The following is a 72,089-nucleotide window of genomic DNA, read 5'->3' on the forward strand; positions in this document are numbered from 1 at the left end:
TTATGAAAGGAAATACAATATAACAAAAGTAACAAACTCCAGAAACTCGACTGCACACTCCAACTGCGACAAGTCTATGGCTACGTCCTTGTGTCACCTACATGCATCAATCGTGCATAAGCTTATAGAAAGCTTGGAGGGTGGTGTAAGTATGCGCGCAATATGAGCGTGTTCAGAATGCAATGACAGAGTAATGCGGAATCATGCTGATGAGTACATAAATGCGATCAGCCGTACCAAGGGTATGCGGTGCATAATATAAATGCTATCAGCCATATCAAGGCCATGCGATACATAATGCAAGTCAAGCATGCCAATCCACATCCACATATCAATGCAGCTCCTCTCTAGAGTATCAAATCAGTACAGTTCTCAGTCTGGATAATCACCGGGGTTTAGTACACTCCAAGTGGCACTGCTGCTCTCCTAGCTGCACAGTCCAAGCGAGCATTAGAAACCTCATTATCCGCTTGGCCAATAGTCTGCCAATACCTATCCGGCATGTCGATAGCGGACCCATTCACGAGCTGGTCAAACTCAGCCTAGTTTTGCCCTCTACCCTCGGGCGAGTAAGGCCACACCCATTTCTAACCGACCACGACACAGTGGGAGATGTGGCCTCCTGGTATTCGGCCCTCGTGCGCTCATATATCCACTCGGTCTCGACGTTGGAGTCATCTTCTGGTACCATCGGGTTTAGGAATTTTCACCCAGGGACATCTATGGCGCCCCAATGCTAGAAACAGTATTTTCGGTATCCAATCCTGTCATTCACGATGTGTCTGTGGAGGTTATGGCCCTGATGTCGCTAGGGAATACAATAATCATAATCACACAAATGCAAGTGTATGAATCACACTACCAGTAATACAACAATCATGCACATACAACGCGCTCATGTAGGGCAACTCCGCTTATCAGGGAGCCACCAAACAATCTGCCCGAAGGCATATACTATGATCAGTCACTCCTCCTATCAGGCATACACATGATGCGTATGATCATGAATCATGGACCTATACTAAACATGTTATGTAGAGATGGGCTCTGTGCATAACATAGATGGCCTAGATGGCCTACTCACTACAAGTATGGGCCTATCAATGGGCCCTAAGGAGAGTGACAATGCAGACATTTAACCAACATTGTACTTACAATGTGGACGTCAAACCATCATTGCTCCCAAGGCATAGCCCACTATAGAGATCGTCACCTCAACCATGGTGGAAACATAATATGATGGGCCTTATATACATCCCGTTGGGCCTCGAACCATGGGCCTCCAATACATCAAATGGGCCTCAAACCATGGTCTCATATATATCAAAGTGGGCCTTAGTGGGCGGCCACAAATACATTAAGATGGGCCTCAACAAATGGCCTTATACAAATCAAAGTGGGCCTCAATGGACGGCCCACAAATACACTAAGATGGGCCTCAACACATGGCCTTAAAATAATCTCCAAAATGGTTGGACAGTTTGGATGAAACTCATGCATCACGGTAGGTCCCATAGGGATGGAAGGCATAGATAAATTACATACTTCATGGTGGAGGTCCACATTGATGAAAGGCGTGGACACAATACATACATAAGTGGGGCCCACCATAATGTTTATTTTCCACCCAACCTGCTGATGAGGTCACAAGGACCTAGGGCCCACTAAAATGTTTATTTTCTATCCAACTTGGGGCCCACCATAATGTTTATGCACCATCCAAACTGTTCATAAGGTCACTTGGACCTTGGGCCCACTGTACTGTTTATTTGCATCCAATCTGTCCATAAGGTCACGTGGACCATGGGTTGAGGAAAAACAAATTTCATGTTGATACAAAACTTCCGTGACCCATAAAGGGTTTCAATGGTAAGTGTCCAATCCTACTGTTTCCAATGGTGTGGGCCGCCTGAGCCTTGGATGAGGCTGATTTTTGGGGTGGGGCTCACAGTGAAAGGGGCCCACCCAATGGATGGAGTGGATATCCCACACACATCATGGTGGGGCCCACAGCTGGGATCATGGGTCCCTGCCAATTCGTCCGCCCGTCCCTGTGCTGCTGCCTTTGTTATTTTTTTTTTTGAAATCACAAGTCCTGTGGGTTTTGGTAGGTTGGGCCCGCCTCAGACAAATCGAACCTAGCCATTGGATTATATGACTCAATACAAATGCATCAAGCCCAATATTTGAGGGGTTTTGGCATACCGAAACATCAGGGGGGTATTTTAATGGTGAGAATTTTTTTATCCATACTATGGCCCGTTAGGAAGTCAGATTGGCTTCAAATTTTGGCTCAACGCCAAAAATGGCTTGAAAAAAAGGATGGACGGCTTGGATTGAGTACATACATCAAGGTGGGGCCTACATAAGTGGCCCACCATTTTCTTCTCTCTTTTTTTTTTGTTAGCTTGCAAGTACACACCCATGTCAATGCACATACTCCACGTTAGCCACACCCGTCCAGTGTCCAGGGACGCTAGACAGTATGGATAAACACATGCATTGTGGTGGGTCCCACATGGACGTGGCCCATCATTCTAATCAAGGTGGGTTCCACATAAACGTGGTCCACTTGACCTAGATCAATCTAATATTTATGTTTTCCTTCCATCCGGGCCCATCAATGGGCTGGATGGGGTAGATCCAACACATTCATCCGATGGGTCCCACATGAAATATGTGATTCATGGTGGGCCACACTCACCCTTTCACCATCATCACCATTCAACGAAAGAGGGAGAGGGAGAGAGAGAGAGAGAGAGAGAGAGAGAGAGAGAGAGAGAGAGAGAGAGAGAGATAGAGGGACCCTGCCACTATGGGCCCCTCATGGATACAACACATACATCAAGTGGGTCCCACAACAAGTGGGCCCTTAAAGATTGTAATTAATGGAGGATCACCCACCTTTCTTCCTTCTTCTTGCGCCCTTAGGCTCCTAAGCTCCTTGCCTTCATCTTTGATGAAGGTTGATGGGATTTTGATGGTGGGGATGAGAGATGAGAGGGTGGGCCACGCTTGGCTTGGGAGAGTGTTTGAACGTATGGAATTTTTGGGGTTGCTTAAGAGATTTGAGAAAAGAGAGAGAGAGAGAGAGAGAGAGAGAGAGTGAGATAATAGGAGTCATATGGATGAGATGATGTAAGGAAGGGGATGGAAGGGTATGGTTTAGTTTGAAATATTTGTAAAAGAGTTATGAGTGAGTTTGAAATTGTAAAAGGGAATGGTGAGGTGGAGAGAGAGAGTGGACTTTTGAAAAGGTAGGGATGGGTTGTTGTATTTTGGGTAAGGGTTGTACTTGACATTGATCGATGCGACATATCGTAGAGATTTCCTCGATATTCGCAACGTGCGGCGTTTTCTTCGAATTGAATGCAGGTCCACATCTTTTGGCTTGGGTATCGGTTCGGTGCGTGAGTCGCGATGTTGGAACCGCGGAGACGACGCGGTTTCTAAGATACAAGTTTCAGTTCGAACCGACTTAGGTATGCAGGACCCGGTTTAGGATCGCGTGCAAACATTGGATAGGGGTCGAGGATTGTCAGAATTCGACCAGAAGGACCGCGGAAGCCAACGGAACGGTAAGGACTAGGACACGGGTCTTACACATGTGTCATGCCAACATGTGTTTGTGCTAGTAGTTTTCGCATCTTATGTTCTTACATTCCTTCTACACTCCTACCAAATCTTCTTCTAATCATAACTCTAATGAGTTTTAAGGGTTGATGGTGTTTGATGAATCCTTAAGCTTATCCAACAAGTTGTAACCATCAAACTGGCACAGATCTGCATCAATCAGCAGCTGGACGACTTCTTTCATGGTGGGCTGAAGAGCTGGGGCCGAGCAAGTGCAACGGATGGCCATATTGAATTTTTAGGTTCTCACAAGGTCAATAAGTTTGGTCACAATTCTGACCAGAATATTTGGCCCATTTTACATGTCCGGTCCATTCACTCTATTTTACTAATCGATACCCTCAATTTGATTAGTTACTCACCGCGATCAGGCTACATATGAGAAAGATATTGGGCATACAAGATTGATCAACAATATAAATGAAATTTGATTTAAACATATGAAGTTATTTACTCTTCAATCGGGACTGATTTAGATGTCCAAAAATGATTAAAGGTTCAATTAGTAGATGTGCATAATAATTTAGTAAATTATTTTTTTCACAGATAAATTTCAATTTCCATTTAAAAATAACATTTTTTTTTTCAAAATGTATATTTTTTTACTATTAATTTTTCTTTGAAAACTTTTAATAAAATATCATTTTTATTATAAAATATTTTAAAAAAAATCTAAAATACAAATTCTAAATTTTTATTTTCAAAATCTCAAATATTTTCTTATATTTTAATTTTTTCTCAAGTATGTATACACACACACACACACACACACACACAAACACACACACACACACACACACAAACATACTATCTTTACCGACAGGTTTTATTTGTCAGTAAAAAAACCATTAGGGTTATTACCGACGATTTTTTTCGTCGGTAAAAAACATTATTAGTGACCGTTTTCATCCGTCGGGAAAACATTTACCTACAGAGGGAAATATTTATTTTTAGCGACAAAATCAATCGTTGGTAAAAGTATTTTTTACCAACGAAAAGGTGTTCGTCGGTAAAAGTGTCCGGCTTTTTGTGGTGGGAATTTTTTTGGTCGTGGCAGGAATCTTTTCCCGACGGTCATTATTTATTGGTAAAAATATTATTACCAACTATTTATTTCGTCGGTAAAAATATTATTAGCGACGGTTTTTATCTGTTGGGAAAACATTTACCGACGAACTATTTAGTTCGTCAGAAATATTTATTTTTAGCGACTAAATCAATCGTCGTTAAATGTATTTTTTACCGAGGAAAAGGTGTTCGTCGGTAAAAGTGTCCGGTTTTTTGGGGCAGGAATTTTTTTGGTCCTGGTGGGAATCTTTTCTTGACAGTTATGGTTCGTCAGTAAAAATTTTATTACTGACGATTTATTTCGTTGGTAAAAATATTATTAGCGATGATTTTTATTCGTTGGGAAAACATTTATCGACGGACTATTTGGTTCATTAGAAATATTTATTTTTAGCAATGAAATAATTTGTCAGTAAATGTATTTTTTTACAAACGAAAAAGTGTTCGTCGGTAAAAGTGTCCGGTTTTTTGTGGTGGGAATTTTTTGGTCCTGGCGGGAATCTTTTCTCGACGGTTATGATTCGTCGGTAAAAATATTATTACCGACGATTTATTTTGTCAGTAAAAATATTATTAGCAACGGTTTTTATTTGTTACAAAAATATTTACCGACGAACTATCTGGTTCATCGGGAATTTTTAACGACGAAATAAATCGTTGGGAAAAGTTTTTTACTGATGAAAAAAAATGTTGGTAAAAGCGGCGTACCATCTTTGGGAAAAAAGTTTTACCGATGAAAAATAATTTTGTCAGTAAAAATCGTCAGGAAAATTTTTTTACCAACGAAATTCAAATTTCTTTGGTAAAAGTCATCGGGAAAATTTTTTTACTGACAAAAAATAATTTAGTTGGTAAGAGTGGTTTTTTACTGATGAAAATGACTTCGTCGGCAATAATTTCGTCGGTAAAAGGCCTATTTCTTGTAGAGAGGGCTACTCCCAGTATAAAGTACAAATTCAAAAACCCATCCCTGGTCCACTTCAAACAACCATTACGAGTTGACTCGATGACTGTTTACAAAACCAGATTGCAAACTCAGTCAGCCGTTAGAGGAGGAAGGACTCAGGTTTCTATCTTACCATTAATAGAAGAAAACTTCCACCCAGGTATGAAGCTTAAAAACCCACTGGCTTCAATTGGAATTTCGTCCAACTCAATCACGAGTTGACTTGTCTAGTTTTCCAACTGAGTTGAATCTAAAATAAACCTCAAACTAATGGCAGATACCACCTCCAGAGAGTTTGAGAACCCTCATCTTGGAACCCAACAAATATTACTACAGTAGATGGTTTCCTTAAACCCTACACTCACCTGGATTGTAATTGAGAATCCCAACTGAGTCAACTCAGTAGTGACTCACTAATCTTATGATGTCTCATTCAGGTGCTGTTTGCGACTGTCCCCCATGAAGGATATTTCCCTTCAACCAATTCCAAGATCAAGTAATTCATTTAAATCACATGATTAATGACTCATGTGCACATTCTAACTAAGAACCTAAACGCATACTTATCTAATTTCTAAAACTCTTGAACTCATTTTGTAAAGACACCAGATCAAGGATAGAACCCACCCAAGGTGAGGGATATCCCACATGGCTTCCTCATTTCATTAAATTCTAAGGTAGTTTAAGCTTAAGTGTATAAAGACATTGTAATTGTGAAAATATTGAATGTGGTTCCTTTAGTCTTGAATCGACATTGATAATCATGTAGGAATGTCTTAAATTGTATTACTCTAACCTATCTTATAAGAATTGTATTACAATCATTATGCCATATTTGGAATTGCTTACGTACATGTATACTTCTACTAGTTGCACTAGGAGGTAATGGATCTTGTTCCCATGATAAGTTTGCTCCATTAACTCCTTATATATGCTAGATTAATTAGTTATAAATTGAATCTTTTATATTTTATTTTATTTTTATTTTTTATCAGAATGCTTAATGCCATATTATTTAGGAAAAAAAAAAAACAAAACAACATAAGTATCCAAGCACACAAGGTAAATAGTCTAATACAAGCTACTCTAGCTTTAACACTAGAGATGAGGAAAAGGCTCCAGAATATAGCTAAAGCAAGCGCGAGTAAACAAGCCAAACATAACAAACTGCACTTCAAGACAAAAACTAGAGAGAGGTATGTGTTGCTACTCAGAACTACTCATTATATACTAGAAAAATAGCTACCACTGCTAACTACTAGGATTCAAGCAATCCAACTAGTCCCAAAATCCGCTTTCATCTGCACAAGCTATCCCTCCATGAGCGAGACAACGATCCAAACCAGATTTTGAGAGTAAGAAAAGGAAGATTCCTCAAAATAAGAAATACCCAGTTGACATCGCAGCCAGCTGCATTTCACTACTGTTGAGCCTGCTTGGACTGATCACCTCCGTAACCACCACCATAACCACCAAAGGGGCCATTTGCCTGGGTGGCACCATAGCCATCACCCCTCCATCCTACATTCATATAGCCAGAATTCCCATTGGCATCACCATAGCCACTGCCCATGTAGCCAGTACCTGCCCCTTGTTGGTCTCCCCCACCACCACCAGCATTAGCATTTCGGGTGCTTGAAGCATGCCCCCCTAGAGCACCATAGCTGCTAGGATTAGCATACCCCTCGTTCCCACCATAACCACCATAACCATATCCCTGGTTCCCATAACCCGTGGCCCCACATGGAGATTGGCCTGATTGTGCAGGAATAGTCCCAGCACTACCAACAACAGCTGAACTAGGACCATTCATACTTGCAGCTCCATATACCTTGTATTTGCACCATAGCCAGCAGAGCCATATCCAGAAGAAGCTAATGAATCTAATGAATAATCATGTGTATTGCATATTAGACCCCAGTTATTATCGAATTTTACAAACATGACACAACGCCCTATTTTAATTGTGTTTGTGATGTAAGGTGAATGTACGAGCATGGACTGAAAAAGATACTAAAAGCATAGATTTAATGCTCAGGAATCACCAAGTTAAGGGACAGACCCCTGGGGACCGAGATCGAAGAAGTTACATGCCAGAGATCCGAGAAAATAGAGAAACTGAAGTTCAAGTGTCCTGAAAGTCTTCCAGAATTCAAGATCATAGGGTTCCCACCATCCGATTAGATTGAAACTGTATATATGGCCTGAGGACCATAAATTAACCGTACATGTAAAATTGCAGCCATTAGATCCCTCTGGAAGTAGACCAATGGACAGATCAGGACATAAAACATTGATTTGGTCCCACCTGTTATCTAGATATGCTTCAAACTTGGGTTTGACCCCTTAAATTAGCTAGAAGAAAGGATGGATGGATTATATTTCTCATAAACATCAAGATGGACCCCACTTCATGTGGCCGGTGTACACAGCAGGTGTACGCCCGCTGTGCACCGGACCACTCAAGTCGGTCAAACTCGGTTTGACCAAGCTCTCCATCTTTAAAACGGAATTTCTGTTTTCATTCCAGCATTCGCACACTGTCCATGTGGGGTGCTGATGTGGGCCACCATGAGTGTCTATTCGAGCAATCCGAACCGTCCATTCGAAGCCCAAGGACCATATGACCCAGAACTAGAAGAGGGAATTAAAACAGGATAGCTTGATCGGTTTTAACCGTTCAAACATGGAATGAACGGAAGCAAGAAAAGTTCTATGGGCCACACCAAAACTGACAAAAGTCATCCATACCCGACTGGTTTTGCGAGGGGAATCCAGTGGACGGAATGGAGTTTCCAAGAATCACCGATCATGGACCCCACCATCATCACAACGTAACTGTCTTACGCAGGCTTTGTTTCACGTTTGGACATAGTCCGATTTTTGCGAACGGTTGTACGACCATGGCGGTGATCGACCCGTCAATCTGAACCGTCCAGTAGCTATCCAAGCAAGTTTCTACCATCCTATGTGGTCGGATTTGTTAGTTTGGGCGATCCTACCTCTCGGATTCACTTCAAACGCAACCCATCTGTGCATTTTTGCTGAACAGAGGTGAGCAATTCGGTGTTATTTTTTGAATTGCACTGCATAAAGAAAGCTGGTTCTGCAAGTCTCCAAGCCGACCAACCTTGGTGGTGTTATAAAAGAAAGAGAAGAAATAAAGAGAGGGATCCATTCGAGTGGCTGGGAACGTCAGTAAGAGAGAGGGAGTGAGAAAGAATTCCTATTTTTTTGTTTATTTTCTTTTCTTTTGAGAATTATTTAATCAGATCCATGGTTAGCTAAACCTCTTAGCTAGGGCTAAGAGGTGAAGCTTGTAGCGTGATTGGGGTGTTAGCTTTGCTTTGATTTATGTTTATTGAACTTTCATAGATTCTAATTCACGGTCAATTCACTTCACTTCACGGTCAATTCCATGCATTTTGCGGGGTCAACCGTGTCTAGATGGGGTCAGCCCCGTGTGTCGGGATTGACCGTGAAATGCATGGAATTGATCGCGAAGTAAATGAAATGAATGAAATTGACCGCGAAGTGAATGAAATGGATTTTCGACCATCAACATGATGGAATCTTAGAAAATAACAAGGTTGGTTGGCTAAAGTAGCTTCTCCTACCCCAAAATCATATAGGGTACCTCAAGTAACTAATTTTGGTTTAGAAGATATTCTTGATAAATGAATAAAGAAAGAAATGAAAAAAAGAGTGAAAAAAATTTTATATGCTTATATATACATATTTATATAAATATGTATTAGAGAAAATTGTAGGTAGAATAAAAATCTCCATGTAAAAGAAAAAAATGCACAGACTGCCACCGCGGCAGTCTGTCTATGGTTATGGTTATAATTTGTAGTCATAGGGGGCCGCCAGATGGGCGTGGCCTCGCCGGACAGGCTAGCAACTGGCGGGGGGCCGGAAGTTCCGCGAACCCACCCTAGATAGTCCCTCTATGGCTACGGAATATGGTATCTATGGCTACGGTTATAATCCATAGCCATAGGTCTAACCGTAGCTTTTAGAAATCACGTTTCTGAAAAAGCAGGGGCATTTTCGACCTTTGGCAAGTCGTCCGTACAGCTGAGGCTTATTTTAGAGAGGTAAAAAGAAGTGGGCTTAAAAAGGTAAATGGGCCGTAAATGGGTCATACAGTGGTAAATCCTGAGGGTGCTCTACAGGCAACACCTTGGAGGAATGGGACAGGGATTCCCTGGGAAAGCCCTCCGCAGGAAGTTCTTGCGCTGGGAACTTAGGTGGGGCCGGAGGTGATTTTTTTGAGAAATCCACTCCATTCATCCATTTTTTGAGCTCATTTTAGGACTTAAGGTAAAAAATAACCGTCTCTAATACTCACGTGGGCCAAAAACGTGATTATTGAACGTCAACAATTGGAATATTCGTGTGGCCACAGAAGCTTTGAATCTGTATACTATTTTTGTTTTCATTTCATCCCAATATGAATGACGTTATAAATAGTATAGATGGCATATAAAGATTACTGTCGACACCAGGAATGTTTTAACAACAGGAATTTCGCTACACACATTTTCCTTTAGTGCGGCTTACTTAAGTCCCGGATCCTGCTCGATTTTTGTCACCAATCCTAAAATAATCTCAAAAAATGGATGAATGAGGTGGATTTCTCACAAACATTATGGTAGGCCTCACCTAAGTTTCCGGCTTAGGAACTTCATGCAGAAGGCTTTCGCATGAAATCCGCATCCGAAGGAATGCGGATCGTATGTGTTGAACGCTGACGTGGATTTCCTTAGAAAGCCTTTAGTAGGAAGTTCCTACGCAAGGATGCTGGGTGGAGCCTACTTAAATATATGTGAGAAATTCATTCCGTTCATCTATTTTTTTGAACTCATTTTAAATATGAGACCAAAAATAGGGTGGATACAAAACTAAGTGGGTCACATGAGAGGGAAAATTGGGGAAAGAAATTCCTACTTTTGAAACTATCCTGATATCCACCTTGATGTTCATGAACTATCTGTACCGTTTATAATATCATTCCCAATGGGATGAAGTGAAAACACCAAAAATATAGCCTGGTATAAAAATTTTATGGTCATAAGAATGCTTCAACGGTGCTCATTGAATTCCCATTGTTTCCTCTTTTGTGGCCCACTTGAGTGTTGGATACACCTCATTGTTGGTCACACGTCCTAAAATGAGCTTGTGAAAGGGCTAGACAGTGTGTATTTCTCACAAACATCTCAGTAGGCCCCAACCAGCATCCTTGCTCAAGAACTTCCTGCCAAAGGCTTTCATAGGAAATCTGCGCCTATTGACCGTTGCTTCTCATTGGTCCACATCATCACCGATGACCAAGATACATCCAATTTCTCTCTCCCAAATAGATTTTTCTTGCTAGACAACCCACTTTCAACGCATGGAGCTTTTATGGGCCCACAATGATTTATATTTTAGATCCACACCGTCCATCAATTTTTATACATTCCAGAGCATAGGGGTGTACACGAACAGAGCTAGCTCGGTTAGCTCGCTCTACTCGACTCGAAAATGCTCGATTCGACTCGGTTCGAAGCTGAGTTTGATCCGAGTTGAGGTGATTTTTTGAGCTCGAAAATGAGTTCAAGCCAAGTTCGAGCTAGCTCCAGCTCGACTCGACTTAGATAGAACCCAGCTCGAATCGAACTCGGATCGAACCAGTTCGGTGACTTGGTTACTTTGATATTGATGTTGCTCACCAAGTGTTTGATGAAATGACTCAACAAAGTATGGCTGATGGCAAGGAAGGTATGTACCTGAAACAAATACCCTTTTTTTCTTGGTTTTTATGTTGCTTAGAAGATGTTTGGTAAAATACCTTGAAAACCATTGCTGTTATATGTAATACAGTGGGATTTTGAACGTGCAGTCTAGGTATTTATGGAAATGCTGCAATGGCGAACTCGGCTCAAACTGGCTCGAGCTGCTGACCGAATTGAGCCGAGCTGGCCAATTAGGCTCGAGGACCAAGCCAAGCCAAGTTCGAGCTAGGGTCAGCTAGTGGCCGAGTCGAGTTGAGTTGAGGCCAGCTCGATTCAGTTCGACTCGTTGTACACCCCTACCAGAGCATGAGCCCAAAAATGAAGCACATACAAAGTTAAGTGTAACACACCATATAAAGTTATATATTAAACAACTACTTTTGAAACCTTCTTAATGTCGAGTTTGAGGTTTATTTGCCATCTAACCTTTTCGTAAGGTCACACAGACATGGGTGAAGTGAAAACATGAATATGAGTTTGATCATAGTCATCCGTGGCACAATAAGTTTTCAATAATAGACATTCAATTCTCACTATTTCTATGGTGTGGCTCACTTAAGGCTTGAATGTGTATCGTTTTTTGTCCGGTTCCCTGAAATAGTATGAAAAAAATTATGGCCGGTGTGGATTTGATACATATGTCATAATAATATTGGCATATGAAAGTTCCACTTGTCAACACTTTGGGTTTTCTTCTCTCGACCGCACCACCAGAGCGGATCAGGTGAAACCCCAACCTCACACAAGGAGGTACGGCACTTACTGTATTGCCCATCTTGACGTGTGTATTTTGTATTCACCTTGTTGGTCTATTTTTTCCTATCATTTTAGGGCATGCTTCCAAAATTTTAAAAGATCAGATCATCAGATGGTCCATACTTCACGAAACAGTGGTAATTGAACAACATACCATTAAAAACTTCCTAAGTAGATGTTTTGGTAGTTTTTGTGTACCATCCAATCTGTTGATAAGTTCACACAATCCTAAATAACTTAAGGGAAAAAACAAATATCTCCTTGCAAAACGGCTAATGGTAAATCACCACTTTCTTCCTATGGTATAGTAATGCTATGGTATGGTACACCTAATAATTGTATGTGCTTCATGTTGACATGGTAAGGGCTGCACTGTCTTGGGTGGAGCCGGGGTCCCACCTAATCGGCTCCCCCACCTCACATTGCAAGCAATGGACTTAACGCATGAAGTATACGTGGGCCTCGGGATGAAGTATTTCTTAGAACCACACCATGCATCTAGTTTTTCATATCATTCTAGGAAACAAGCTCAAAACTAAAGAAAATTTAAAGGTAAAGTGGACCACACCACTGAAAATAGAGGAGATTGATGTTACGAATGAAGACTTATTTGGGGCACATAAAGCTATGATCAAGATGATATTTATATTTGAACTTCAACAAGGTATTATGTGATCTTATGAAGAGGTTAGATGAAAAATAAGCCTAAGGGTTGGCCTTAGTTAAGTTTTACCAGCTGTTTGTACAATCCCCGCCCTTATTTTCTGGTGTGAAATACTTGAGCTTTGTATATATCTGATTTTTAAGCTCATGCTCTAGAATTATTCAAGAAAATTGATGGACGATATAGATCTGACATAAAAATTACGGTGGAACTCAGAGGCGTACGATTCACACTCCCCGCATTTGATAAAAGTCTAAATCATAGTATGACAAGGAAAAGAACTCAAAGAAACCTCCATGTAACTATTTTGAAAGCTCATTTTACGGTAGGAACAAAAAAATGAAGCAGATCAAAATGGTAGGTGGCCTCTATCACAAGAAATAATTGTGATTGAATCCCCATTAAAACGTTATAGGGCCACTGAAATGTTTATTTTGCATCCAACTTGTTGATAAAATTACAAAGACATGGACCAAGAGACTACAAAAATATCAACTTAATCCAAAACTTTGTGGCCCACGGTAAGTTCTTAATGATTGATTACCACTGTTTCCTATATTATAATTCACTTGAGATTTGAATCTGCTTCAGTTTTTTATTATTATTTATTATGCCTTAAAGTGAATTTTCAAAACAGATGGGCGGTGTGGATTTAAGGCACGTATATCACACTGGGCCCACAGTCAGTGATCCCACCCACCCAAGTCGATCCGGGTATCCACCGAAGCGGCTTGGGTTGCGGGAACTCTCCCGACGAATTTCCTGCCTTTCGCAAAAGTTGCTGTGTTGGGAAGCTAGGTGGGCCCACCGTGATGTTTGTGATAAATCCATCCGTCCATTTTAAGACATCCAATAAAAAATTTATGCAAATCCGGCCACACGTGAGGGAAAATTTGATTGCATGCCCTAAATTGAGCTTGCCAAACAGATGGACGGAGTGGATTTGTTAACTAACATCACTGTGGGCCCCACTTAACTTCCCAGCGCAGGATCCCGTCCCTAGCGTTAATGTAACTCATTAATTATAAACGCGTATGGATTTAGGGAAACGTATTGGCTACTCCCCTGCCACCAGCCAATGGCTGATGGTCGGTGCTATGTGGGCCCCACCATGATGTATATATTTCATCCATACCGTCCATCTATTTTTATAGATCAATTTATAGTATGGTACAAAAAATTAAGTATATCCAAATATAAAGTGTACCACATTAAAGGAAACAGTGTTGAATGAACAATGATCGTTAAAAACTTTTTGGGGCCACAAAAGTTTTGGATCAAGATGATCTTTGTTTTTTCCCTTCATCTGGGTCTGACCTAATAAACAGATTGGATGTCAAATAAACAGTACAGTGGGCCATAGAGGGATTGTAATGGTGTATATCCAATCACCATTGTTTTCCTGTGGTGTGGTTCACCTGAGATCTAAATCTCCCTCATTTGTTGAATAAAACCTTCAAATGATCTTTAAAAATGGATGAACGGAATGGATTAAACACATACATCATGCTGGGTCCCATAGAGCACCGACCATCTGCCACGGGCTGGTGGGTAGCCATCCGTTCCGGGATTTAGAAACACCATCCACACAAATAAACAACAATTGCCTTTGTTTACGAATTTAGAAACACCATCCATATAAATCAATAACAATAGCTTCTGTTCCAAAACGTCTTTCTTTCTACTGAATTCAAATTCAGGTGACTACACAACAGCATCCATGTCCTTCGTTGAAGAAGTCTCGAATACATCGTCCCATGATGAATTCGATTTGTCAGTCACTGTTGAAGATGAATTCGACATGTTAGATGCCGTTGAAGATGACTTGTTCGTCCCTATAGAAGATGAATTCAATATGTTAGCCGATAACTCGGACACGCTATCGGATAATGAACTTCACGTGCCCGTCGATGAATCATGCTACATGGTCCGCCATGGAAATATCACACGTTTTTATTGGCCAAGAACCTATGAAAAATTGGATGAAATACCATCTGAAGTCCAAGTGCCCATGCTATTCATGGAAATTCAGTTAAAAGAATGCTGCAGGAGGTTAGATGTATGGGGACATCGATCCGTGCCTGACATGGAAGTTTGCAGGGTGGTGAAGATGTGGGAAAAGCTTCAGTGTTTCTTGCAAGTCGAGATATCTAAAGCGCGTTTTGCTGGGATGGTTTCTCACATGGACATTCCTCTAACCTGTGTTGAATCAGTAGCCGTGAAAATTAATGACATGGCAAAAAAGGCCCTCCAAGTGGGAAAGAAAACGTTATATATTGTTGCAGAGATTGAGGTTTTGATATTAGTCAAAGAAGATGAAGATGGAGAAGAGACATTGGCTGCGGCACTGAGAGAATCAATTGATGATATGGCTTATCAGAGGACTAGTGCAGTCCCAGCATCAAAATCTTCAATCGAAGCGTTGGAAAGGATGACATTCAACAAAGATAAGTATGATGAGATCAAGTGTGCAATTTGTTTGAATGACTTCTCTACAGGGGTGGAGGTCATACGGATGCCGTGCTCACATGTTTTTGATAGTGAATGCATAATTAAATGGTTGGAGAAGAACCATGTGTGCCCGATTTGCCGGTTCGAGATGCCGTCTCAACAGTTCGAAGAGATTTGATTTTTTTTCAACGGTTGGTGTTCAATCACTAGTGTTTTCCATCTTGTAGTCCACATAAGACTTAGATCTACTTGATTTTGTGTTCATGTCCAAAAATAATTGTTTGTAATGATAGCACCTGGGTAAAACAAATATATTATGGTCGAGCCCACCATAGGGTGCTCAACAATCTTCAACTCCAAGGTGGAGGTTGAAACGGACTCTAAATTGGTGGTGGACGCCCTCAATGGGCGGTAGTGGAAAATTAGCTATTGGCTTGCCAGAATAGGGCGCCTGAAGAAGAGATAGCCTGTACCCGAATTACCCACACACTCTGAGAGAAGGAAATGGCCTGCCAAATGGGCTGGTGACGTAGAACATGTCACAAATGCACTCCTAGCATGCTTGGACCAAAAGAAGGTGGACCATAAATTGATCATTACTTTTGATCAGGGTATCGTTACAACGAACCGAACCGAACCGAGTATCAAGAATTGAACAGCATGAGAACTCGAAGATGAGTTCTTTTGAAGTGGAGGACGACTGATGTAGAGCGGGTCACGGACACTTTCATGTCCAGGATGAACCAGAGAGGACCCGATCGGAGGCGGAAGTCATCAAGACCGTTAGAACTTTAAAACAAGCATATCTCACAAACCGGAATGACTTACTCGACCTACCATATATGATTTTGGGTAGGATGAGCTACTTTTAGACAACCAACCCGGCTAAGCCGAGTTTCCTATGCCGAATTTGCGAGATTCCATCATATTGATGGTCAAATTCCATGTTTATTTCCGTTTTTACTATTTTTAGTAAGTTTTATTTAATTATGACTCTTAATTAATTGAAAAGTGTTTAGAAAAATTAAGAGAATAACATGGTTAAGCCACATAGGACACTTACTATAGATAGAAAATTTATTATTTTTAGTAAGTTGTGAATTTTAGGAGTTTTAGTTGTAGTTTGATTCTGAAATTTCTCCCATTGCTTATTATCCTGTTTAAAGGGTTGTAGGTTGTGAAGTGATTTATTTGAATCAATCAATTTATAAATTTTTATGAATACTATTTCTATTTTTCTAAAAAAAAAAAAAAAAAAAAAAAAAACGAGTCCAAAGAAGCTTCATAGATTCAAAGTAATTATTCTTGAGGAAGACGGTGATCGACCTCATTTCTAATATCAATTGACGTTCATCGTCACGAACCTTCTCTGGACTCCTCATAGAGACTTTTCGAATACATGAGGAAAAAGCAAGAATAGTATTCATGAAAATTCATAAATTGATTGAAATAAAGGAGTTCACAACCCTTTAAATAGGGATACTAAAAAAATAAAAGCAATATGAGAAATTTCAGAATCAAACTACAACTAAAACCTTATTCTCCTAATTTTAATCACGTTATTCTCCTAATTTTTCTAAACACTTTTCATGTTGGACACAACTCATAAAGCGCAACGAATGAAGAGTTATGATCGAACTAAAACTTATTAAAATTAGTAAAAATAGAAATAAAACATGGAATGTGCTGGTCGATATGCTGAAATCTCGCAAATTCAGCATGGGGAACCCGATTATTCTAGGTTGGTTGGCTAAAGTAGCTCGTCGTACTCCCAAAATCATAGATGGTACATCGAGTAACTCATTATGGTTTATGAGATATGCCTGTTTTAATGGTCCGATGATCTTGATGACTTCTACTTCCAATCGGGTCTTCTCTAGTTCATCTTGGATATGAAAGTGTTTGCAACCTGCTCTACATTAATTGGGTATTCAGGGACATCACGGATCTTCCGCTATGCATACGGGGCTGGTTGTGCTAGATAAGGTGGGGTTGGGTTTTATTAGAGAATCTAGGGTGGGGAAGGTGGCCTTTCCACTTGGTTCGCTATTGTAAATGGATATGATAGGCTGCTTTGTATTGTTTCCTTCTGATCTAGTGGCAGCCCAAATTGTCTAACCCTGTATAGTTATTCCCTTGGTGACGACGATTTATTTATTTTCTTTTTAGTTAGAAAAAATGCGGATCGTCTGAACACACAGAAAAATCCAGTACCACTGCTTGTCATTGGTCCACGTCATCACTGATGACTTAGATATGCGGGATTTCTCTATCCCAAATAGATTATAGAACTTTTAACATATGAAGCTTCTATGGGCCACATTGATTTATGTTTTAAATCCACTGTCCATTAATTTTTACAGATCATCCTAGAGCGTGAACTCAAAAATGAGATATATTTAAAGTTAAAATGGACCACACCACATAAAGCAGTGAGGATTGAATGACTAACGTTGAAACCTTCTTACCTCAGGAGGTTTTCAACAATAGGCATCCAATTCTCGATGTTTGTATGGTGTGGTTCACTTAAGACTCGGATCTGTCTTGTTTTTTCTCTTTTCCTAAAATAGTGTTTCTCACTTAAGACTTGGATTTGTCTTGTTCTTTTCTCCCTTCTTAAAATAGTATGGAAAAAAATTTGATAAACGGTGTGGATCTGATACGTGTGTGATCATGAACTTATGGGGAACATGAAAGTTCTACATGTCAGCACTTTGGCTTTTCTTCTCTCCACCGCACCACGGGAGCGATTAGGTGAGAGCCAGCCTCACACAATACGGTGCATCCCTTACCGTGTTGCCCATTTTGATGTGTATATTCTATATTCATCCCGTCCGTCCGTTTTTCCAAATCACTTTATGGCATGCGTCTAAAGTTCTAAAAGCTCCCATTATCAGGTGGACCTTACTTCAGGAAACGATGGTTATTGAATAACCTACCATTAAAAACTCTGTTGATAAGTTCACGTAATCCTAAAGGAAGGGAAAAAACAAATATTATCTCCATCCAAAACTTTTGTGGCCGTTAATGGTCAATCGCCACCTTTTCCTACGGTATGTTCCACCAGATAATTGTATATACGTTGCTTTTCGTACAATGCACTAAAATGATTTGGAAAAATGGATGGACAGGGTGGATACAGAACACACATAAAGGTGGGCTGCACAGTAACTCACTGGGTACGCTCTTACGGTACTGAGTAAACATAGTTGGATCCACCTTGAATGTATGTGGTCTATCCACGCGGTTCATCTGTTTTTTCATCTAATTTAAGGAGTTGAGATCAAAATTGAAGCATATCCAAAGATTAACTGGACCATACCACAAGAAACAGTGGGGATAATGATTTCCACCGTTGAAAACTTGTTACGCCCCACAGTGATGTTTATTTGTCATCGAACCTGTTCATAATATCATACAGACATGGATGAATGGAAAACACAAATATAAGCTTGATCCAAAACTTCCGTGACTCCCAAGAAATTTTCGGCAGTAGAAGTTCAATTCAACTGTTTCCTGTTGTGTGGTCAATTTGAGCAGTGTAATGCTTAATTTTTAAACTCAAACATTAAAATCATCTGGAAAAATGAATGGACGGAACAGATAGAATACATAAATCATGGTGAGCCTCACACAGTTTACTCAGCACGCTGAGCGTAAGGAGTTACTACGCAATCCGCTTCCCTTGGGTGGGGCCGGGGTATTACCTAATCCCTCTCCGCGGCTCACATAGCAAGCAACGGACTTTGACACGTGAAATTCACGTGGGCCTCCTGATGACATATTTTTTAGATCCACCCATCCATCTATTTTTTCAAATAATACTAAGGATATGAACTAAAAAACAACCAAACTATAAAGCTAAATAGACCACACCGCTAGAAATAGTAGAAATTGATACAACATTTTTTTTAAAAAAATTAAGGCTCGGAAGCATCTGATCAAGGTGATATTTGTATTTTAACTTCATTCGGGTACCTGTGATCTTATGAACAGGTAAGATAGAAAATAAGCCTAACCGTTTGCCCTAAGAAAGTTTCAACGGTGGTTTGTTCCATCCCCACAGTTTTTTCTGTGTCGTGGTACACTTGAGCTTTGCATATATTTTATTTTTGAGCTCATGCTCCAGAATTATCCAAAAAAATTTGATGGACAGTGTAGATCAAACACAAAAAATAATGGTCGAACCGAGAAAAGTTCCACACTTTAAAAGTTGTATTGTGTAGCTAACAAACAATTTGATGGTATCTTGTTAGCCAAGTCATCGGAAAAGTTGCATTGTGTGGCCAACAGGAGAGAAATCGGGCGTATAGTGTTAGCGAAGTCATCGGAAATGACACTTGGACGGATGAGAAGCGACGGCACTAGAATTGCCTTGGAAACGGATTGGCTACTACCCCTGCCACCAGCCCGGGGGCTGATGGTCGGTGCTCTGTGGGCCCCACCATGATGTATGTGTTTCATCCATTCCGTTCATCCATTTTTTAAGATCAATTTAGGGCTTCATGCCAAAAATGAGAGGGATATAAATCTCAGGTGGACCACACGACAGGAAAACAATAGTGATTAGATATCCACCATTAAAATCCTCCTAAGGTCCAATGTACTGTTTATTTGACATCTAATCTGTTGATTAGGTCATACATGCCCAGATGAAGGGAAAAAACAAAGATCAACTTGATCCAAAACTTTTATGGCCCCAAAAGGCTTTTAATGGTCGACGCTGATTCAACACTGCTTCCTGTAATGTGGTCCACTTGAGATGGAGATATACCTAATTTTTGGTCTCCTATAGTAAAATGTTCTGAAAAAAATAAATGGACGGCATGGATGAAACACATACATCATGGTGGGGCCCACATAGCAATGACCATCAGCCATTGGCGGGTGGCAGGTGGAGTGGCCAATCCGTTTCCAATTGCCTTCGCCTTCTTATGCAGGCGAACAACACTCATCCGAGGAGATAGAAGTCCAAATCATAGAATGACAAGGAAAGGAAGTCAGAGCGTGGCAGACACTTGCCAGAGATGAACGGCGGGCTCCAAGTGGTTTCTAATGGCGGGCATTTAATTATCACTATTTCCTATAAGTATAGCAAATAAAAATATAGCTGTAAGTCTACTTCTTTCAAATATCTAATGGCGACCTTTGTTCTTAACTTTTCTGGCCTTGGCATATCTAATGGTGATTATGTGAGCCTTGGTTGGTATGAGGTATGGTGATTTGTTCTGTTTATGAATGCAGCTTTCACTGCTTAGGTTTTTGATGTAATTGTTAATCTATATGTTAGAAAGATGATATTAGAACTGTGGTGTCCTAACTACAAAGCAACCTGCAAATTTCATGCATAGGTCTTTGGGTACTATCTATGAGTGTTGTCACAAGGTAGTTAATCATATAATCTCACTACAAGAAAAACGGGCAAAGGCTACGGCCAAAAACCATAGCAAAATTCTTTTTGCTACGGATATAATCCGTAGCACGTCCGTCGCTATTGGTGAGGTAGCTAAAGGTATAGCTGCGGATTATATCCGTAGAAATATATACCAATAGCTACGGATATAATCCGTAGCAATAGACACCAATAGCTACGGATTATATCCGTAGCTATAGATAACAATAACTACGGATTATATCCGTAGCAATACCTTTAGCTACCCCACCAATAGTGACGGACGTACTATAGATCATATCTGTAGCAAAAAGAATTTTATCCGTAGCAATAGATACCAATAACACCAATACTATCCGTAGCAATAGACACCAATAGCTACGGACAAAGCCGTAGCTATAGCTACGGATTATATTTATAGCTATTTTTTTTTTTAAAAAAATGTAATAATACGACCTGTTTCCATTGCAAGAACCTGCTATGATTGATAAATCATCTAAGCTTAATGCTGATAGAAATAGTACATAAAATGCAATCAGAAAAAAAAACAAAATTGATGCATTTATTACAAATAGCAATCAAATCATACAATGCATCCTACATTCACATTTCTAAATAAACAATACTTCACTGTGCTTAACTTATCATAAGAATTACAACTAAGGCATGCCCTCATGTGCAAGAAACAAATACACTCCAACACAGTAAACACCCTCCATATGCATTCAATAATGCTCACGTTTTTATAGAATTTTCTTCCTTCAGACGGTTAATTTCAGCAAATGCAGAAGATAGTGCTTTTTCTTTCCTTGAAACTGCAGATGTAACTTCTATGGACTTCGACACAAGATCACTTTCAAGTTCTGAAACCCTTGCCTTGAGAAAATGAATTTCATCATCCACCGACTTCTTTAGCTTGTCAGCCTGTATAAAACAGCATTTGTAGACACAATCAAACAAGCATGCCTTTGTATACATCTTAAAAGGAAGAAAGACAAAAAAAAAAAAAAAAAAAAAAAAAAACTTATATATGAAGAAATAAAAAATGTACCTACAAATCTTCTAAACTATGGCAAAATCCAACATGAGTAATGTGTTCAAACTTAGGATGGACTTTTAAACTCAAAACCTAGGTTTAAGTTAAAGTTATAGGTTTAGGTTTAGGTTTTAGGTTCAGGTTAAGGTTATAGGTTTAGGTTAGGTTTAGGTTATAGGTTATAGGTTATAGCTTTAGGGAATTGAGAATAGGTTAAGGTTTAGGTTATAGGTTATAGGTTATAGCTTTAGGGAATTGAGAATAGGTTAAGGTTTAGGTTTAGGAAATCGGGTTCGGGTTCCAGATCGGGTTTAGGTTTGGGTTTTCAAGTTTAGGTTTAGGTTTAGGTTAGGGAGTTGAGATTAGGATTAGGTGTAGGTTTGGGTTTAGGTTAGGGAGTTGAGATTAGGATTAGGTGTAGGTTTAGGTTTAGGGATTTGAGAATACATTTAGGTTATAGGTTTAGATTTAGGTTATATGTTATAGGTTATAGGTTTAGGTTTAGGTTTTAGGTTTAGGTTAAGGTTAGGTTATAAGTTTAGGTTATAGGTTATAGGTTAAGGTTTAGGTTATAGGTTTTGGTTTAGGTTAAGGTCATAGGTTTAGGTTTAGGTTAAGGTTTAGGTTATAGGTTAAAGCTTTAGGGAATTAAGAATAGGTTAAGGTTTAGGTTTAGGAAATCGGGTTCAGGTTTGAGATCGGGTTTAGTTTGGGTTTTCAAGTTTAGGTTTAGGTTAAGGAGTTGAGATTAGGATTAGGTGTAGGTTTAGGTTTAAGGATTTGAGAATACATTTAGGTTTTAGGTTTAAGTTTAAGTTTTAGGTTTAGGTTGAGGTTATAAGTTTTAGGTTTAGGTTATAGGTTATAAGTTATAGCTTTACGGAATTGAGAATAGGTTAAGGTTTAGGTTTAGGAAATCAGGTTCGGGTTCAGGATTGGGTTTAGGTGTGGGTTTTCAAGTTTAGGTTTAGGTTAAGGAGTTGAAATTAGGATTAGGTGTAGGTTTAGGTTTAAGGATTTGAGAATACATTTAGGTTTTAGGTTTAGGTTTTAGTTTTAGGTTAAGGTTATAGGTTTAGGTAATAGGTTATAAGCTATAGGTTATAGCTTTAGGGAATTGAGAATAGGTTAAGGTTTAGGTTTAGGAAATTAGGTTCGGGTTTGGGATCGGGTTTATGTTTGGGTTTTCAAGTTTAGGTTTAGGTTTATGTTAGGGAGTTGAGATTAGGATTAGGTGTAGGTTTAGGTTTAGGGATTTGAGAATACATTTAGGTTTTAGGTTATAGGTTTAGATTTAGGTTTTAGGTTTAGGTTAAGGTTAGGTTATCGATTATAAGTTTAGGTTATAGGTTATAGGATATAGGTTATAGGTGAAGGTTTAGGTTATAGGTTTTGGTTTAGGTTAAGGTTATAGGTTTAGGTTAGGTTTAGGTTATAGGTTTAGGTTAAGGTTAAGGTTATAGGTTATAGGTTATAGGTTATAGGTTAAAGCTTTAGGGAATTGAGAATAGGTTAAGGTTTAGGTTTAGGAAATCGGGTTCGGGTTTGAGATCGGGTTCAGTTTGGGTTTTCAAGTTTAGGTTTAGGTTAAGGAGTTGACATTAGGATTAGGTGTAGGTTTAGGTTTAAGGATTTGAGAATACATTTAGGTTTTAGGTTTAGGTTTAGGTTTTAGGTTTAGGTTAAGGTTATAGGTTTAGGTTAGGTTTAGGTGTAGGTTATAAGTTATAGGTTATAGGTTATAGCTTTAGGGAATTGAGAATAGGTTAAGGTTTAGGTTTAGGAAATCAGGTTCGGGTTCGGGATCGGGTTTAGGTTTGAGTTTTCAAGTTTAGGTTTAGGTTTAGGTTAGGGATTTGAGATTATGATTAGGTGTAGGTTTAGGTTTTGGGATTTGAGAATACATTTAGGTTTTAGGTTTAGGTTTAGGTTTAGGTTTTAGGCTATACGTTAAGGTTATAAGTTTTGGTTTAGGTTTAGGTTTTGGTTTAGGTTTAGGCTTTAAGTTTAGGTTAAGGTTATAGGTTTAAGTTAGGTTTAGGTTATAGGTTATAGGTTAAGGTTTAAGTTTAGGAAATCGGGCTCAGATTCGGGATCCGGTTTAGGTTTGGGTTTTTAAGTTTAGGTTTAGGTTAAGTAGTTGAGATTAGGCTTAGGTGTAGGATTAGGTTTAGGGATTTGAGAATACATTTAGGTTATAGGTTTAGGTTTAGGTTATAGGTTATAGGTTTTGGTTTTGGTTTAGGTTTAGGTTATAGGTTTAGGTTAAGGTTATAGGTTTAGGTTATAGGTTTAGGTTAGGTTTAGGTTTAGGTTATAGGTTATAGGTTATCGATTATAGCTTTAGGGAATTGAGAATAGGTTAAGGTTTAGGTTTAGGAAATCGGGTTCGGGATCGGGTTTAGGTTTGGGTTTTCAAGTTTAAATTTAGGTTAAGTAGTTGAGATTAGGATTAGGTGTAGATTTAGGTTAAGGGATTTGAGAATACATTTAGGTTTTAGGTTTAGGTTTATGTTTTAGGTTATAGGTTAACGTTATAGGTTTTGGTTTAGGTTTAGGTTTAGGTTATAAGTTTAGGTTAAGGTTATAGGTTTAGGTTAGGTTTAGGTTTAGGTTATAGGTTATAGCTTTAGAGAATTGAGAATATAGGTTAAGGTTTAGGTTTAGGAAATCAGGTTCGGGTTCGGGATCGGGTTTAGGATTGGGTTTTTAAGTTTAGGTTTAGGTTAAGTTGTTGAGATTAGGATTAGGTGTAGGTTTAGGTTTAGGGAATTGAGAATACATTTAGGTTTTAAGTTTAGGTTTAGGTTTTAGGTTTTAGGTTAAGGTTATAGGTTTTGGTTTAACTTTAGGTTTAGGTTTTAGGTTTTAGGTTTAGTTTAGGTTTAGGTTATAGGTTATAGGTTATAGCTTTAGGGAATTGAGAATAGGTTAAGGTTTAGGTTTAGGAAATCGGGTTCGGGTTCGGGATCGGGTTTAGGTTTGGGCTTTCAAGTTTAGGTTTAGGTTAAGTAGTTGAGATTAAGATTAGGTGTAGGTTTAGGTTTAGGGATTTGAGAATACATTTAGGTTTTAGGTTTAGGTTTAGGTTTTAAGTTATATGTTTTGGTTTATGTTTAGGTTTTAGGTTATAGGTTTTGGTTTTGGTTTAGGTTTAGGTTTTAGGTTATAGGTTTTGGTTTAGCTTTAGCTTTAAGTTTTAGGTTTAGGTTAAGGTTATAGGTTTAGGTTAGTTTTTGGTTTAGGTTATAGGTTAAGGTTTAAGTTTAGGTTACAGGTTTAGGTTAGGTTATAGGTTTAGGTTATTGTTTATAGGTTAAAGTTTAGGTTATAGGTTAAGGTTCAAGTTTTGGTTATAGGTTTAGGGTGTGGTTTAGGTTAAGGGTGTTGTCCCTGCAAACACAGATATAAACACGGCCTGCTCCAATTGGCCAGGCCCTTCCAATGCTATCCGTAGGAAATAGATAGCTTCATCATGGTCATAACAGCAGTTCCCACTTTCCAGGGACCCCCACTCAACATCCGGATAGCTTCGACGGACATCCGGATCTGCTTCATTAATTTCGAGATAATATATAAACATGGGCCTATCCAAATGGCTAGGCCACCCATATTTTTGTCCATAGGAAATGAACAGCTTCATCATGGTCATAACAACGGTTCCCACCTTCCAAGGACCCCCGCTCAACATTCGGATAGCTCCGACGCACTTCCGGATTTGCTTCATCAAGTTCGAGATAATATATAAACATGGGTCTGTCCAAATGGCCAGGCCACCCATATTGTTGTCCATAGAAAATGGACAGCTTCATCATGGTCATAACAGTGGTTCCCACCTTCCAGGGCTCCCTGTTCAACATCCAGATAGCTCCGACGCACATCCGGATCTACTTCATCAATTTTGAGATAATATATAAACATGGGCCTGTCCAAATGGCCAGGCCACTTCATCAATTTTGAGATAATATATAAACATGGGCCTGTCCAAATGGCCAGGCCACTTAATCAATGAATCATATAGTATGAAGGAAAGAAGACTCACCAATTTAGCAAGCAAGGAGAGAAAGTGTGAGTGCTTGGAATGTCGCCCTTTCTTTGAATAATGGATGCAAATTCCACAATGCAATCTGAGAATGAGTAAGTTTTTTAGTTTCTCCGACAATGCATATGGGCACAGATTTACAAATAAATAAAATTTAAATCTGCCTTCTAAATTGTACTTACCGATAGTTGGAATTATCGTAACAATCTCCCCTAGCTTGAGCTTGAGTCTGTTTTCTATTATAATTAGTGAAATCAATATGAACTTACAACAATAGATACCAGGTCTTTGGTCCAGGGGTGATCCACAATAAAAGGTACCATTTACCATGAACTAAAACCATATATTATCTATACCTTAATAGGACTCACTAAAAGGATAATCTTTCAATGATGGCCCACTGCTTCTGATAATCACTACAGGGGTAAGAAAATTACAAATAGTAAGACTCATGAGATGACATATATACAAATAGTGACAAGACTAGCTAGTAATGACAGGAGGCTAAGACATAAAATTATTTATGAAGAACAGGAAAAAACAAAGATAAAATAAGTAGTTAAAAACTTTACCATTTCAATATTGAACCTTGTAGTGGCAGCATTAAACAACTAAGATTGGAAAAGAATATGAACTTTCAAATAAAGGATGAATATGTACCAATTTGAAGCTCATATCCTACACCAACTTGCCAACAGGAAAATACAAGAGGACATGCCCAACTGGAAATGGAGCATAGATCTGTTATGTTTGTAATAATTCTAAGAGACTGGTTTGCATAAATAGCTTCCTAATCGCTGAAGAGATTTCAAAAGCAAAATTAGTTCTAGCTTGCTAAATTATAAAACATGATATAGTAAAAAAAAACTTCATAAATGCCCATACCAACACAAGTACCATTCAAAACAATGAAATGCTGAAACCAAACAGAAAAAATGGTGGAAAATATTCACAATCTGACTCAACTCACACAAAAATGGAAAAGTTCCTTAGTTATCTTGGGGTTTGTTGTTTGAATGCTAGCATAGCACAACAATCCATAAGCATGCACAAAGCGACTATAAACATGGCATGTGTACCACATTACACTTTGTAGTTCCTAAAATTGAGCATGGTTGTGAAAGCCACTATAAACAAGAGACCATTGGCATTGTTATATATACCAAGGATAGTAGTATATTCAATTCAACTCACAGTATCTTCATGTCTGTCATATTCTCCAATGGAGGGAAGCCCAAATGCAATCCACTTGGATTAAACATTTTGTTTGGGAACATGAACCAACGTTAGCCTCCTGATCTAGCTGACATTCTCTAACAAGCAATCACCTATGAACCTTCTCTAGCTTGCTAGATTCACTTTTCTCTTATTTCTTTTTTCATTTCTTCTACAATTATAGACTTCAATCCCCATTTATTTCTTCTACAAATCTGAGCAATGTTAACACATTTAGCCAACATGCAGTCTGATCATAAGGAAATGGAAAAAGAATTAATTAGCTGTACACGACATGATAGACATGTCAGGGAAACCTGCTGCATCCAAAGCTACTCGAATTGTTGCAACACATATCAGTGGGACTGACAACATCTGCAGCTGCTCAAGCCTATTTGAAGCTGAGAATAAAAACAGATGAGGAGAAAATCAGTGTAAAATCATGTCATAAGATCTGTCTTCATAGCGTTTGTTATTACCTATGCAACAGCCTGTTTACAAGCAACGAGATATAAAAGCCCAAACTGTATTTTAATTAACTAAAATGACACAAAACTGAATCATGGAAAGAAAAGCTTTTGACAGTGATACTTACATTCCTTTGGATGGGGAAACATTTGATGATTTAAGTCACTGGAAAAAGGTTGAACACATTATATTTCGTTCTAAAAATTTATAATTTAGCTAAAGAAGAAAAGATTTCTCTATAATACATACATTAATACCTTGCTAGGATCGGAACCTTCACCAATAACCTCCCCCTACTCCTCATATAACTGAAAAACTTCCACATCTCCATCCTCATATAGTATCTTTGAAGCAGATATCATTCAACAAATAAGTCTTCAAGAAAGGGGACAGTTTGGATAGGGATAATTAAGAGAAGTACACAAGTCTCATGGTTTACCACATGTTTCTTCTTTCCTGGGTTATAAGGTTGCACAACACCTTCATAAAACCTGCAGGTAAGAATGGTAGAGTTTACAAATTCAATCGCCTTCACTGGTTCAAGATTAGTGATAAAAAAATACCTTCAAGACATTCACACAATGGTCCTCATCATCAATTGATAGTTTGTTTTTTTTTTTTTTTTTTACTAAAATAAGCAATGATACTAATTTTATGAAATCAATAGAAAACAGAACAGGAGTATTAGCCAGATTGAAATACATTTCTGTCTAGACATGTTTCTTCTTTGTTATCCAATTCTAATTGGATCTGATATTCGGTTGTCATTGGAGCAATGGATCTGAAAATCGAACCATTGTGCTTGCATACCTGAATCCTGTGCACTTATACCTTATGCACATGAAGTAGTTGGTAATTACCAGCTGCAAACCTGTTTCTATTTTGGCATGTTGTCAATTCAATTGCTGGTCATTGCATCTGAATTTGTGTAAGAGCAACCTAAATAACCAAATAAATGATGAGGAGCAGCCAAGGAAACTTTTCTCCAATTAACCTAAAATTCAAAAGCAAAGTTGCTTATTCATTACTTCAACATAAAGTTCCTATGGCAACCATATATCTAGAAAATAAAAAGATAAAACATTGCACTCTTTTTCCAATGTAATCCTGCAAACAAACCAGGTCTCTTTTCTAAAGATACTATGATATTGCAATAGGCAAGCATATAAACATATCAACTGCACATGGCATTGAATAAAATACCACATGAATAATTTACAACCTGCCACATAAGAGTCTAATATGTAGAAATTAAATGTTGTGTGCAAACATAGAGGGCAATTGGTTCAATCTGGTTTTAAGGATTTCATCACGGAAAGTCTAGATTAATGACTGTTTGTAGTATGAACAATATAAACCATCAATTTCCTTAGCCATTCATTGGATAGTTAAGATCATCTAGTCAAAAGTGATTTTTTTGAGAGAGAGGGGCAATCAAGGATGGACCCATTTGATGGATTGCCCATATTGAGGGTTGGGACCAACCTGGATTTAGGTACAAGGCATGTTCCATCAGTACCGGGCAAGTGCTTGCCATCAATGAGATTTTTGAGAGGAATCCCACCATTGTTGAGAACTACGGAATTTGGTTGCGGTACCAGAGCAGAACTGGTTACCACAATATGTACAAGGAATACCGGGACACCACTCTTAATGGTGCTGTTGAGCACATGTATGATGAGATGGCTTCTCGCCACAGGGTAAGGTCTCCTTGCATTCAGATCATCAAGACAGCTACCATACCTGACTCGCTTTGCAAGAGAGAGAATGCCAAGCAATTTCATGAGTCCAAAATCAAGTTCCCATTGGTGTTCAAGAAGGTTAGGCCACCAACTAAGAAGCTTAAGACAACATTCAAGACATCGAGGACTAATTTGTTCATGTAATTCTGATCAATGATGTCTGCAACTTTGTAAGTGCCATAATTTATAGCCCTTTGTGTTATCAAATTTGTGGTGCCAAAGACACTATTATGAACCTTGCATCTGTGAAGAACAATGCTCTGCTCAAGATCAACTTAGTTTGACCAGCACTATTCACAAATCAAGAATCTCATGAAGCTTTCAAGTTCAATCTCAAGATCTCAAAGAGCTCTCAAGTTTAAACGACATCAAGTCTTCAAGCTCCAAGATCACTCGTCTCTAAAGTTTCAATGTCCTTACTTTACTATTGAGGTATGACTGACCTTAGGTTGACCTTTAGAGTAGGCCATTTTTCATATGTTTTCTATAAGTGAGTTTGGTCTGTTCTAAGACTAGTCTTGGACTTTGTTTGACTAGTCCTAGCACTGCTTCGACCTATCTAAGAAATTCTTGGATCAGTCGTAATTTTGTTACAAAAATCAGAAATTTTCTGTTAGGCTTCGAGTAGTCCTAGGGACTGTTCGACCAGTTGTAGGAACAGTGTCGACTGCATCTTCAATCAGTCGTAGACCTACGACTCAATATACAGCGCTGAAAATCAACCTACTTTGACTAGTCGTGAGAGCCTATGACCAGTCGTAGGAGACCCACGACCAGTCGTAGAACACCTACAACCAGTCGTAAAACTGCCAAATCTTATCGCGCCCGATTTTTTCAAATCTGTTGGTTCTACGATCAGTCGTAGAGGTCCTTAGACCAATCGAAGATGTGATTTGCTCACCTATAAATAGAGCACGAATCTCAGAATTATATATGAAAATTAAAGCAATTCAAGTTAATTTAATTCGGTCTTCTGAGAGATAACTCGGTGCTCCATATAAGCTAAGTGTGCATATTTAATATTCTCTTTCTTTAGCTTTCTGAATTGATTTTGTTTCTTGCATTCCAATCTAATCTGAAAAGAGGAATTGTTGTTTTCTTTTTTCTAGAATTAAAATCAATTAGAGCTAGCCCTTTTGTTTTAATTTAAAATCTATTAGAACCTAGAACCATTATAAAGTGAGTATTGGACATTGAACTTTGACATTCAAATCTCTACTCCGACTTGGTTCTTCTGGGCTGCTACAATGAAGGAGAAAATCAGGTATTTTACAATTTGTGTAATTTACATTGTTTAGTTTTGTTTGAGGTTAAGCCAGAAAAATTTCAAAGTTGTTGGTTATCTGAGGAGAGCCAGAAAACTCAGAAGTGAGGGTTTTTGAATTGTGTAAGCCCTTTGAAAAAGACACAATTGTGAAGGTTTTGGGTGAACCTATGAAAACTTATTTGATAGTGAACACTAATATCCCCTGTGTGAGGATATTAGGAATGGAGTAGCATTTTGTGTGGCTGTTGTTTAACAGTTGGTGAACACGCAAGCGAACCACTATAATTATGTGTTGTGGATGTGTGATTTATATTGCATATCTTTTATCATTCAGAATTGTGGAATGTATGTGTGGATGTGAATGTTGTAAATTTTACATTTCAAGCACAGTGGGGAATGTTGTAATAATTTAGATTTATATTTCAGCATTATATTTTTTGCCATCTCTTTATTATTACGTTGAGCTTCAGTTTCTCTATTTGTTCTAGAAATAAGGTTGTCCTACCATAAACTTTGGTTTTTGGTGTAAGGTTGTCCTTAGAACAATTTTTGTTTCCATTTCTCTATTTTAGGTTGCTTTCCATTCCTATTTTGTGATTGCTATCTATTCTTTATTTCATATTCTGCTGTATTTATTTTTAAATTTGGCATAATCCTATTCACCCCCCCTCTAGGACATATAGTTTGGCCATTTCAAGTGGTATCAAAGCCTAATAGCTCTCTCTTTTTGCTTTTTACTTGGATTTAATTCTTGAGCTAACGATCTAAGCTATATATAAGATGTCAAATTTTGATAGCCTATCAGTCACTAGGCCTCCACCCTTTGATGGCTCCAATTATGCCTATTAGAAAGCCAAGATGAGGATCTTCCTCAAATCAATGGATGAGAGTGTGTAGCAAGCCACAGTGACTGAAGGGAACCCACCTACCACTGAAGTGACTGGTATTGATGGTTCAAAATCAATGAAAGTAACACCATATTTCTCATGGACCACCCTTCAGAAAACTGAAAGTAATGCTAATGCAAAAGCACTAAATGCAATCACTAGCGCACTATCACCGGATGAGTTCAAAAGAATCATATCCTGTGATACTGCAAAGCAAGCCTGGGATATATTAGAAATGATACATGAGGGTACTACAATTGTCAAAAAATCTAAAGTCCAACTCCTCACAACTAAATTTGAAGAAATTCATATAGAGGAAAATGAAATGTTTATGGACTTTTACACAAGATTAAATGACATCGTAAACTCAATGTGGGGTCTTGGCAATAAAATCCCAGAAAGTAAAGTGTGTGTAAAGATACTGCGCTCACTTCCTGAACGGTTCAACTCTAAGGTAACCGCAATCCAGGAACTTCGTGATACGAATAATATGAGGGTAGAAGAACTAGTTGGTTCTTTACAAACCTATGAGTTAAACTTTAAAGCTCCTAAAAGTAAATCCATTGCCCTCAAATCTTCTAAAGTTATTTCTCAAGAAAACTCAGATTTAGAAAATTCTGAAGACGATATGGCTCTTTTGGCGAAGAAATTTTACAAGATTTTCAAAAGCAAGAAAAGGGTAGATTTTCAAAAATCAAATGATAAGAAAAGATCTAAACCTAGATCTAAAAGTTGGAAGTCTTTGAAAAATAGTCAATCTTACAACTGCCAAGAGTATGGGCACTTAGCAAACAAATGTCTTAAAAAGGACAAAACAAAAAGAAAGGGAATGTTGGCTACTTGGGATGAATCATTTGATTTTGAAGTTTCTTCTAAATCAGAAGATTTTGAAACTGAGTCAGGCTGTGAAGTTAAAGCCCTTATGACTCTAGCCAAATTCACTTTTTCAGATCATGATGATTCGACTGGTGAAGAAAATCTGAACAGTAATTATGAAAATGAAGATGATCTTCAAGATGCTTACACTGCCCTATACAAGGAAAGTTGTAAAATTGCTGTCAAACTTAAACTTCAAAAAGAAAATTTTTTTAAACTCATAGAATGTTTTGAATCACTTGTTTTAGAAAAATCCCAAATTTCAGATTGTTTCGAAAAATCAAAATGCGATTTAGAATTCAAAAGCTCGCTAATTGAAAATTTGAAATCTGAAAATGAGATACTTAAAAATGAAGTATCTTCTCTTCTGAGTTTAAAGGATACATGGAGGTATGCCCAAGGAGATCCAAAGTTAGAAAAACTATTATCCAGATTAAGAAAAAGTGGCGATCAATCCGGATTGGGCTATGATAAGAATACTCCTAATCAAAAGTATACTCCTCCCAAGTTTGTGAAAGGAGAGTCCTCAAACTCAAATGGAAAAAGTACTTATTAAAGTTTTTCTAAAAATATAAACTTTTCAAAAACCTAAAAGCAGCCATGTCAACTTTAAAAATCAGAACCGAAACCCTCTTGCTGAAAAGATAGTAGATTTACTCAAGGAGCTCTTAAAATCTAACTTAGTAGGTCTTTCTTACAACATCAGTCAGAAGAAGACCAACTATACTCCTAAACCCAAAACAGTTCTGAAATGGGTTCCTAAAGTTGCCTGCTTGGTTGCTCACATCACTTTCAAAGCAACAAGCCATTCAAAGTGGTACCTAGATAGTGGATGCTCAAGGCATATGACTAGTGATAAAGGTTTATTCACCGATCTCAAAGACATGACTGATGGTTCAGTCACATTTGGTGATGGCAGCAACTGCAAGATTATGAGCCAAGGTACTGTTCAATTCTATAACCTTCTTTTGTTTAAAAATGTTTTATATGTTGAAGGTCTTAAACATAACTTGCTTAGCATATCTCAAATATGCGACAATAACCATAGTGTACGGTTTTCTAATCAAAGCTGTGAGATTCTAAACAACAAGTGTTCAGTAATACTAACTAGACGTAGAACGTCTGAAAACTGCTATATTGTTAGCGAATCCAACTCATCTAATCAATCATGTTACATAGTCTATACAGACGAGACTGACTTATAGCACAAATGTCTTAGACATGTACACTACTGAAATCTATATAGATTGAGCAAATGAGAACTTATAAGAGGTCTACCTAAACAACAAAAATTAGATAAAATATGTGGTGAATGCCAGATTGGCAAACAAAGAAGGAACTCACACAAAAAGGTGAATTTCAATATCACATCAAGATCACTCGAGCTTCTCCATATGGATCTAGTAGGACCTACCAGGATGGAAAGTCGAGGTGGCAAAAGATATATTTTGGTAATAGTAGATGACTTTACTAGATATTCATGGGTTGTCTTCTTAAGGGACAAATCATAAACCCTAGAAGAAGTAAAAAAAGGTTCTCAAAAGGATTCAAACTGAAAAAGGTTCTCAAGTCAGTAAGATTCGTAGTGATCATGGATCTGAATTTGAGAATAGCGGTTTTGAGAAGTTCTGTAGCGACCAGGGAATATTACATGAATTCTCAGTGCCCAAAACTCCACAACAAAATGGTATAATTGAAAGGAAAAATAGAGTACTTCAAGAAATGGCTAATGTCATGTTGAATAGTATGAAGCTCTCTAAGAATCTTTGGGCTGAAGCAGTCAATACAACTTGCTATATTATTAACCGGGTTTACACTAGTAAAGGTAATAATAAAATGGCTTACAAAATGTGGTTCAATAAAAAGCCTACTGTCAAATACTTTTGAGTTTTTGGGAGCAAGTGATATATTTTACGAGATCATGAAAATCTGGGAAAGTTTAATATGAAGAGTGATGAAGGGATCTTTTTAAGATGCCCTTTAAACAGTCGAGCTTATAGGGTTCTGAACAAAAGGACCAGTGTGATTCAAGAGTCCATCATTGTGGTCATTGATGATCACTTAAACACACCAGTCTCAAATTCAGATAATGATGAAGTACTAGTAATTGATAAATCTGATATTTCATCTAATCAGACTAATTCTGAACTGAGGACTGTTAAAGATCATCCAACCACACAGATTCTTAGAAACCGTCTCACTTGTGTTTGTACCTGTAGACAACTTGAGGATATATGCAATTACGTATGTTTTACATCTCAGATAGAACCATCTAACGTAAAAGAAGCTCTTGCTGATGAAAATTAGATTATTGCGATGCAAGAAGAACTTAACCAATTTGTGAGAAATAATGTTTGGTATCTCGTACCTAGACCTAAAGATAAACACATCATTGGAACCAAATGAACTTTTAAAAATAAGTCTAACGAACTTGACAATATAATTAGAAACAAGGCTAGGCTAGTGGTACAAGGTTATGCTCAAATTGAAGGTATTGACTATGATGAAACCTTTGCACCAGTAGCACGTCTTGAATCAATCAGACTCTTTATATCCATTGCATGTTTTAGAAAGTTTAAGATTTACCAAATGGATGTGAAAAGTGCATTTTTAAATGACGATCTGCATGAGGAAGTTTATGTTGAACAACCAATGTATTTTGAAGACCCCAAAAATGCTGATCATGTGTATCGTCTTAAAAAGGCACTTTACGGTTTAAAACAAGCTCCTAGGGCATGGTACGAGCAACTAACAAAGTTTCTATTAAGTCATAATTTTCAAATGAGATGTGTTGATAAAACTCTGTTTATTAAAAAACATAAGGATCACATCTTATTAGTACAAATCTATGTTGATGATATCATTTATGGATCTACCTGTATTGACATGACTACTGAGTTCGCAGATTTGATGAAATCTCAGTTTGAAATTAGCTTGGTTGGGGAATTGAATTATTTCCTCGGGTTGCAAGTAAAACAAAAACCTGATGGAATGTTCATTTCTCAATATAAATATGATATGAATTTGATTAAGAGATTTGGATTTGAGAATGGTAAGAATTTTGATACTCTTATGAGTACAACCTTGAAACTCTCAAAAAATTCTGCAGGTAAATATGTGAATCAGAAATTATATCGGAGTATGATTGGTAGTCTATTGTATTTAACTGCTAGTAGACCAGATATCGCTCTAAGTGTTGGTATTTGCGCTAGATATCAGTCTGAACCTAAAGAATCGCACTTGACTGCTGTTAAGCGGATTATACGATATGTCGCAAGTACTGTGAATCTCGGTCTCTAATATCCACATGAGACTAGTGTTCAATTAGCTGGGTACTCGGATGCTGATTGGGCTGGTAATCTTGATGATCGAAAATCAACCAGTGGTGGTTGTTTTTATATCAGAAACTGTTTAGTTTCTTGGTTTAGCAAGAAACAAAATTCTATATCACTTTCAACAGCTGAAGCTGAATATATCGCAGTTGGTAATGCGTGTACACAGCTTGTTTGGATGAAACGTATGCTAAGTGATTATGGAATTAAACAGGATTCTATGTTATTATATTGTGATAATTCCAGTGCCATAAATATTTCAAAAAATCCAATTCAGCATTCTCATACTAAGCACATTGACATTAGATTTAATTATATTTGGGAATTAGTAGAAGACAAAGTTATATCTTTGGAATATATCCTTATCGAGAATCAACGTGCTGATATTTTCACTAAACCACTCAACAAAAGCAGGTTTAACAAAATGAAATTTGATCTCGGCATGTGCATTTTAAAATAATTAATTATGCCTATTTGTATCATATTATATACATTTGCTAGTTTAGTTTTCAAATCTTGAAAAATATGCAAAAATTAAATTTTTTGGCCTGTACTCGACCAGTCGTGAGTATCCACAACCTGTCGTGTTACGACTGGTCATGTATATCCACGACCAGTCGTGAATCACGTGGATTCACTTAAATTTTGGGTAAAACATCTTCTTCTTCATTTCAACTTCTCTCTCCAACGAGCCGATACACGACTAGTCGAACCCATCTTCCAAAATCTTCGAGGTTAGTGCTCCATTTGCATTTTACTTATAGATTTGTGTCTAGATTGCTTCTATTTCTCTCTTGGAGTTGTCTATTTTGACTTTAGTTGAGATTTGGGAATTTTCTTTTGAAAAATCTGATTTGAGAAAACTCATTTCTCAATCCTTTACAACTCTCTATATTCTTGAAATCTTTGTTGCATATGGCTTCTAGAGGAAGAAAATCTATGCCCCGTGGTCCATCTTCTTCTTCCAGGTCAGCGCCTATCACTAAGCGTCATCTTAGGGCTCCTGAGGACGATCCATCTTATGTTTGGGACATCCGATTGCGTAATGTTATTGTTAAGCATTCAGTTGATATTAATCATGTTGCTCCTTTTGATATTTTTCCTATGCTCCAATCTGTAGGTTGGAATAACTTATTGCTTTAGGGTGGGCCTGCATACCAGTCCATTGCCCAATCCATGTTTGCATGCATATGTGCTTTCTCTCTGAAAAATTTAACTTTTTCTATCTCCACAAGAGAAGGGCCATTTGAAGTTGATCGACATTTGATTTCAGCCCTTATGGATATTCCAGTGAATGATGAAGGTATTCCTATCCATACTTTATATGATAAACCCTCTGTCGCTAAAAAATGTATGCTGACTAAGGACTTATGCAATTTAGATGTACAATAGACGCATAAAGGGAATGCGCTTCTCTCAAGGTATTTGTTACCCAAATACAGAATTCTTCACAAAATCTTTGTGTCTAATTTGTATCCTCGGTCGGGTAACAAATCTGAATTAACGTCCTTCATGGTTCATATTCTTCATTCTGTTGTTAGAAGTGTTAACATTTGTTTACCATCCTTGATTTGTCATTTCATCATTTAGTTTCGTCTCCATCCTGGTCATAGTGATATTCCTTTTGGATATTTGATGATTGTGTTGGCTATACATATGTCTGTCGACATGCCAGTTGGAGAGGCCCTTATCCATCATTTGATATTTAACAATTCCAATATCAATAAGATGAAACTGGATTACCTTCCTGGCCAAGGTGATGGTGTTGGCGGTGCGGAAGCTAAACATGAGGAAGAAGCTCGTGATCTTCCTCCTGATGATATTAACATGGATGATATTTTTGAATACTGGGATGATGAATTTTCCATCACTTAGTGTCTTGTAATAGACACAGTGAACATATTCACTCCGAATAAATTTCTGACTAAACATGAAAGAATCAAATTTTTTATATCACTACTTAAGTGACTGTTTCAGGTCGTACAACGACCTCATTAACCTAAAAACTTTTTTCTCTGCCCCTTTAACTTCGTAGCCCTCTAGTTGCTTCATGTAAATCTGCTCTTCCAACTCACAAGAATGCAGTCTTGACATCCATCTGTTCCAGCTCAAGATTGTATTGAGCAACCATCGCTAACACGAATTTGATGGATACTTACTTAACCACTGGAGTATATCCTTTCGCTACCAGCCGTGTTTTGTATCTATCTTGTTTCCTTTTAAATAAACACTTGCAATCAATTGCTTTTTGGACCACTGGAAGCTCCATCAGCTCCCATGTGTGATTTTTGTGCATATAATCCATCTCATCATCCATAGCTGCCTTTCACTTTTCTGCATCAGGCTAATCAAGAGCCTCCTGAATAGTTGACGGGTCTCCCTCATCTATAATAAGGGCATATGCGATATCAGAGTTGTCCTTATATCTTGTTAGTAACCTACGATCACGTGGTGGGTTCCTTCTTACAGTTGGTTGCTCTACCATATCTGATTCTACTTGAGTATCATTTGTATCAATCTTGATGTTTACGATCAACATTTCTGGTTCCTCTTGCTCCTTTTGATCATTCTTGCGGAATATGGAACTTTTATTGACTCTGATATCATGGCTAGTGATGACCTTGTGTGTGACCTTCTCGAATAACTTGTAACCTTTCACACCAACACCATAACCAACAAAAATATACTTTTTGGTTCTATGGTCTACCTTATCTGTCTCAACCGATGGTACATGAGAGTAAACTTCAGAACTAAATATGCACAAATGTGAGTAGTTTAGCTTATGATAACTCCATATGTGAGACCCGTATCTTAGCATGTACCATTCTGTAGGCTTCCACGATCCTCCCGGTCGAATTTCGGTAATCCATGACGCATAGATAGTAGTTGCGCGCGACTCTAAGTCGTATCCCATATTCTAGAGTCGGCTCGACCCGAGACTTGTACCCTTGAGACCACGCCGTCATCGTGGTTCCGACAATGGGTCTCGTGCGTTAAGGCGATACCTAGGCCAGGAGATGTTGGCCCGTGTTCAGTTTGAGAAAAATGCCGCACGTTGCAAATCCCAAGAGAATATATCCCATTAATCAAGTATACATCACACATCAATGTCAAGTACAAACAACTCTTACTTCTCTCTTACACAAGTACCCTAAAGTCAACTCTCTCTCTCTCTCTCTCCGCCCATCAGTTACCGATCACTCACCATCCATATCTTTCCTTACATCACATCTCTCTTGCATCTCTCTCTCATTTTCCTCCCAAGCTCCCAAGAGCAACCATCCAAGCTAGCTCTATGGGAGAGAAGCTAGTGTGGCCCACCTTCCTACCACCCAATCCCACCCTCCATGATCCATCTTAACCATTAAAATTATTCCCTCAGAGCTCTAGCATGCATTGGCGGAAGAAGGAAGTGGAGATCCAATGGTGGGTGTCCATAGCATTTGATTTTGATGTAGAGTCCTCATGATTTGGGACTCACTTAATCTATGCATAGTATAGGGAGGGCCCATAGCGGCGGGTTCCCTTCCCTTCACCGATTTCTCTCTCTTTTTCTCTATTCCTCTCTCTCTCTCTCTCTCTTTCTCTTTTTTTGATGTGTCGCCCACCATGATGCTGGACGGTGGAGATCCACCACACCATGATGTATTTATTATATCTGCACCGTCCAGCAGATTTGGACGGTGGAGATCCACCACACTAAGATGTATATGTTATATTCAAACCATCCTCCACTCGGCAGCGTGTGGGGCCCACGCCACACGTGTTGCACGTGTAGGATGGGACCCACCTAGATTTATTTGTTGTATATCCAAATCATCTGTCCGTTTGGAGACGGCGGGGCCCACTACTATCCAACGTCAGTAGGTATGTGGCCCCACCATGATGAATGTGTTGTATTAAACCGTTCGTTCGTCTAGACGTGACCCACCATGATGTGGATTTCATCCACGCCGTGCATCTATTTTTGTAGCAGCAACAACAGCTGCTGACATCAACAGTTTGTGGGACCCACCTCTCTGGTGTGTGAGATCCACACCGTCCACTGCTGTGTGGCACCCACCATGATGTATGGGTCTTACTTGCACTATCCAGCAGGTCAGGACGGTGGGTACACACCGTGAAATATGTGTTTTATCCTAGCTGTCCACTGTCTGAACGATGGGCCAGCAGGCCACAGTAGCAGCAGCAGTTGCTGCATCGACGTCAGCAAGTTCTGTGGGTCCTGTAAGATGTATGTGTTAATCCAAACTACTCATTTGCTTGGACAATAGCTGTGTGGGCCTGATCATGCGGTAAGTGTTTTACCCAAGCCGTCCACCTGTTTTGCCAGTATGGGACCACCATGATGTATTTATTTCATCCACACCATCCAGATTATGCTAGACGGTGCTGGACTATGTTTGGACAGTGTTGATTTACATGGACAATGTTTGGACAGTGCTGATTTACATGGGCAATATTGTTTGGATAGTGCTGATTTACATGGACTATGTTTGGACAATGCTAATTTACATGTCCAATGTTTGGATAGTTCTGATTTACATGGACAATGTTTGGACAGTACTGATCATCATTAGTGAGCCATGTGCCCCATAGAATGATAGTGTATAGTGATACACATGTTACACCTACAACTATTGAAATGATTTTTGGTGTAATCCAAGCTCTCACTTGAGGCCCATTGGTGTGGCCCATCCATGCGACCCATCTTAATGTATTTATGGCCCATCCATTAAGGCCCGCCTTGATGCAATTGTGGCCCATGTGATGATGCCCATTGTGGTGTGTATTAGCCGTGGGACGTGGCCCATTGTGATGTATTTCCGGCCCATATGATAAGGTCCATTGTGATATATTTTTGGCCCATTTGGTAAGGCCCATTATGATGAATTTTTAGCCCATTTGGTAAGGCCCATTGTGATATACTTCCGGCCCATATGATGAGGCCCATTGTGATGTATTTCTGGCCCATATGATGAGGTCCATTGTGATGTATTTCTGGGCCATTTAGTAAGGCCCATTGTGATGTATTTTCGACCCATTTGGTGAGGTCTAATGAGATGTATTTTTTAGCCCATATATTACGGCCCATTTGACATGTATGGGGCCCATGTATTGCGGCCCATTGTGATGTACATAAGGTCTATGAGTGAGGCCCAATGTGATGCAGAAGTAGCCCATAAGTTAGGCCCATCATGATGTGTATTAGGCCCTTGAGAGAGGCCCATGGTCATGTATATTGGGCCATCGTGTGAGGTCATGGGCCCATTATATGTTTGGCTCTATGTGGGTCAGTCCTTGGGAGCAATGTTAGTTAAATGTTCACATTGATGGGCGATGATAGTTAAATGTCTACATTGTGACCTTCCCTTAGGCCCTTTGTTAGGCTGATTACCGGTTCCGATTATCGAGGCTGATTCTGATTGTCGAGGTCGATCCCGATTATCGAGGCCAAATCTGATTGTCGAGGCTGATTCCAATTATCGGCTCCGATTATCGAGGTTAATTATCGATGCTGGTTGTCGATACCGATTATGAGTATGTGACAACATAGCATCATGATACATGACCATACGCATCATCTGCATGTTTGTTATGAGATGTAGTTGACGATTGCATATGTCATTGGGTAGGGTGTTATGAGACTCCTTGATAGGTAGAGATTGTCTCACATAAGCGCACGGTATGCGCAGGATTGATGCATGACTGAATTGTATGACTCATGCATCTTGCATTGTGTGTTGTGATTATTGTACGCCCTAGTGACATCAGGGCCGTAGCCTCTATAGGCATGTTGTGGATGTCCAGATGGGACACCGAAAATCTGTTACTAGCATCGGGGCACCATAAATGTCCATAGGTGAAAATCCTTAAACCTTCGGGGCCGGGAGATGCCCCAACGTCTAGACCGAGTGGATACATGAACGCCTGAGTGTCGAATACCAGTAGGTTGTGTCTGCCACTATGTCGTGGTTAGTTGGGAAGGGGTGTGGCCTTACCCGTTTGAGGGTAGGGGGCATAACTAGGCTGAGTTTGACCAGCTCATAAATGGGTCCATTATTGACATGCCTGGTAGATATTGGCTGACTACTGGCCAGACGGATAGTGACGTCTCTTCCACTTGCATGGTTGTGCGTCCACTGGGCGGCGATTGCATGTAAAGTGTACTAGACTTCGGTGATGATCCCAGAGATATATGGTGCTGATATGTGGACTTATTGAGTGGGAGTAGTATACTCTACATCTTACTCATTCATTCACTATCCACTCGGGCTGGTGGTGCGCAACTAATTTGATATGTGTACCTTCACAATGGCCAGGATTTCAGTTAGGTGCGCAACTAACTTAAGATCAGGAGTCTACCACATTGAGCCTGGCTATCCAAATTTAGGTATGAGACTGGTTTAAATAAAAGTTCCTTGTAATGGACCCCATAGCCTGTGATACTACGTACTATCAACCAAACTTCATACTCTAGTTAGGTCATTTCATTCGCACCGCATATCGCATATCGCATCTGCGGCATATGGCATTTTGAGTTACTATATTTCTGCATTTAGATGGCCTAGATATGGCTCATGGTATTTGTGAACTCATCAGGAATTATATATTGCATTGCATCCTCAGCATCTGATATTTGGCTCTCTATGACTCCTCATTTGCATAGCTGATCTATATTACGTACTCTGGTATTGTATGACTCATGGACTTGTTAGTATTTCCGCTTACTTTGGCATCATATGATTCATGATCTTGCCAGTATTTTCGATATTGTATGATTATGGCATTATATTGAATACTTGGCACTTACCTTTTACACACACTTACACCACCCTTTAAGTTTTCTATAAGTTTATGTATGATAGATGCGTGCAGTTGATGTTAGGTTGCAGCAGCATTGAGCTTTGAGCGTGTAGTGGTCTTCTGAAGCTTTAATTTTCGATATATGTATTTCTCTTTCAGCATTGTATTCAAATGTTTATATTAGTGGATATGTGATGATGATGTTGTCTTTGTGATTTGGGAAAACTTGTGGTTATGCTTGCTATGAAATAAATATACATTAAAAATCCTCCTTGTAGAATCTCAGGATCGGAATTTGACGTATGGACATTGGAAGCCAAGAATAGGGTATTACGGAGGCTGTCGGCACCGGATTCTACAATCAAGAATTTTGTGAGCCCAGTTTCTGAGTTTGGAGCGTGACACCATACTTCTTCTGGGATTTTACATTCAATTGTCGTATAAGGAGACTGGTTCACTAAATAGCAAGCCATGTTAGCGACCTCAGTCTATAAGTACTTGCCCAACACAACATTACTTAACATGCATCGGGCCCTCTCCAAAAGAGTCTAATTCATTCGCTCAGCCACACCATTTTGTTCGGGTGTGTGACGCACTGTGTTGTGCCTAATGATCCTTTCATCCGCGCAATATTTATTAAACTCAGTGAAAGTGAATACTCCACCATTGTCAGTCCTTTAAACTTTATTTTTTGCCCTGACTGTTTTTCCACCACTACATTTCATTGTTTGAAAATAGTGAAAACTTCGAATTTACGTTTCATGAAGTAAACCCAAACTTTTCTAAAATATTTGTCAATAAATAAAACAAATCATGACAACTCCCTAAAGGAAACCTCTGGCTATGGCCCCCATACATCAGAGTGCACATAATCAAGCACTCCCTTAAATACATGTTTTCCATTTTTAAAAGATAATTTAGATTGTTTACCATATATACAATGCTTGCATATATCTAAATCATAATTCTTAAAAGATGAAATCAAACAACGATCAGATAGTACCCTCATGCTCCGCTTGCTCATGTGGTCCAGACAAGCATGCCACATACGTATAGAAGTGGAATATGCAACAACTGCTACTGCTCCATCTGCTGAAGTGCTTCCGATCAACCTGTAATATTGGTTTTCATGCCTTTGCGCTCTCATAAGCACAAGTGCCCCTTTTGAAACTTTAAGAACACTATTGATACCAGTGAACTTGCACCCTATAGCTTCGAGTGCATCAAGAGAAATTAGACTTTTCTTCATATCAGAAACATGCTTGACATCAGTCAAGGTACACTCCATCCCATCAAACATCTTAATGCTCATAGTACCAATAGCCACAATATAAAACCTGTCTACCATCGCATTCCTTGTAACTGGCAAACTCCAATGAAGCGTCATGTGATATGATGCTCATGTGTTAAGAATCCACTCGCCCCTACGATCATCGTATGGGCGTCTGATCGTAGACACAGACAAGACATCACCATCACATCCACTCGTTCCATCTGATGTGGCAGCGTTGGCCTCTCTATACGAAGCCTCAAATTTTTCTCTTAGATTTAGGATTCACACAATCCTTCTTCATATGTTCTTCCATCCCACAGTTCCAGCACTTTAACTTACCTCTACTCCTGCCCTTAGATTTGGATGTAGAGCTTGAAAATCCTGTACCTTGTTCAAAATTCTTGCCCCTTGTAATCAGTGCATTGGAAGACGTCCCCATGTCACCATTAAGCTTTCTCATGGCCTTCTCGTGAAGAGCTGAGATAACAGCATTGACACTCAAGGTTTTATTTGCGCTGCACATCGTGTCTTTGAATGACTCGTATGATGTTAGAAGAGAATTCAACAACATATATGCTTGTTCCTCATTTTTGATCACTTTCTCCATATCCAACAATTTTCACACCAATTTCTTAAATTTAACTGATGTGGGCCTTCAAATCTCTACCCTCTACCATCTTGAAGTTATACCATGGTACCTTCAAGTGTAGGCAATTTTCAGAAGATTTTTTCACATAAACATCCTTTAACTTCGCCCATAACTTAACCGCAATTTTCTCCCTCATAACACTATAGAGAACCTCATTTGTGAGACACAAACAAATGGAGTTTAAAGCATTACTATCACGAGTCTCTCATTCTTCATCTTTCATAGTCGATTTTCGCTCCTCTAGAGACTTAGCTTCACCTTGCTTGGTTAATAGACTAATCATCTTAATCTTCTATAACTCAAAATTGTTTTTGCCTGAGTACTTCTCAATATGAAATTTGGCGTTTCCCATTGATGCAACTCCTGCAGATTTAAATATATGCCCCAACAATAACTCTAATACCACTCGTTGGGATTTGTGCTGCGGAATCACACAAAGATGGATCTAGGATAACAATCTAAGACAACAAGCAAACCAAAGAAATACATAGAGATTTAATGTGGAAAACTCTTTCGGTAAAAAACCATGGTACAAAGAGACAAATCTTCACTATGAAAGCAGATATTACAAAGATAGAGAACTTACTCGGCTTAAGTAGTCCTCAAACCTCACCTTTCTCACCCATTGAAACCCTAGAGCCCCCTTTTAGAAACCTAGAACCCTTTTAGAAACCTTAGGATGCCTTAGAATCCCCTTGGAATAATACCTCTCAATCCCGTTTACACCCATATATATAGTTTTAGAAAGAATCCCAAACAAAATCGGAAATAAATCCTGCACTTTTGCAATTGCACGAAATATCTGTGCAAAATCTGATTAGATTTAAGACATCAAATACAACAGATAATGTTTTCAGGTATGAAGTTGACAATCCTAATTGGAATCCAACTTACATGGTACCTAAGCATGTTGAATGGGGAGTAAATGGCAATCTCTCTTCCAGAAGCATTTAAAAATAAAAAATAAAAATTCCATGGGGAATTGAGACTCTGACAGAGTTTGATGGATGATATGCAACCAGGTAGAAATAACTAAGAAATTGCATGAGAGGTGAATAGAATCAATTGAATTATTAAAAAATTATGGGTCCTAGATTAGATGATCATGAACCAAAATTTACCACTTGATTATCTGACCATGGGATTGGGGGACATTTATTGAATAACCAAGAAAAATATTTGATGCTCCTATTTCAACAAATAAGTGTCCATGAATTAGAGGTTAGGATTGTTCAATCAATCTGATTTTTAGGTTTATGACTTGGAAAGAGTGGGTTCCACAATTTCGTCGGTTCAATTGTGTTGATGGATGTCACCGTGCCACTATATCAAGCGTCATATGCTCTCATAGTATAACATGGACCCCATGAAGAAATAAAAAAGACACCTGGCATTTAGCAATAAAAAAACACCTTTAAAATTGTATTAAAATAACCTCTCAAGAGCATCTCCAATCTTATTGAAATAGTTGTCAAACATTTATATACAAAAACAAGTGTTTTCTTTTATTATTATGTTATTGTAAAATGATGGCTAAAATGATTTTCAGATATTTAAATGTTGTAGGGGCAAACACCCATATTCCCTCGCATCTTTGGCCATGAAACAAACACCCATATGCTTCTTTATCTTAATTACATTTTTATTATTTAAGTATCATTCTTCTTTTTTAATGTTTTGGCCATTGGGTTCTTAGCTTCGAAAGAATGATACAAGTACATTTATGATACCTTTTGCATTGATCGTTTGTAATTATTAATAGGATTATAGAGGGAGTATCATAGATGGCGTGATAGATCTTGAACCAGGTGACCGTCCTCCCAGTATTCATTGAGAAATGCAAGGAAAATGCCCACTGCAAATCAAAGGAAAGCAACAGCATGTGTGATCCCCATAAAAATTTGCCCATTATGAGCTACAGACAGGTGGAGTGTAGCAGCAATCAACTTTCGATAATTTGTAAAATTTTTAATGGGAAATGCTGATTGCTTTTAACCATCAGCGTTGGTCGAACGAGTCGTCGGGAAAGGGGGCATCGACGTTGATTACTAACTGCAATGCTGATGCCATCTTTGCTGAAGGTCCTTTTAATGGCTTTTAATCGTCAGGAAAGGATTATGTAGATGATTTTTAGCTGTCGGTGTTGCCCTTGTAGTGTTATAGTATTGCTGAACAAAGAAACACGATCGATGATTTCATGTCTTTTATGACATAAGTTGAGATCCAAACACATACAACCTAAACACAGACAACCTAACTACAACTTGACCACTATCTCAAAGAGCCACTTGTAAAGTACAAAGGTAAAGAATCTGATGTTTTAAACTAGGAGAAGTCAAAGGCTCTTGAATCATAGTATCATATGCTCTCATTATTGGCACGAGATATATTGTCAATTCTAATTTCAACTGTGAAGTTAAAATATGCTTTTAGCACAGAGAGTAGCATCATGAACAAGTATTGAATCTCACTTACATCAGAATTAGTTAAAGCACTCATTTGTACACATAATTGGCTGCGTCTGATTTGAAAAAAAAAAGTCACTCTATTGATGAGGAGTTTGAGGAAGAGGAGAGTGAGAAGCAGGATGAGACAATATCTATAACAATCGAATGAAGTAGGATGAGATAATATCTTTTATTTCCTATTGCATTTGCTTACGACAATTTGACAATTACTATTTGTGGATGGATATTTTCTATGTTTATATGCTTATATATTTTAATATTTTTTATATCTATCTTCTTTTTGTTAATGCTTTTAAATAACTTAATGTTGCTTAAATATGGTTGGCTAGTTGCATTTGTTTATATTCATTCCTTAATTATTTATGTTGCCTCAGCCTAACCAAATATTATTCTTCCATTCAAAATTCATAGTTATAGATATGTCATCAGAAGATGATCCATCAACAAATATTTTGCACTCCAAGGACCAAAAGATAAAGTTGCAATGTAAGTTGTGTGGAAATCAACTTGTAAATAAAACAAATCGGTTAAAATTATATGTGGCTAGTCATGGAGGAGATGCTGGCCAATGTAGCAAAGCTCATCCAAAAGTTCAAGATTTATTTCGAACCATTCTTGAATTAATTACAAACGCTTCCACCCTTCCCCTCCATCTAATACAACCATCCATAGAAGATATAGAAGTAAGTCTATTATAAATAAAGAAGGGTCAAGCAGAGGAAGAGACCCCACACTTAGTAAAGAAGAAGAAGACATACTATTAAGGGAACAAGAATAATGAGATTATAAAGAAGTTGGAAATTAAAGTTTGGAATTAGCATTCAGGACAAGACAACATAAACTCCCTTCGGGACAATATGATGCCGAAGCAGGCATGAGTACGAAACATAAGGTATGCGATAAATAATCAAAGTTTCTTAAAAGTCTCATTGTATTATATAGGTGGTTGAGAATTCCGTACAAAATAGATCATAAAAAGAGGTTGTAAAAACTTGTTAACTATATGAAATGAGGACGATAGAAAGGCATCTCCATCATCCAATTCAAAAGAGACAAATAACCAGCTTTTTGACACCTCCAACTCGAATTCAGCCCAAAGTTCTCCCACAATCCAAAGGATAATTCCGGTGACAAATGTGAAGGATGGGGTTACTTCTATGGACAAGGTTACTCGGGTTACACGCCACAAATGCATTCATCATATAGGAGATATTGAATGAATTAATAATTTGTATGTATAACTCTATATGAACATACTTTTGAGTTTTATCAATGTTTATTTATTTATTTTTATATTTTTTCTATTACAAATTACTTTTGATAATATTTATTCTGAACAACTCAACTCAACTACACTACTGAATTATGATACAATATAAGAAAATATGGTCAATAAGCAAAAAAAAGAAAAAAGGTCAACTCGACCTGACTTAGTCCTTTTGACTGGGTGGAACTCAGTTCGAGTTAGTGTAGGCCAGACACGGACTAAGATCAAGTCAGGCATGCTTGACTCAGTATCGAGTCCGGTTGAGCTCGGGTCAGGTCTATTTCAAAATCGAGGTGGGTCAGGTCAGCCCTAACTTGTTCTGACTCGATGCTTAGCTCTAGATGGGAGTAGGGGTGTTAATGGACTAAGCTTGGGCCTGGAAAATTAGAATTTTGAATAGGATTGGCCAATGGCCCACCCAAAACAGTTCAGAAACTGGGCCAAGACCTACCCTGGCCCGGCCCTGCCCTGGACAGCCCTGGATGGGAGCGGATCAGGTGTTACCCGGGTGACACCTTAATGGGTGTTAACCTTACCTTTACCTTCGGGCCCACCTTAATGATTTTTTGTGTATCCACGCTGTCCATCTGCCTTTACAGTGCATTTTAGGAAGTGTTGATTGAGCTCCCATCTTTAAAAATTTCCTAGGGCGCACGGTAATGCTCACCGTAATGTTTCTTTTCTATCCAACCTATTGATAAGGTCAAAAAGACCTGATTGAATGGAAAATATAAAAATAAGCTTGATCCAACACTTTTGTGATTCAAAAAAGCCTCTAACCGTCATTCATTACTGTTTCCTATGGTGTGGTCCACCTAAAATTTAGACATTCTTAAGTTTTGTGATGAGAAATTTACGACTGTGGACCCCACCTTTTATCCAGTGGTTTTTTTGAAGCAATACAAACTTAGAATACGCACTTGGACCTGCTCGTATGGAGTCGGAATTTCAGGAGGAAAATACCCCCACCTTCCTTTCGAAGATGAGCGCTGACGCGCCTCCAACCGAGAGTTGTACGAACGACTGAAAAGAGATCAAAGTTACCTGGCCCCACAGCTATGTATTTATTATATCCACAATGTTCATGTATATTTTGAGATCATTTCGGAGCATTATCCCAAAAAAAAAAAAAAAAATCATATCCTAAGATCAACTGGACCCACCACAAAGAGCAGCGGGAAAATTGATTTTCACCGTTAAAAATTTTGTAGGGCCCACCATGACATTTATTTTCCATCCAATCTATTCATAAGGTCACAAAGGTCTTTATGAAGAGGAAAAACAAATTTCATAATGATCCAAAATTCTGTAACCCCTAAAAGGGTTTCAATGGTAGATGTTCAATTCCCCACTGCCTTTTACAGTGTGGTCCACTTGATAGTTAAATCTATCTTATTTTTCGTCTCAAGCTTTAATATGAGCTCGCCAAATAGATGGACGGTTTGGATATGACACAGACCTCATGATGGGACCTACAAAAGTAACATCGCAAAAAAAAATAAAAATCACAGAAGGTCGCGGCACTGCCGTCGGTTTCGCGGCAGGTTCGGCGGTAGTGCCACGGCAGTCCGACTTTTTTTTTTTTTTTTTACATGGAGAAATTTTTCTCCCTTACATTTTTCTCTAATACATAATTAAGTAAATACGTATATAAAAGTATATTAAAATATTTTTCTATCTTTCAATTCATTTCTTTATCTATTTATTTAACAAGCATATCTCCTAAACTAGAATGATTTACTTAATGTACCACATATGATTTTGGGGTAGGAGAAGCTAATTAAGCCAACCAACCTAGTTATTTTCCAAGATTCCATCGGGTCGATTGTCAAAAATCCATTTCATTCAGTTCATGGTCAATTTCAATCACTTGGCAGTCAAATTGGAAATTCAGCGGGGCAAACATGAAATTGAGCTAAGCAAACATGAAATTGAGTGGGGAAAACTAGAAATTTAGCTGGTAAAACATGAAATTGAGCAGGGCAAACATGAAATTAGGGCTGAAAGTCGAGCCGGTTGGTTCAGGTTAGTGCTCAACCCTACCCCAACCCATGGTTCCTATACCTAAACCTTGACCTAACCCAACCCAATCTTGGGTTGGGAATTCTCAACCCAAGCCCAACCCAAGAGGGCTCGACGGGTTGATTAGGTTGGTCGAGTGTATACATGTCTATTTAGGAGAGAGAAATCCGACATATCTTGTTAGCTTAAGTCCTTGGAAATGACGTGGACAAATGAGACCCGACATCACTAGTCTACCTTCTACACATACAATCCACACTCAGTTATAATTTATAAGTAACTAATATATTGATTGGGTTCAGGTTGGGTCAGGCAACCTGAGACCTCAACCCAAACCCAACCTAAGTTTTATAGGGTTGGTGTTTGTATAGCCCAAGCTTGAGATCGGACCTGATATATCCTGCCCGAGCCTAACCCAATGTCGGGTCGGTCACAGGTCGGTCAGGTTGAACCAGCCCAACTTTCAGTCGTACCTGATAATTGAGGGGGGCAAACTAGAAATTCAGAGGGGCAAACATGAAATTGAGCAGAGGAAACTATAAAATCAGCGGGGCAAACTAGAAAATCAGCGAGGCAAATTAGAAAATCAGCGGGGCAAATTAAAAAATCAGCGGGGCAAACTAGAAAATCAGTGGGGCAAACTATGAAATCAGCGGGGAAAACTAGAAAATCAGTGAGGCAAACATGAAAATCAGCGGGGCAAACTAGAAAATCAGCGGGGCAAACTATGAAATCAGCGAGGCAAACTAGAAAATCAGCGGGGCAAACTATGAAATCAGCGAGGCAAACTAGAAAATCAGTGGGGCAAACTAGAAAATCAACGGGGGAAACTAAAAAATCAGCGGGGTAAACTATAAAATCAGCTGGGCAAACTACAAAATCAGCGAGGCAAACTAGAAAATCAGCGGGGCAAACATGAAATTGAGCAGGGCAAACATGAAATTCAACGGGGCAAACTAGACAATCAGCGGGCGAACTTAATAGATATTTTCATGGCTTGAGTCGATAAATCTAAACTTATCCAATGTTCAAATGGACCACACTAAATGAAATTTTGAATTGAACTTCTATTGTTGATCATTTCTTAGGGGCTACAGAAGTTTTGGATCAAGCTTATAATTGTTTTTCTATTAATCCATGTCTGTATGATCTTATGAATAGGTTTGATAACAAACAAACATCACTGTTGGGCCCATTATGGTTTCAACGGTGGAAATCATTATGCTCATTGTTTCTCGTGGTGTGATTCACTTGATCTTTTGATATGCTTTAATTTGGGGCTAAACTGCTAAAATTAGATAGAAAAATGGATGGACGGTGTGGATATACTACATACATTCAATATGATTTTCATGTTTTCTCTGCTGATTTCTTAGTTTGCCCCACTGATTTTCTAGTTTGCCCCACTGATTTTCTAATTTACCCTGCTGATTTCCTAGTTTGCCCCGTTGATTTTCTAGTTTGCCCTGCTGATTTTTCTAGTTTGCCCTCAGATTTTCTAGTTTTCCCTGCTCAATTTCATGATTCTCTGCTTCAGTCTATCTTCTCTACTTCTTCTAGTGGATGCTGCCTATGTGTTGTTGTGGTGAGCCTTCCCTTAGAGGTGTTGTCGCTAAGGTTGGTTTAGGGTTTTGGATGTGAGATCATAGCAGCAGACTATGATTTATGGTCAGAAGTTGGGAGGGCTAGATGGGAAGGTGTGGCAACTAGTTGGTTTATATAAGTGGAATATTGTATGTAGGGAGAGTGGTCTCTTCGGCCCGTGGGATTTTAAGAAGGTCGAAGAGTGGAGGAGTCGGATTTGCCTCCGTGTTGTTGGTGAGTGAGGTGGTGTCTTCCTGGTAGTGTTTATGCCCATTGAGGGGCAGCTTGACACCTTTTTTCTCATTTCTCTTTCTCTGAATAGCAGATATGATAGGTGAGGCACGATGTTTTTTGTGGAGCCCACCTGAAAATGTTCCTTGTACATCGTCTGTTCATTTATCAAAAGTTTTAGGGGAATCGCCCTCCTTTTAGAAAAAAAAGCAGGGGAAACATAAAAATGAGCGGGGAAAACTAGAAAATCAGTGGGGGAAACATAAAAATAAGCGAGGCAAACTAGAAAATCAGCAGGGGAAACATGAAAATGAGCGGGGTAAGCATGAAAAATGAGCAGGGCAATCATGAAAATGAGCGGGGCAGGCATGAAAATGAGCGGGGCAAACTGAAATATGAGCGGGGCAAACTAGAAAATCAACAGGGCAAACTTGAAAATGAGAGAAAATTCACCCCAGAGAGAGAGAGAGAGAGAGAGAGAGAGAGAGAGAGAAAAGGGTTTCATCAGCTGAAAATCGAAGATAGCGAAGAAAAATCCCTCAATTTCGAGAGAAAATGAAAACAAATCAAAGCTCATGTAAAGAAAATACCTAAAAAATGCCAACAGAGAGAGAGAAGAGGGTTTGGGGCTTCAGGGCTTTGAAGCGCAGTGAGAGGGAGAACAAGAGTTGAGGGTTTGGGGCGAGAGAACAGTTTGAGATTTGAGGTCGAACACGGATTATGAGAGACCTTTAGAGGAAGTTGGGATGTTAGGTGGGGCCCACTATGATGTTTGTGAGGAATCCACATCGTCCATCCATGATTTGGACTGGTCTGTTCAATCTCATTCCGGAAAGAGTAGTATAAAAAATTTCAATAGGATAATCTTAATGTTCTAATTAGTAGCATAAAACTATGTAATGGTCAACGTTCAACTAAAGAAGTGTCTAAGGTTTGAGGGTAACAACTTTAAAATCTATGTGAGTTTGGGGTGCTGTCACAGTTAGATCCATCAAACTTGTATAGTTGGGCATGGACCTTATGATTCCTTTTGGAAAAATTGGTAAATCCTCAAGTGGGCTCAGTTAAAAGAGTCCATATTTGCAGCTTGGATTGATGTTCTACAACGGGATTTCCATGCTAGCATTCCAAGATATAGGGATCATGGTTTTGTGAACTTGTCGGCAGGTAACTTGTTGTAATTGAGTCTGTGTATCATGGATTTGTTTTATTGACGAAGGTAAAAAAGACTAAAGAGAGCATGTTATGAAAAATGAAGTTTCTTTCCAACAGTTGCATATAGGTGTTTGTAAAATCTTAAAAGAGAGATAAGGGCCTCCTAGTATGACCCTTGGTATATAGATAATTTTGTCACTACACCAAAATTGTGAATTTAGAACGGTTCTATCTTTGATTTAGGAATTGTTTTAAGCTGTTCCAAATTTGGAACTTTTATAAACCATTCTAAATATAGAAAAAGGGATAGTGTGGATTTCTCATCTCTTGTGTAGCTCACTTTGAGTTTTGGATCTACCTCATGTTTGGTCTCATGTCCTAAAATGATCTCTCAAAATGGATGGAACTGTTATAAATCATTCTAAATATAGAAAAAGGGACACTGATTTTCTGGTTTGCTCTGCTGCTTTTCATGTTTTCCCCGCTGATTTTCATGTTTCCCCCGCTGATTTTCTAGTTTGCCCCGCTCATATTTCAGTTTGTCTCGCTGTTTTTCTAGTTTGCCTCGCTGCTTTTCATGTTTCTCCCGCTGATTTTCTAGTTTGCCCCGCTGCTTTTCATGTTTCCCTCGCTGATTTTCATGTTTCCCCCGCTGATTTCTAGTTTGCCCTGCTCATATTTTAGTTTGCCCCGCTGTTTTTCTAGTTTGCCCTGCTGCTTTTTATGTTTTCCCCGCTGATTTTCTAGTTTGCCCCGCTGCTTTTCATGTTTCCCCCGCTGATTTTCTAGTTTGCCCCGCTATTTTTCTAGTTTGTCCCGCTCATATTTTAGTTTGCCCCGCTGCTTTTCATGTTTCCCCCGCCGATTTTCATGTTTCCCCCGCTGATTTTCTAGTTAATTTGCCCCGCTGTTTTTCTAGTTTGGCCCGCTGATTTTCTAGTTTACCCCGCTCTTTTTCATATTTGCCCCGCTCATTTTCATGCTTGCCTCGCTCATTTTCATGTTTGGCCCACTCATTTTCATGTTTGCCCTGCTAATTTTCATGCTTGCCCTCTCATTTTCATGTTTGCCCCATTGAATTTCATGTTTGCCCCGCTCATTTTCATGTTTGCATGAAAATCATATATGGTACGTTAAGCAAATCATTCTAGTTTGGATCCTTATTCTTGCTCGGGTGGTAGACTCTTAGGAGTTTCAACACCCGATCAAGCGTTCGAGTATCCATAGGTGGTGAAATTTCACTAGTGTGAGTGTGTGGGGGTGTGTGTGCGTGTGTAAAAAAAAACAAATCGTTCTAACTTAGGAGATATGCTTGTTGAATACATGGACAAAGAAATGAATTAAAAGATAAAAAAAATATTTTTATATACTTATATATACATATTTATATAATTATGTATTAAAGAAAAATGTAAGGGAGAAAAAGTTCTCCCATAAATATTTTTCTATCTTTTAATTCATTTCTTTGTCTATTTATTTTACAAGCATATCTCCTAAACTAGAATGATATACTTAAAGTACCACAAATGATTTTGGGGTAGGAGAAGCTAATTTAGCCAACCACCCTCGTTATTTTCCAAGATTCCATCGAGTTGATGGTCGAAAATCCATTTCATTCAGTTCGTGGTCAATTTCAATCAGATCACGGTCAAATTGGAAATTCAGCGGGGGCAAACATGAAATTGAGCGAGGCAAACATGAAGTTGAGCGAGGCAAACATAGGGCTATGTTTAAAAGGACATGTATCAGCAATCCCATGGATCTTAAAACAATCTACTAACATCACCATTATTACCTTAAAATTGATCTCATCCCTTGGTTGGACGGATTGGAAGGTAAAATCCCGGGATATGCCGGGCGTGCCAAATAAACCTAGTGAACTTGTCCTGAGATATAACAATCTCATGGATCTTTTTCCAATCCACTAACACCACCATCATTAACTTAAAATCCATCCCATCCCTCCTAATCCCATGGGATTCTCCCGGCCAAATAGGCCCTTATTGGAACGGAGTGAAGAAAGGGGGTGAAAACGGCAACAGTGAAAGCAACGCAATGGAAAGAGATGAAAGAAACAGGACTGAAATCAGCGGGGCAAACATGTAATTGAGTGGGGCAAACTAGAAAATCAGCGGGGAAAATATGAAATTGAGCGAGGGAAATTAGAAAATCAGTGGGGAAAATATGAAATTGAGCGGGGGAAACTAGAAAATCAGCAAGGCAAACTAGGAAATCAGCAGGGCAAACATGAAATTGAGCGAGGGAGTTAGTATGCTCTCATTGTACTAAGTAAACTCAGTTGGGCTCACATTGAATATATGTAGTATATCCACACCGTTCATCCGTTTTTCCATCTAATTTTAGCGGTTTAGCCCCAAATTGAAGCATATCAAAAGATCAAGTGGATCATACCACGAGAAATAGTGGGGATAATGATTTCCACCATTGAAACCATAGTGGGCCCAATAATGATGTTTGCTTGTTATTAAACCTATTCATAAGATCATACAGACATGGATTAATAGAAAACACAATTATAAGCTTGATCCAAAACTTCTGTGGCCCCTAAGAAATGATCAACATTAGAAGTTCAATTCAAAATTTCATTTGGTGTGGTCCATTTGAACATTGGATGTGTTTAGATTTATCGGCTCAAGCCGTGAAATTATCTATTAAGTTTGCCCCACTGATTGTCTAGTTTGCCCCACTCAATTTTATGTTTACCTCGCTGATTTCCTAGTTTGCCCGCTGATTTTTTAGTTTGCCTTGTTGATTTTCTAGTTTCCACCACTCAATTTCATGTTTGCCCCGCTGATTTTCTAGTTTCCCTTGCTCAATTTCATGTTTACCCTGTTGATTTCCTAGTTTGCCCCGCTGATTTTCTAGTTTCCCCCACTCAATTTCATGTTTGCCTCGCTGATTTCCTAGCTTGCCCCGCTGATTTTCTAGTTTCCCCTGCTCAATTTCATGTTTGCCCCGCTGATTTCCTAGTTTACCCCGCTGATTTTCTAGTTTCTCCCGCTGATTTTCTAGTTTCTCCCGCTGATTTTCTAGTTTCCCCCGCTCAATTTCATGTTTGCCTCGTTGATTTCCTAGTTTGCCCCGCTGATTTTCTAGTTTCCCTCGCTCAATTTCATGTTTGCCCCGCTGATTACCTAATTTGCCCCGTTGATTTTCTAGTTTGCCCCGCTGATTTTCTAGTTTCCCCCGCTCAATTTCATGTTTGCCCCGCTGATTTCCTAGTTTGCCCCGCTGATTTTCTAGTTTCCCCCACTCATTTTCATGTTTTTCCCGCTGATTTTCTAGTTTTCCCCACTCATTTTCATGTTTCCCCCGCTGATTTTCTAGTTTTCCCTACTCATTTTCATGTTTCCCCCGCTGATTTTCTAGTTTCCCCCGCTCAATTCATGTTTTCCTCGCTGTTTTTCTAGTTTGCCCCGATCATATTTCAATTTACCCCGTTGTTTTTCTAGTTTGCCCCGCTCATATTTCAGTTTACCCCGCTGATTTTCTAGTTTCCCCCGCTGATTTTCATGCTTGCCCCACTCATTTACATGCTTGCTCCAGTAATTTTCATGCTTCCCCCGCTAGTTTAGGATTCTTACTCTTACTCGGGTGGTAGACTCGTAGGAGTTTCAACACCCGGTCAAGTGTTCGAGTATCCATATGCGGTGAAATTCCACTAGTGTGAGTGCATGGGGGTGTGTGTGCATGTGTAAAAAAAAGAGAAAAAAACATTCCAATTTAAGAGATATGCTTGTTTAATAAATAGACAAAGAAATGAATTAAAAGATAGAAAAATATTTTTATATACTTATATATACATATTTACATAATTATGTATTAGAGAAAAATGTATGGAAGAAAAAGTTCTCTCTGTTAAAAAAAAAAAAAAAACCTACCAGGCAGCCGCGGCACTGCCGCCGGCTGTCTGTGCCTTTTTTTTTTTTTTTACTAGGTTGCTTTCGTGGGTCCCATCATGATGTCTGTGTTATATCCAAACTGTCCATCTATTTGGTGAGCTCATATCAAGGCTTGAGAAAAAGAAAAAAAAAAACATGGATCTAACTATCAAGTGGACCACACGGTAAAAGACAGTGGGGAATTGAAAGTCTACCATTGAAACCCTTTCAGGGGCTAATGAAGTTTTGGATCCTATTGAAATTTGTTTTTCCTCTTCATCTAGGTCTTTGTGACCCTATGAATGAACTTAGATGGGGAGGATTTCTCACAAACATCACAGTGGGCCCTAACTTAGACAGGGGAGGATCTCTAATGGTTGATGCTCATTCAACACTGTTTCCTGTAATGTGGTACACTTAAGATTTGGCTATACCTCATTTTTTGTCTCATACCATAAAATGATCCGGAAAAATATATGGACGGCATGGATGAAAAGCATAAATCATGGTGGGGTCCACAGACCACGACCACCGCCATTGGCAGTTGGCAGGCGGAGTAGCCAATCGGTTTCTGTGAAAAGGAGGGGTATTTTCGTCATGGAACTTGTCGTCCGTACGAAGAGGTCTAAGTGAGTATGTTAAGTTTGTATTGTTTCAAGAATATCCAATGGATAAAAGGTGGGGTCCACAGTCGTAAATTTCTCTTTTGTGATCACATCCTTTAAATAAACTGTGAAACCAGATGGACGGCGCGGATTTAAAAACAATTAATCAAGGTGAGCCCCAGACAAGAACGATAACACCCACCAAGGTGCCACCCGGCTAACCCATTAAGGTATTACCCGAGTAACACATAATCGACTCATTCCATTAATTCCCCGTCACAAACGACGAGTCTCTTTTGTTCGTTGCTCTTTAACCGTTGGATCATCTTCTCCCCGTTTTAGCAAGGTTCTTAAAGGCCTTATAGCCACGCTTTGCTTCCAGCCATGATATATTTATGGCTCATAACGTAAAGGCCAACTACTCTTTGCTTTCCGTTAATGGCCCCAACAATCTAAAAATTGCATTTTCGTTTTCATTGGATGGATAGAAGCTCCCGTCCTGTCAAGGGCAATCACTGGAAGTTTAAAAGTTCTGGTGTAGTCCTTTGATGGTCTGGTGGAGCGCGATGCTTGGCATACAGGCATACCTAGATTGTACACATGGCAGATCTACATTCAATCGAACCATCCAAATTGAGGGATCTACTGTAGAAGGTGGTCTTTTAAAATATTTTTGAGCGATTCTAACCTTCGATCAGTGGACATTGGTTTGTTAAATTCAGACCGTTGATGTAGCACATTAAACGATCAGCTAGTAAGAAACTGAAATTAGTTTAAATTCCAGTCGTCCAGCCATCTAAAGTGGGACCAACAATTATGATAGCTTATACATTAACTGTAATCCACGTGTACAATTTGTTAAGGCCAGTTTATCAAGCATCGTAGTACGTCAGAGTATCAAATTTCTCGCGCCCACTTTGGGTCTATAAATTGGGGTCAGACCTCAGTACCTTGTACAAGTTCTACAAATCTTGTGGAGAGAGATGGAAGGTTTCCGTTGCCCTGGTAAGAGCTTCTCTGCTTTATTATTATTATTTTTTTATTTTTTTTATTTTTTAAGCCCCTCTACTTGAAGAGGTTTGCTAGCTCCAGACGCCACCGGGAAATCTGAGCCGTGCATATAGTGGGCCCACCTTGAAGGGACGCGAGTTCCCCATAGGTAGCCAGTGCAACAAAAAGCTTTTATGGGTCCAATTTGACATGTGTGAGACATCCACTCCATCCATCACTTTCTACAGCTCATTTTACAACGTTAACCCAAAAATCAGCCGATCCAAAAGTAAATTGGGTCACACCACAAGGAACACCAGGGTTTCTTTTCCTTCTTAGTCTGCTCTTGGTATTCTTGTGGCCCACGTCATGTTTTTTTTTTGCCATCCAACCCATTCCTATGGTGTGAATAACCACGGTGAAGGTAAAAACGGAGAATGAGCCTGATCCAAAACTTAGGTGGATCCAAAGAAGGTGTGAATGATAGGTATCCCCATCCCACTTTTCTATGTTGTGGTCCAGAGTTCTTTTGGATCGGACTTAATTTTTGGGATCAACTCCTAACATGCGCTCACTACAAGAAAACTGGCCTTTACCGGCGGTCAAAACCGTCGGCAAAGACCTAAAAAACCGCCGTTAAATCCTTTGCCCGCAGTCAGCTAACAGCCAGTAAAGCCTCAGTCGGTAAAGGCTTTACCGGCGGTCAGCACCTTTACTGACAATTGTGCTGGACGCCGCTAAATCTTCAGCTTTTTGCTACACTACCAGAAAATTGTTCAAAAGCTACGAATAAAATCCGTAGCTAAATGTGACTAGCCCACAGTGCGACCGTGCCATTGGTAGCCTGCTAAAATCTTGCTACGGATTAAACCCGTAGCTATTGTGATCCTGGCCACCAACAATCCGTAGCAATAGAGAAAATCTTTCTTGTCAAAAAAAAAAGAAGAAAAGGTGACCCACATTTTTTTTTAAACACCATTCTAAGCAGCTAACATACCTTGGTTAATGTCAATGATCTCCTTGTTGCTAATGATTGCCATTTGTTTCCAAGGGACTCGTTTCTTCTGTCGATCTTTGGTGAGCTGTGTAACAGTAAAAGGCATCAGCACCAGTATTTCGGAGTCCTTCAACAGGTTCAAGCCCTCAATGATATTGAGGTTCACCACCTGTGAGCGGAGGTTCTCTGTTTTGTCTACCAGAAGCTCAATCTTCTCACCACAGTCCAGAACCTGCACAAAGGGAGATTATAATGGGTTTATGTTGTTTTGCACATAACAAGATTTAAATAATTTGGGGGCTTCAAAAGATAGGGTTGCATGGAGGACACTAATCTTGGCATTTGGGTCGCCCAAGGAAAAAGATTTTCCTAACTGCACAAAAAATAAATCCAATATATTCAAGTCAATGCCATCCATGCTTAAATTCTTTGTCACAAACTCATTTAATTCTTGATTGTAGTATCAAGATATTTAAATCATAATTTTAAAACTAACTGCCTGCCTTTATCTCTACATATAAGACTATTGATTTAGAGAGACTATGGGACCATTGAAACTCCATTAGTTTAAAGGTTTTTGTCTTCCCTATGTTGTTGAAGATCTACTAGGTTCAACATGTATTTCATAGGCCACAAAATAAAGATCACAAGAAAATCTTACTCACTGTCAGAAATTTACTATTATATCTAGAGACTTCAAATTTGGATGATGGAAAGTAGAAAGTGTATCAATGGATCCCTTCATGCGCATGTTGGCTCAGCTGAGTATTCCATCTAGGATAAGGGATCAGATCTAAAAACCTGCTCTCCCTACAAGATAAAACCCTGCATTCCACTGAAATTATGTGTTTAACTGGGAATTCAGCAAACTATAAATGTAAGAGACCACATACAAACCTGGAGTATACTTCGAGTTATTTTGACAAACAATCAGTTGTGTATGTCTATGTAAGTGGACACAGAAGGAAAACATAACCATGAGACTTCATCACTCCATGAAGTTAAACATCTGTTAGATGTCTTTCCCTACAATATATCCACATAATAAGTGCTAAATGAGAACAATTTTAAATTATTATAGATTTTTACAATGATATGCAGAGAAAAAGTTCTATCATGCATTTTCTACTTTCGAATACAAGAACGGAATGTGAAGTGAATCAGTAGTTTCATAAAGGGAATGTAAAGTGAATCAAGTTTGCAAGAAATGCTATATTGCAAATAGAATGAATCATCTGTACCTAAGAAGTTGTAAATGGACGTAGCAGAAGGGGCAGGAGAAATCCCCTCCTTTGGAAATATCAATTCCAGTAAACGGTTTTGTGGCTCAAAATCGAGCCTTTGACATAAGCATGTACAACAATAACTTCGAAAAATTCCCTTCTTTGGAAATATCAATTCCAGTAAACGGTATTCTAGAGGAATTTGTTACACCCACACGAGCTATTTGCAGATACTGACTGGTTAAAGATGGGGTGAAAGTGGGCCTGGCTTGCCCATGCCCTGCCACCATGAGGATCACCTTGTGCAAAAATCAGCCCCATCCATGTTTTTTAGACTCAGCAACTTGGATCGATTCCTTCGGTCTTGAGTTGAGTCGTGACTTGCCTGAGTCGGGTATTAAATTGGCAATGGTAATAAAGACAGAGAGAGACTGGAAGAATTGTTATTCCTTTACAGTGCCCGCACATAGATTGGAATCCTTGGAAACAGCTGAATGTGAGCCGAGCTTCGAGGGGTTTAGGAATAGAATTTACAAGAACCATTCTGGACTTAGACGACTACCTACTATAAAGGCTTAGATGATGATGATGATGAAGGTTAAAAGAAAAGAAAAGAAAAAACAATAATAAAAGATGTCAGATATGCATGCTTATGCTGGACAAAAAAAAAAACACAACGTCATAAGAACTGCACAACCTCGGCGGCAAAATTTTCTACCCAGGTGCTACTATCACTTTGAATTGTGTTTTTGATTTGTGCTCCTGCTCTTGCCTCCTAGCTATTCATACTTGCTAACATTTTGAAGCTGAAGCTTCTCCATTCCCATGCTCAAATCAGTTCCTGCTTACCTTCACACTTTGTGATTACTTGCGCACCAACAAAAAGACCAGTTATGAGAGTTGTGAAGAGTTGTGGATTCAGCTAGCCACTAATGCATAGATTGACCATTAACAATGGACATCATCTGCACTCAGCTAATAAAAATAAATAAATAAAAAGAAGAAGAAAGAAACCAAGTAAGAAGAAGAAAGAAAGAAAGAAAGGAAGATAGGATCTCAATAAACAACAAATCAGCAAATAAACTTACAGAGATCAAGATAGGATCTCAAACATCTTTTATTAAAAGAAAGGCATATTAAAATCTGATAAATCAATTTTAGGGGCATTAATCTCAATAATAACAAAGTAAAGAAATGGTAAGACATGTCTCAAACCTAAGAAAATGCATCCTCCATAAAGTCCAATTTCAAAGTGAACAAAAAAGACTCTAATAGCCACTTATTCTCTCTTTTATATGGGATTTGCAGTTTTATTCCACAAAGCAACAATGTTAAATATAACAATATGAAGGCCATTTCTTACTTGTTCCACTTTACTACCATTTTCACACCCAGCTCCAGCCATGACTATTTTAACTGCTGCTGCATCAACATCCACCTTTCATATTGTGCATGAGATGGCAAACCTCGTATAAAAAAATGCCAATTACCGAAAATCCAAAAACACAATGTAATACACTATTACTCACTGTCAATGGACCATGCCTAAAAATGGTTACAGTCTCTCAATCTAGAAGAGCATGGCTCATCCTCAATCTGCAATGGTTCCCACAAGATCAATATTGTGGATCAACGATAATGAGCCCCCCATGTACGAAATGGGTACATCAAGATACTAACTTCCATTTTAAATTCTAATGCATTGGGACTATCCTCCAATTTCTCACTTCCCATGAAGGATAATATGCTAAAATTTATAAAGAAATGACAAATGGGCCACACGTACCAATAGAAGAACCATCACATTATAGATTTGATTAAAACATGGATAAAACTGAAGGAATGAAAGAATCTTAGCATCTACTTGTATCATGATATACTACTCGAAAGAACTAATAGATAGCCATTAAAAGGTGGGCTAGTCCTATACTTGAAGATTTATTTACTTAAACTAAGTAGTAACCACCCGTGTGAATGGTGGTTGGGATCACTTGAGAGATCATTGGATATGCCTAGATTTTGCTGGAACAAATTATTGTTGCTGCTTTGGTTTTGAAACGAGGCACCATGTTGCTGACTAGACAAGGCAGCAAGTTCAGTTGATATCCTACATTTATTAGATGGACATGTTTAAATCACTGCATTTAGATTGATATCCTACATTTCTATCAACACCGCTAGGCATCTAGGCAGCATTATTTTTCTACAAAAAAGTAGATCAATGAAAGCCATATATACCCAAGAGCATGGCATCCACCATTAAAAATAGTATGAGAAATTAGACCCATTAGCCTACACTTCCTTCCACCATCATAAACCAAATTGATTTTTCTCTCAACCTGGAAAAACTGGCATATACATAAGAGAGATGAAGCCAGACAGTAAAAAATACCAATTTAAAATGCTACTAGCAAAGCAGAATGGAAAATGTACACCAATCACTTTCATAGAGAATGATAACATCTGCAGTGGCAAGGTTGATACCCAGACTAATTTATCAAGTAAATGCAATTTTGTTTGAGCTGATGCATAACAGAAAAGACCAACAAGTTTCCTTCTCACCCAAAAAAAAAGACCATTCGTTTCAAAAAGAAAGAAAAAAATAAATAAATCTGAAATGGGTCTTTTCTCTATTTTGCCTACTCTTTGGAGGATTTGTGAGAAAATGAATGAAAACCATTTCAGAATTTTTTTTATATATATTTAAAGGTGAATACACACACTCGTAGTCTCTTTCCAACTGCATTTATAACTAGAATTGGGTGAGTCTTCTAATCCAAAAAAACACTTAATTGAGCAGGGGATGACAAACATAAGGGCAAAAAAAAGGGTCCTACAATTTGATTGTAGCTCAAATTGGGAAAACGTGTTTTTAGAGATCTTTGTGTTAATAAAGTTCCCTGTCAAACAAGAAAAGACCTTCCACAAGAAAATGTATAAATTGAAGAGACGTGTCTTTCGTATGCTATCAAATGAAACTAACACAAAAAATAAATGAAATTTGCTTGAGGATTTTGAGATAGAAATTACATTTTTTTTCTACTGCAGCAAGACAGGTTACATAAGAGTGTTGGCAGTGTATTGGTGCATGTCACAGTAGACAAATGATAGGAAAATATATTTTGGAGCTTTGGGGACCTCAAACTTCCTCAGCTTCTCAATTGGCCATACTTTTCTTTTAGCCTGAGATAGGAACATAAAGGAAAGTTTGGTGGGGATTAGTACTCAATTAAAGGAAAGTTTAGTGGAGAAGATGATTCAAAAAAATGTGTTAAACAATAATACTTATCAAAAAAATGAAAACAAGAAATTGCATATGTAAGTAATAAAGAAGTCAAAGTAAAAGAAGTTGCAAATGTAAGAATATCACAGAACTTGAACTGTAAGCTTCAAATGACAAGTTAACCAAAATGAAATGTGCTAAACAATTAGAAAGAAAAAAAAATCATCTTTATATGAGCCGCATACAGGATTGTTGGGTGCACAGAAATGGACAAGCATCGACGCAGTAAAATATAAAGAAGTGAAGTCCCCTGTTACATAGGAAAAACCAGAAATGAGCAGATCCAATCATAATAGCCATAGTTGAGCACAAGACTTCTCCTCAGCCAAGGTTTCAGGAAATAAAGGTAAAGAGACCACACACTTAAACTAAATCTCTACATTGATGGTCACACACACACACACACACACACACATGAATTTCAAAGAGATTTTGGCCTGATAAGCCCAAATAAATCAGCAAAAAACTTGAGCTCATATCCAGTCCTAGGCCCCACTCCTTGAAATCTGACGATACCTGAAATAAAGGAAGCTTAACTTGAAGACTCAAGCATGCTTTATATATTCTTGGGTATGTGACCTGCTGTGGATGGACCACACTTCCCAACCCTCCCAGATTGAAAGCCAAATGTGGACCATTGCCGCATTTCACTTCTAAACTGTCACTTTGCAGGCCAAATTATTGAACTTAGGATGGTCCTATCCAGGAGAATTTTTCAAGCAATGGTCCTTCCAAAGTGGGGCCCAGCTGACAAACGGTCTAGATAACAGAACATTACACAAACTAAAAATGAGTATGCTGTATATCTTGGGGCCAAGGATCAAACAGTTCATCTGCATTTTAGTTCTAGGATAAGGAAATGGAAAAATAATAATTAAAAATTAAAAACTGAAAATGAGAATCCAGTGCCTATCACAGAGTTATTATGAGGATTACACATCATCAGAAGAACGAAGTAGCTTCCTTGCAAGGATCAAAACTCACTTCAAAAAATATCTTAAAAATCTCTTCCAGTCCCACCCCATAGAATTTTGCTCGTCCTTCTCGAGAATCTTCAAAACCCCTTTGAAAAAACCCACTTCACATGATAAAATTAGGCCCCTGCACGTCTGGAAATCGGACTCCTCTTCCGCTTTCTTCAGCACATCTGGAATTTGCACTTTAATGCCAATCAGATCTATAACTCCAAACGCCTAAAAAATCAAAAAACAGGACTTCTCACAAAATGCAATTTCTACAAGAAACCCTCCACCAAATGCTTCGACCTCAACTAGATTTGCTCCAAGCCATATTCAAAACCCTAAAAACGAGTGAAGGGGGAAAGGCTAAAGGAAATCCAAACTAGATCTGCTCCAAGTTGTAGAGAGAGAGAGACAGGGAGGGAGGGAAAGGTACTAGGGGAAGAGGGTGCTGAGAGAGAGAGAGAGAGAGAGAGAGAGAGAGAGAGAGAGAGAGAGAGAGAGAGAGGGAATGGGGATGGAGGGCGCTGGAAGAGAGATGACATGAGAAAAACGCTGGTTTCTTTTAGCTTTTTCTAGCGGTTGCTTTTAATCAGCGCAAAGAGTTCCCTAACACCACGCTTTCGGTGGCGCTCATTTCCTCCTATCGTCAACAGCCACACGAAGCCCAACGATTCTTACCTTTGCCCGCAGTTCGTATTGGTCATCGGCGAAAAAAAGAGTCGGTAATGGCCCACTTTCTTGTAGTGGCTGGCGCAAATGATAGACGTAGTGGATGTCACCCACACATCATGGCGGGCCCCACATAGCTTTTCATTGCATAGGTGTTGTAGGAAATCTGCGTACACCTCCAAGATGAGTGGCCACGAAAAATCACGCTAGTTTACTTATATCAAGCGGCCACACGACTCCTTTGAAAATGGGCCACGATTCTTTAATCCATCCATTGTTTTTATTTTGGAGTTGGTCCAACTGATGAGTGGATGAGTATATGATCTTTGTTCCAGATCATCTGCATGATGGGGCCCACCTTATGCACAGTTCAGATGTCTTGCTCATATGTCAGGTTGGCACGCTTGCACGTTTAATAGTGGGTGTGGGGCTAGTAGAACTCTCGACTAAGAATTGTGTAAGGTCTCTTTATATACATATTTGCATGGTGTATGTGTATTCTATCTGGTTCGCCCCACCTTAGATGGCCCAAGCTGAAAGATTCACCTTGATTGGTCGACTTAAGCTTAAGTCGGTGGCCTACAAAATAGATGGTTACAATTGCCTGTCTGCGATTCGAAATGCATCCCATCCTCTCATTAAGAGTGGCTTGAGCGAGTGAATATTCCATAATGATGTTTGGACCGTCCACGTGTCCAATTTAGGTGGGTAGCCCCATGTATTGTGTGTATATACACAGATGCGGTGAAAATGAGTGATCGAAAAACTTATCAGTTTATACAACTGGGGCCCAACGTTCAGTGATCTAGCAGTGCTACTGTAGGCCTCTTCTGGGTTGCATGCCAAGAATTGGATAGCTAAGAAAGAAACTACAATAGCAATCCATTTTCAACAGGGGAAAGGCCAAATAGTAAATGGCTAGGATCCTGCGACATGGGAAATTTTTGATGCATGAGGTATGAGCAGTGGCCCTAACACATCAATGGTTTGATTCACTGAACCATGGGCAACATCAGTACAAGTTGAAGTCTCGAGCGTACTATAGACATTTTCAGGTAGCCCCTGTTTAATGGGCCACACTGGTGTTTGTCCTTTCTTACGGTTAACTGATTAGTGACGGCCTTTTCATGCACTTGGCAAATGAGAGTAAGATCCTAACCTTTCATAACGTAGGATCAAGCTTGGATGGGCCACAGCCCAAAAATCACACTGATCTGATCATGTTGACCATTCCAACGGATCTAGGTGAGCACAACCGGGTCCATCTATGATCAAGAAAGACCATTAGATATGTGTGTAGCCCAACGCACATTGCTTGTGATCCAAAAATACCCAGAAGTGATGAAGGGCACATAAATGGATGGTAAGAGTAAGAAAAAAAAGAAGGTCTTACTGCAAATTTTGCAGGCCTTAGTTGAATGGCCGTGATCTCAGATTACGATAATATGGCGGCCATTTCGACCCTTAGTGAAACCCTCTTATCCAACGGTCCACCCAGGTCAGTACCTGACTTGGGTCCCACTAATAACTTAGCACCGTAAGTAGAAAATATTCGGGAGGAGCATAATCATCATATTATCTTATACCTCTTATTACACCTCTTAATAGATTGTAAGAGCATATAGCTCAGTTTCTACTAGTGGGCACACGATTCAGTGATCCAAACCATAGATATTACGAGCCTCTCTCTGGATGGCCCATTTACTAAAAACATCTAAGATGGAATAATCGTAAACCTTCAATAAGTTGCCAACAAACAGGCGGTTTTCAAAGAAAATACCCAATGGGGGACATTCAACCAACAACAGGCCCGGATGTTGTATAGCTAAGAATGTTGCAATCTGGATAGTTTTTGTTCATGGGTCCATGCCAATGGTTTCGATCACCGGACCATGAACCCACTTAAATAGATTGAAAATGCAACATACACTTTTGACCACCATTGCTTGATTGGAGGGGGTGTTTTACCTCTTTTTTTTTTTTTCTTTTTTTTTTTCAATATTTTCATTTAAAGGTCTGTTTGGATTCATTAAAATATAAACCGAGGAAATGGCATTTCTATTATGTTTTTACTATTGTTAATTTTGAACACGCCATTCTCATTTTACTCTCATTTTCAGAAAAAAATACATTTTTTTTTTTCATTTCCAAAAAATTGAGTAAATAAAAGGAAATGACCACCATTTTATGAAGTGATTTACATGGTAGTCACATATGCCACTCTCCTATTTTTTAAGTCTATTTTCTAAGTTATGTGCGCGTGCAACCATTTATCTTCAATGCCTCACACATGCCAATATTTTACATTTACAACATGTGCCACCATCTATATTCAAGCTCCACGCATGCGCCATTGTGTCACATGTGCAATATGTGACATCACCCATCTTTTAGTGATGCTCATTATTTATTTTCGTTTTTAAGAAAAAGAAAATATCAATTGAAGAAAAGATCGGTGCACAACAGGGCCAACCCAAACCCCCAAAAAATACGCCACGACCTATTCTATACTCCATTTAAGATACCTCTTACGCCTTAGAACCCTTCTTGATGTTCCCCAGCCTACTCCAACAAGGAAAACGGTTCCCCTAATTAAAGCTGGGCACAGGATGACTCGACTCGGCTGACTTGACTCGTCTGACTCATTCAGACTTGACTCAACCTGAACCAAATGGCGGTGAGTTGGTCCGAACCAAGTAGGATCTGAACTCAAACCGAGTCGAGTCCAAGTTACCTAGTAACTCGACCGTCTTGACCGCAAACTCGATTCTGTCAAACTCGACTTGATTCAAAACTCGACTCAACTAGGGTTTGGGTATTAAAAAAAAAAAAATCCTAATTTCTAACTATCTCTAACCCTACCTGCCACACCCAACCTCGACCCGATCCCAAACTCTCTCTCTCCCTCCCTCCGTCATCCTTTTCCAAGTCCGACAACCACCCGCCACCACCCGATCCTCTTCCTACTACTCCTCCTCCTCCTCCTCCTCCTCCTCCTCCTCTCTCTCTCTCTCTCTCTCTCTCTCTCTCTCTCTCTCTCTCTCTCTCATCTCCAGTCCCTCCCTCCCTCATCTCTCGATCTGACTTGGTGCCAACTCGACCCGACTCAGTACTTTTGACTGGGTCGGACTCGGTCAGAATCAGTCCAGGCCAGACCCGGACTCAAATTGGGTCAGACATGCTGGACTCAGTACTGAGTCGGATTGAGTTTGAGTCAGGCCTATTTCAAAATCAAATTGAGTTAGGTCAACCCTAACTTGGTCCAACTCGACTTGATGCCAGCTCTACCCCTAATGGTAGTCAGGAGGCTAGCCATACTAAAGAAGGTCCTATTGCCCTGCACCTCACTTCCTAAGCTAGCCAAAGCATCCGCAATCCCATTCACCTCTCTCAGCTCATACATTATACAAACTGAAGGCATCCTTTTGAGGGAATTGGTCATTGCCCTCCAATACCACCGGCTTCAATGGGTCGAAGTAACCTTGTTAAGCATATCAACCTTTGATTCGCATGTTCAAGTTTTGACTTGAATGGTCAACATCTTAATATAGATTTGCTATCTTTTTAGATATTTCAACATATGTGAAAGAAGGGAGTTGGCAGAATATTTTTAGTATATGATGAACTATAAGTGTTGAATAGATCCCAAGATTGTTAACATATCTTACAAAAATGTTCTTAAGAGAAAAGTGCAGAAGGGTAGATATGACAGTTCAAGGCTATGGATGGATTGATATACGAATGTTCTTATGTTTCTGAACTATAATATCTAGGATTCAAAGAATCGTAAGGACATGATGCCCTTTGTGACGCTTCTCTACCTCTTCAAGATATTTACACACCTAGTCACATATAGCAACCATTTTACCAGTTACACCAAAAATAAAAAATAAAAAAAATTACCACATTGACAACATATGTAACTACTAGCCAAATCCAAGACAATCCAACTGGCGGCTTGTTTACAATGTATCACCAATGCCATGGTTATAACAAGTGTCAAACATACTCAACCAACACTTTGTCTAGCATCTTAGACATCATTGGGTCAAACCTCTAACTAGACCATAGGTCACTCCCTAATTATCACACGATGGCTAAGATGGTGATGTAGAGTGGGTCGCGGGCAGTTACATGGCCAAGATGGATTCGAAAAGGCCCGGTTGACGACAAAAGTGATCCAGAGCATTGGACCTTAAATCGGGCGTATCTCACAATTTGGAATGAGTTATCTGACGTAAAATATATGATTTTGGGGTAAAACGAGCTACTTTAGCCAACTAACCCTGCTACGCCAGGTTGCCCAAGCCGGATTTGTGAAATACTGCCAGATCGACGGTCGTTTCCCTATTTTAATTTTGTTTTTACTATAAATGGTAAGTTTTAGTTTGATTATAACTCTTCATCCGTTGGGCTTTAGGAGTTGCGTCCAACATGAAAAGAGCTTAGAAAAATTAGGAGAACGGTTTGGTGAAGCCAAATGGGGCACTTACTATTTTTGGCCGAAAACCTTGCGCACTAGTAGACATCACGACCGTCTATAAATAATATGTTCACTATTTATAGTAAGTCACGAATTCTAGGAGTTCTAGTTGTAGTTTGATTCTGATTTCTTTCCCATTGCTTGGTACCCCTATTTAAAGGGTTGTGAACTCATTTTTATTCATTCATTAATCAATTTCGAATTTATTAAAATTTATTTCTATTTTCTGCTTTCTTTCCTCGTGGATTCAAGAAGTCTCTGTGAGGAGTCTAGAGAAGTTCCGTAGATTCGGAATAGTTATCCTCTTGAGGAAGATGGTGCTCGACCTCACATCCTTCCTTGCGTCAGATGGATCCGAATTAAGTGTAAAAATGATTAGGCAGATGATGGACACTTCAAAGTGAGCCTACTAAGGAAAGCACCCGTGGAAATTTGAACTCGGGTTTTACATGGCAAAAAGTCTTCGTCTTTCCACTAATTCATATGAGTATTTTTTAAAAAGTTCCATGGATATTTGAACTCAAGATCTTCTTCTTCTTTTTGCTACTATCCTGGCTATTTTAAAGAGTTCTTTGAATACTTCTCATGGTAACCCATTTCCTATAATTATATAATTTAACTTGTGGATGTAGAGAATAAGCTCAAGTTCAATTAGGACAAGAGGGTCTTTAATTGGGTCAGTAATCCAAATCATTCATCTGACCAACCCAACTGTTGAGGGACCATGCCCAGACAATTCGTTGGATTAAAAGATCCTAACACTCAACCTCACAATCATTCACTATGCCTGATCCATGGGGTGGACATCCAATGATGGCCAAGTGTGGATGGATCATCCTTTCATCACTATTAATTTGTGTTGTCTGCCATGTGCGAAGCACGTTGATCATGAGACTGACTCACGGCTTACCAAACTGACACAAGGAAGGATGTGTCAAGGTTGAGCACCGTCTTACTCTAGTATAACTACTCCAAATCTACAAAGCTTCTTTGGACTTCTCCCAGAGATGCCTCGAATCCATGGGGAAAAATAGAAATTAATTCTAAAAAATTCGAAATAAGTTTATTGATGATGAAAAAGGAGTTTACAACTCTTTAAATAAAGCTATGAAACCTAGGGAGAAGTTTCAGAATTCAACTACAACTAAAACTCGCTGAAATTGCAACTTACTATAACTAGTAAACTTATTATTTATAAACGGGTATGATTTATACTAGTTCACATGGTTTTCGGCCAAAAATAGAAGTATCCTATTTGGCTGAACCATGATGTTCCCCTGACTTTTCTAAGCACTTTTTATGTTGGACAACTCCTAAATCCCAACATACGAAGAGTTGCAATCAAACTAAAACTTACTAAAAATAGTAAAAAGGAAAATAAGCAAAGATTTCGACTAATGGAATCTCACAAATTTGGCACAAGTGACCCGGCATAGCAGGGTTGGGTGGCTAAAGTAGCTCGTCCTACCCCACTTACTCCAAAATCATATATGGTACATCTGATAATTTATTCCGATTTGCGAGATACATCCATTTTAAGTTCTGTCTGTCCATATCACCTCTTATCTCTGATCAGGCCTTTTCTGGTCCATCTTGACTATGAAATTATTCGCGACCCGCTCTACATCACAAACCGAGCTCGGGAGAGCTTCCTTGCATGGAAGGCACTGAACTGCACTTCTTGATTTATTTATTTATTTATTTTAATGCAAGAAAGCTTGCATGGCCTGAGTTGCTGGGAGCAAAGGTAGAGGTGGCCAAAGAGATCATTGAGAGAGAGAACATGCGGGTGAAAGTATGGTTTATAGTAGAAGGCAGCTATAAGACCAAAGATTTTCGGTGTGATCGTGTCTACCTGTGGACCACTAAATATCACACGGGCACCATTGTTGAAATCCCAAAGGTTGGATAGAAAATCGACGGAGGACCCATATAAACATATGTAATTAGAGGCATCATACAAT

At 38.9% G+C, this 72,089-nt stretch overlaps 1 protein-coding gene and 2 long non-coding RNA genes across 3 annotated transcripts; all 3 read right to left on the bottom strand.

The window, feature by feature from the left end:
- Positions 1–7,067: 7,067 nt before the first annotated feature.
- On the bottom strand, positions 7,068–7,460 carry LOC131249706 (glycine-rich cell wall structural protein 2-like). Its single transcript, XM_058250481.1, has one exon. It carries the CDS (start codon positions 7,458–7,460, stop codon positions 7,068–7,070), a length of 393 nt encoding a protein of 130 aa, XP_058106464.1.
- Positions 7,461–21,229: 13,769 nt separating this feature from the next.
- LOC131250111 (uncharacterized) lies at positions 21,230–25,854 on the bottom strand. Its single transcript, XR_009173069.1, has 2 exons — positions 25,769–25,854; positions 21,230–21,614 (listed from the first exon to the last, which is right to left on the bottom strand). It is a non-coding gene; the product is annotated as an uncharacterized LOC131250111 (long non-coding RNA).
- A 1,209-nt stretch (positions 25,855–27,063) lies between these two features.
- On the bottom strand, positions 27,064–28,057 carry LOC131250112 (uncharacterized). The gene is made up of 4 exons (XR_009173070.1): positions 27,891–28,057; positions 27,709–27,795; positions 27,579–27,616; positions 27,064–27,374 (listed from the first exon to the last, which is right to left on the bottom strand). It is a non-coding gene; the product is annotated as an uncharacterized LOC131250112 (long non-coding RNA).
- Positions 28,058–72,089: the final 44,032 nt, after the last annotated feature.

The sequence above is a fragment of the Magnolia sinica genome, chromosome 6 (assembly GCF_029962835.1).
Source record: "Magnolia sinica isolate HGM2019 chromosome 6, MsV1, whole genome shotgun sequence".
In the NCBI taxonomy this organism is placed as follows: domain Eukaryota; kingdom Viridiplantae; phylum Streptophyta; class Magnoliopsida; order Magnoliales; family Magnoliaceae; genus Magnolia; species Magnolia sinica.

Excerpts from the sequence above, each read along its gene's own strand:
- LOC131249706 (XM_058250481.1), bottom strand. The coding sequence starts at position 7,460 with ATGAATGGTCCTAGTTCAGCTGTTGTTGGTAGTGCTGGGACTATTCCT.